Raw genomic sequence first — 72089 nt, 5'->3', positions numbered from 1 at the left:
AAAGAAATTACGAAAAATGTAAAAAGTTAGGAATAATCAGTGTTGACTGATTTGGGCTCTTGGTGTCTTTTAGTGTGAAGATAATTGGAACTGCTTTATTCAATACTGGTGGATGACATTCTGTTGAGAACCATATATTCAGCTCAATTCTCTTGAATTTTGTCCTTATCACGCATCAAAGTGGCTCCATAAGTACTGAGTAGTAGCCCCATAGGTCTTTGGCCCATAGCCTTCAGGGTATCATAAAAATGTTTTGGATTGTTACTGTAAGTGTTAAATTCAATTTCATCTTCCTTCTTACTGAACCAAGAATTCTATATCTCTCTAAGCTTCACTTACACTTTATTTTTGATGGAGTTAAATTGTTGCCTTCTTAGAGACAGATGAACTATGCTGCTAGGAAACCCTGAGGTGTTCAATTTTTTTTTTGCGTTTTTATTTTAGCAGCTTCTATGTTTCTACATCATATTTGTCAAACGAATCTTGATGTTTGTGAGTGTTCTGACCCAGATGAGTAAATGTAGTGCTGTTCACCAAATCTCTGAAAGTTGATCACTCCTTTTCTGCTCCAGTGTTGGTAACAGTGGGTTGGTTCAGTTCTCCCTCCAAATCAGTCATAACCTTTTAACACATGAAGAAGTGTTTTAATCTCTTGACACTGAGTCTTCCATTGTCATTATGCCTTTGCGTCACTGCTTTTGTTGAATACAAATCTTTAACTTGCAGCAAATAAGTCCGTGATTGGTACAGCACTCTGTATCACACACCAGCTTCTTCACTCTTACATTCTTTCTGTCTCTTCTCTTTACAATGACATAGGTTATTAAATGCTAGTGTTTGCTGAGAGGTTGCATCCATGAAGTTTTTTTGTGTGTGTTTATGTAAATGAAAGACAGTGTTAGTGATGAGAATGTCATGAGACACACAGGCCTTCAATATTAAGTCACTCTCACTGTTGCTGTTTCCTACACCATTCCTCCCAAGGATTCAGAGTCATGTCAGATAGTCTTTGTCTATTCTGGCTTTAAAGTTATCTAGAGTTACAAGTTTGTCCTCTTTTGGCACAACGATGATGAGGGTCTCCAGGCCTTCAAAAAAAATTTTTTGTCCTCATCAAAGTTTGCTGTGGTGGGGATACATGTTCTGATGTTTGTGTCATGGCACTTTACTGCAAGTGGCAATCACATTGTCATTGCCCTGTCATTTACTCCTTATGGAACACATACAGGCTTGTTGAATAGATTAGATTTGATTGTGAAACCATTCCAGCTTCACATTGTTCCCTATCACTGCAGCCACTCCAGAGAAGTGTGTATCCAGTTCTAACTTCTGTAAGCTGGCTTTCATTTGTCAGCCTTGTTTCATGCAAGGCTGCTATCTGGCTGCAATACCTGCTCAGTTTTCTTGGAATAGGAGCTGTTTGTGTTTCAGGTCTATTAGATTTCTTTTTGTCCATAAGTGTGTACACATTCCATATATCAATGTTGAGTGTAACCATCTTTACAAAAGTTTTTGTACGTGTGTGTGTGTGTGTGTGTGTGTTTTGACTACAGGGTGGAATCTTCATTGGCCTAATTAGCAGGCCTAGGTTAGGTGAAGCAGATAATTTCAGGACACCTTTCTAACCCCTTCCTTATTCTGGGAGGTGAGTAGTACACTGCTTAGACACCCAGGGGGCTGCTGACTTTCATTATGTTTCAATTCAATGAGAAAATAATCTTGTGTGAAGTAAGTTGTGGCTATAGCTCCCAAAGTATGTGGCCCACAGAATGCTAATGATGACTTTGAGGTAGTTAAAATAGTATGAAAATAAAATAGTAAACTGTCACCTAGTAAAATAATAAAAGTAAATTAGTTGAATGATAAAAATATAACCCAATAAAACTGTAAAATTATTGAATAGTAATATGATAAAATAATGAATTAGTAAAGTAGTAAAATGCTTTGGGTGACACCTTTTGACTCACATGAAATTGTATGTAAGGTGGCAGAGTTGCACAAAGTTGTCAACCTCACTCTTCCAGAGTCATCAAAATCCAGTGACAAGACAAGTCAGGTGGTGACTGTATGCAGTGGATGACTGGTTTTTCTGGTGTCTGTCCAAGCTCTAAGCACTACACAACACCTGCTTCTGCAACCTTCATGACCTATTGAAACAAAATGTTCACACCTGCCTATTCTGCCAGAGAAGTCTTTGCATGCTTGAAGTAGAGGGTCCCCCAACCCCCAAGTCAGGAATGAGTTTGAGACCTGTCAGTTACCCACAACTTGGTTTAGACTGTGTGCTGAGGCAGTTTTACCAGGGTGTGTCCCTTGTATGCCATAACTTCTTGGAGCCACAAGTGAGAACTGGGTGGTACGTTGATAGCAAAATTGATAAGCTGCCCTGAAAAAGACTCAACAATCTTCATACTAGAGGTAATAGTCCTCTCTTTACACTCCAGAAAGCTTCACTATCTCTGTGGACTCACTTTTCACATTTTGATTGTGCTCATGAAGTCCTCATGGCAGTGTGGAAACCTTTGGCCAGTAGATCTTCCTGTTTTATGCCTCACTTCAGAGAATGATGGAATTTCAGAGATGGAAGGGGCTTCCATAAGCATCTGAACCAATATGTACCTGGAAAAAAAATTCCTCCTACAATATATATATAATTAATCCTCATCCTAACTTGTTTTTAAAGATCCCCTATGAAAGAGGATATACTACAACCCACAGAAAACCCTTCAATACTTTTTTGTTGTTCATTATTCAGTTGTCTCTGACTCTTCGTTATCACATTGACCATATTGTCCATGGGATTTTCTTGGCATACAAACTGGAATAGTTGCCATTTTCTTCTGTACTTCATTTTGCAGATGAGAAAGTTGAGGCAAATAAAATTAAGTGACTTGCCAGTAAGTGTCTGAAGCTAGATGTGAATCCAGGACTTCCTGACTCCAGGCCTAACACTCTCTCCACTGTGCCATCTAGCTATCTACCATTGCTTTAATTGTTAGGATTTATTTGTATTAGATTGTTATAATATGAATCACTTCAAAATTCTAACTACTCTAAGGTTTCTTTCAAATAAATGCCTTAATCCTCTCAGATTCTTAGTAAAGCTGGCTGTCCTTGAACCATTGATTCCATACCTTCTTTGGGTGGTGAGGATGAGTTATCCTACATCCTCCAATCACATATTGTAGATTGTATACTCCCATCCTAATGGTTCATCTAATTTGACCTTTACTACAAGATCACTTAAAGGAACATACTATGGGTAGGGACAGAACCAAGATGGTGAAGTAAGGCAGAAACTCAGCTGAATTCTCCCAAATTCACCTCCAAACAACTATAAAAATAATAACTCAAAACAAATTCTAGAGTGGCAAAACCAACAAAAAGAGTTAAACAGTTTACAATTCCAACAATTTAGAAAGTTGGCAAGAAAGGATGGAGCCAAGATGACAAGAAGAAGCCGAAATTACCTGACTTCTCCCTCAGAACCAACATTAAATCAAACCTCTAAAATAATTCTGGAGGAACAGAATTCACAAAAAGATGGAATGAAACAGTTTTTAGCCCAAGGCAACTTAAAATGACTTCAGGAAAGGTCTGCCCCACTTGAGTAGAAAAGAATCACAGTCCAGCACAAACAGTGTCCAGACAAGCCATCAGGAAGCTCTTAGTCACAGCACAGATAAGTAGCTGAGCCCCTGTGGTTCTGGCTAAGCAAGCCAGTGGGATAGGCTAGCTGTGAGGCCTCTAGCCCCAGTGCAGCAGGCAAACTATCAAACCCAGAGCACAGAATACAATAAACATGACTAGGCCAGCCACCCTAGTGTAGTGAGCAAGCCACTGGCCCCAAAGGCCCCAGGGCAAAAAGCTTAGGAAAGTATCCTCTGTGCCCCAGGAGCAGAGCTTAACTTTTTAAATAATTAGCAAAGAAACAAAACAAGATCCCTGGCCATAGAAACTACACACAACAATGTCAAAATGCTGGCATGCAAAGCTGCGAAGGAGAATTTGAATTGATCTCAAGTCCAAAAAGATCTCTTGAAAGAACTCAAAAAGGATTTTTAAAACCAAGTTAGAGAGGTAGAAGAAAAATTAGGTAAAGGAATGAGAATTATCCAAAAGAATTATGGGGAAAAAAATCAACAACTTGGATAAGAAAACACAAAAATTAACTAAAGAAAACAACTCCTATAAAAGTAGAATTAGCCAAATGGAAAAGAAGGTACAAAATGTAATTGAAGAAAATAATTCCTTAAAAATAATAACTGGGCAAGTAGAACCTAATCCCTTTTTTAAAAAAATGAAAAAATAAAAGAAAATGTAAAATGGCACATTGGACAAATAGCTGAACTGGAAAATACATCTAGGAGAGATAATTTACAAATTATTTTGCTGCCTGAAAGTTTTACCATTTTTACCATGAGTAAAAAAAAGTACCTGGTCAGCATCTTTCAAGAAATTATCAGAAAATGTGTCCTGATGCCCTGGAACCAGAGAGTAAAATAGTTGTTGAAAGAATCCATCAATCACCTTTTGAAAGACACCCTAAAATACAAATTCCTAGGAATACTGTAGCCAAATTTCAGAATCATCAGTCAAGGAGAAAATAATGCAAGCAGCCAGAAAAAAAAAGCAATTCAAATATCAAGGAGCTCTAGTCAGGTTTATATAAGATGTACATTAAAGACTCAAAGGGCTTGGAGTATGATATTTCAAGCAAAAGAACTTGATTACAACGAAGAATTAACTACCCAGCAAAATTGAGCATAATCTTTTGGGCAAAAGAGGGACATTCTATGAAATGGGGGACTTCAAACTTTCCTGAAGTAAAGACTAGAGCTGAACAGAACAGTTGATGTTCAAATACTATAATAGTCAAGAAGGCATAACTTCATAGTCATATACGGAAAAGTAGAAATACTAAATGCACCCTTTTCAAGTCTTAATGCAAAAAATTACTATTCAATAAAGGGCAGTAGAAAGCTAGATTAAAATTAATTGGAAATAAAATAATCTAATCCTGAAGAAAGAGTGGGTCAAAGAATAAATTCTAGAAATAACAATTGAATTAAAGGGAATGACAACAATGAGACAACATACAAAATTTATGGGATATAACCAAAGCAGTGCTTAGGGGAAAATGTATCTCTTTGTTGAAATCATTAAAATGGAGAAAGAACAAATTAGTAAATTAGGCATGCAATTAAAAATAGCAAAAGAGTAAATTAAAAATTAACAATTCAACAGCAAATTGGAAATTTTGAAGGGTAAAAGAGAGATTAATAAAATTGAAAGGAAGACAACATTGAACTAATAAAATTAGTTGCTTTTTCATGAAAAAAAGCTAAGTAGATAAACCACTGGTTAATTAGATTTATAGAAAAGAATAAATTAATCTAAATTACCAGTATCAAAAATTCAGAGGGTGAATTTACCACCAATGAAGAAGAAATTAAAGCAATTAGGAGTTATTTTATGCTAGCATATTCTAACAAACTTGATATTTTAAGTGAAATGAATGAATATTTACAAAAATATAAATTGTTCAGATTAACAAAATAGAAAATACAATATTTAACTCATTTTCCAAAAAGAAATTGAGCAAGCCATCATTGAACCCCTATAAAAATCCCCAGGAAAAGATGGATTCACAAGGGAATACTACTAAATATTTAAAGAACACTCAATTCCAATGCCATAAATTATTTGGAAAAAATAGACAAAGAAGGAATCCTATCCAATTCCTTTTATGACACAGTTATGGTGCTGATACATAAACTAGGAAGAGTGAAAACAGGGAAAGAAAACTAAGGACCAATTTCCCTAATGAACATTTATGCAAAAATTTTAAATAAAATACCAGCTAGGAGATTTCAGCAGTATATCACAAGAATCATCCACTCTGACCAGGTGGGATCTATACCAAGAATGCTGAATTGGTTTTGAAAATTACAACACTCATTCCTATTGATAACACTTGAGAACACAGGAATAAAAGGAGCATACCTTAAAATAATAAGTAGCATCTATATAAAACCACCACTAAGCATTATCTATAATGGGGATAAATTAGAATCCTTCCCCAATATGATTAAGGGTTAAAAAGGATGCCCATTACCAACACTGTTATTAAATATTTTAGCTATAATAATAAGAGAAGAAAAAGAGATTGAAGGAATTAGAATAAGTAATGAGGAAAGAAATATATCATTCGTTTTAGATGACATCATGGTATACTGAGAGAGCTTTAGTTTTTTAGTTTTCAGTAATTCGACTAAAGAATTAGTTGAAATGATTAACAATTTCAACAAAGTTGCAAGGTATAAAATAAACCCACCTAAGTCATTTGTATTTTTATATCTATCTAATAAAGCCCTGTAGTAAGAGATAAAAAGAAAAATTCCCCTTAAGATAAATGTAGACAATACAAAATATTTGGGAGTCTGCTGGCCCAGACAAACCTAGAAATTGTATCAACACAATTCCAAAACAGTTTTCATATAAATAGTCAGATCGAAACAACTGGAAAAAAAATAAAATGCTCATATGTGGGCCAAGCCAATATAATATAAATGACAATTACATCTAAATTTATTTAGTGCCATACCAATCAAACTACCAAAAATTATTTTATAGAGTTAGAAAAAAATAACAAAATTCATCTGGAAGAGCAAAAGATCAAGAATGACAAAGGAATTAATGAAAAAAAATCAAAAGAGGGTGGACTATCCAAATCACATCTCAAAGTATATTATAAAGCTGTGATCATCAAAACAATCTGTTTCTAGTTAAGAAATATAGTGGCAGATCAGTCGACTATGTTAGGTATACATGACATAGCAGTAAATGACCAAAGTAATTTAATGTTTGATAAACCTAAAGACCAGCCTTTTGGAACAAGAACTAATCATCTGACAAAAAACTTACGGGAAAAGTGGAAAACACTATGACAGAAAGTAGGTTGTAAATCAACATCTTACTCTGTGTACCAAGAAAAAGGCAAAATGGTTGCATGATTTCGACATAGTGATACCATAAACTATCAGAGCAAGCTATGGTTTATCTATCAAATCTAAAGAGAAGAGAAAAATTTATGACCAAACAAGAAAGAGCATAATGAGATTTAAAATGGATAATTTTGATTATATTAAGTTAAAAAGGTTTTGCATCCAATGCATCTAAGATTAGAAGGAAAACAGAAAGCTGGGAAAACATTTTTTTTTTCCATCAAGTAACTCTGATGAAGGTTTCATTTCTTAAATAAATAGGCAACTGAGTCAAATTTGTAAGAGTTCAAATGATTCTCCAGTTGGTAGATCATCAAAGCATATGGACAGACCATTTTCATAAAAAGAAATCAAAGCTATCTATAATATTTGAAAAAAAGTCTCTTAATCACTATCAATTAGAGAAACACAAATTAAAACAGCTATGAGGTACCACTTTACACCTATCAGATTGACTAATATGACAGAACAGGAAAGTGGTAACTATTAGAGTAGATGTGGAAAAATTGGGACACTAACACAATGATGGTAGAGTTGTAAACTGATGCAAGCATTCTGAAGAGCAATTTTGATCCATGCCCAGAGGGCTCTAAAACTGTGCATACTCTGATCCAGCAATATTTACTAGGTCTTTATCCCAGTGAGATAATTAAAAAGAAAACGGGAAATTGCCTCTATGTACAAAAATATTTATAGCAGCTATTTTTATGGTGGCAAACAATTAGAAATTGAGCAGGTAACCGTAAATTGGGGAATGACTGAACAAGTTGTGATATATGAATGTGATGGAATACTGTTGTGATATGAGATATGATGAGCATGATGATTTCAGAAAAAACTTGAGAGACTTATATGATCTGATCCAAAGAGAAGTGAGCAGAGAGCAGGAGAACATTGTACACAGCAACAGCAATATTGTGTGATGATTATCTGTGAATGACTTAGTTATTCTCAAAAGGGCAACGATCAGAGACAATTTTAAAGGAAACTCATGATGAAAAATGTTGTCCACCTCCAGAGAAGGACATTATGGAATGTGAATGCAGATTGATGTCTACTATTTTTCACTTTTAATTTTGCTCTTCTTTTGGTGTGTGTTTTCTCTCATGACATGTCTAATATGGGAATGTTTTTCATGATTGCACATATTCAAGTAGGTGAGTTCGGTTAAGGGAAGGAGGAAGAGAAATTGTATTTCAATATTTTTAAAAATGAATTTTAAAAATTATTTTTCTGTGTAATTGGCAAAAGTAAAACTTACTTTTAAAAATGTCCCCGAAAAGGACAAACCCTCTACAGACTTTAATCAGAAGAGGCAAAATATATTAGAATAGACTAACGTTAATACACTCAAGATGTGCATTCCCAGCCCGATCTTACTTTTTCAAGCAAGTTAGTAGTGAATTGGAAAACAGAAACGGAACTATATAATAGTTACATAGACTTAAAAGGACATGGAACTCCTTTTTAGTATTGGAAAGAAAGTATCTTTGTGGTCTGAAGTTACCTATCTGTATCTATGGTGAAATATGATCTGAGCCTATTAAATTGTGCAATCCTTTCCCTTTTCATAATTTTATTTTTCTCATTACTTTATGATCTATGAATAAAATAAATCATAATTATAGAGTTTATGTTATCCTATGTCTTTTTTTTTTATCTAGGGTGTTCAACATAATGGGATTTCAAAATAAACTCTTTCCTACACTGAAAAGTTCTGGGTACTTATTTCATCTGCTCCCCCATTTATGTCAGCATCTGAATAAACATTTATTAAGAGTTTAATATTCATAATCTCAAAATTCTCTTTGGGAGAGAATATCCCCCTAATATTTCTGGGGAAAAAAATGACTTACTGTTTTAATTGCCAGACCTATGATTTGTTGGTAGCCTAAAACTTTGCTGCAGGTTGAAATAATGCCTTTAAGTCCCCCACTAATTTTTTCCGTAGATATTTTGAAATAGTACTTGTAATTCTCTCCCTGCCATCACCCTCTGATGGTTCTTTCTTTCCTCCCTTCTGAAAGCTGAAATTGCATGAATCCCCCTGTTGTTTGTAGATTAGCTGTGATTTATTCAGTGCCCAAAGGGTGGCATAAGAGGATTAGCCAGAGTGGAGCAAGAACAGGAAAAGGCCCTTCAAGCATTTTTGTGCTGCAGCCATGCAAATGAGACCGAAGTCAGGGGCTTGTGTGTCACCTCTTCCTGAGATAAACTGCAGAGCCAAATTTATACTCTGCCTTCCTCACCCTCTTACATAGTATCATATTCCAAAACACAATCCTCTTAAAAACACAACGGCCACTTTTACTATGTGAAATGTGTACAACCCCAATTACAGTTTTGCTTTGAACTTGTCCTTTGTTTTTCACTGTTTTCAGTAAAAAACTGACCAGTTTAGCACATTGTACTCATTATTATCAGACTATTTTCTCCTCATCTCTGATACATACCATTATCCCACTACTCTTAACAATATGTCACTCTTGTTGGTAGTGCAGAAAGTAAATCAGTTTTGCAGTTTCGTGGAAATGTAGGATACTATTTTAATCAGTGATGCCATAGCCTTATAAAATTTATTTTATTTTCTTCTACTTACATTTTAGTCAGAAAACTCTCAGCCTAGATTTAAATAAGCTGAGTGCTAGGATCAAAAGAGTTTAAAAAAATACAATCCGTAAAAGATGAATGTAGGATTTAGAAGTTATTCTTATCTTCTAGTTTGAAATATTTCAACTCCAAAAGATTACAAATATGATCAAGTATTCTAAAGAAGGAAATTTAAGATTTAGAGACAATATGTTCATTGCAGTGTTCTTAAATGAATGAGTAAACTAATAAATTACAAAAAGACCCATCACATTTATTAAGCACTTCCTATGGACCAGATATTGTGATTAACTTTAGGGATACAATATAAGCAAGCAAGATATTTCCTGACTTCAAAGAGTTCACAATTTGATGTTTGAAAACAATACAAATAGGGGAATAGTGACCATAGAGGAATATTTTGATAATGTGGATTTGTGTATTGTTTTCTGAACCAGAGTTGAAAAGTGTTTAGCAACATGTTATGAAGATTCCTAGGGAAATAGTATGGTGGGTCTGGATCTAGACTAGATGTGATGAATTCTGATCAGTCAGAAAGGTCTCTGTGGTCCCATCGTCCCAGTGCAGGAGCTTAGCAATATGAGGTAGGAGGTGCAGGCTAGAGTACAGTAGCATGGCTGGGTGTGCTTTGGATTTGGTTCCTGGGGGTATAAGGAGAATCCTCACTCATGAGAAACTTGATGTCCCAGGGCAGGGGCATGGACTGCCAAGTCAGAGATGGAGGCTCGATTACAGGAACATGGCCCGGAAGTTCATAGGCAGACAGACACTGACATGATTACTTGATCTGCTACAGAAAATCTGATGCTCTGAATTAACAGCTGGGTTGAAGATTATTGAGGTTTGCGTACTGTGAATACATCATGGTAAGGCTAGATTTGAAAATCGGTTTTATTCAAAGTCACATTTTGACTGCACCAAAGTAGCTGCACCAAAGTAGCCAATAATTTTCATCACAACCCTAGAACTTAAACTGATTAGTGGTATTCTATGCAAGTAACACAATGACAAACGAGTTACTTGGAGACCAAGAAGGAGAGAATTAGGAGGGCAACCACAGTGTGCCATCAATAGGAAATGAGATATCATACACTAAGACAAACTGGAAGTGCAGAAAAATAATTATGCTACAAAGCATATATTCACTTAATTCAGCTGAACAATAATACATTCAGTGCCTACTATTCATCCGCTCTGTGAGCATTTATTAAGCACTTATTATGTGTCAGGCACGGTGTGAGGCACTGAAAAGAAAAAGATTAAAAAAAGATAAAAAAAAAATTATCCCCAAGGGCCTTTCATTTATGGGAGGGGGATAGGAAATACACGTACATAGATATATACATACAAGTAATTTCAGAAAGGAGAGTGAACTGGGGAGGTCAGAACAACTTCTATCTTCCTGATAGTGAAGCTATAGTGAGGCTTTAAGGAATCTAGGAATTCTAAGAAAAAGATTTGAGGAAGGAGAACATTCCAGTTATGAGAGTTATCCTTTGTAAAAAGTATAGATACAAATGATCACATGTTAAATTGGGAAATTGCTAGCAAGCCATTTTGGCTGGAACTGTGTATAAAGAAGAGGGATATAATATAAGTACAGAAGGGTAAATGGGAGCCTGATTATGGAGGGTGTTAGAAGTTGTCATTTCTCTCTAGGCTGTACTCCTGACTCTCTTGGATTTGTTTATAATGTTGTAGAAACTCCTGTATCCTGGAAGGTCAATCCTCCCCTGGATTTAAGCACATTGGAAGTACTCCTCATACCTATGAACTCCCCCTTTGATTCACTAATATCTCCCAGACCCTCCATTTTAACAAGCCAAGCATGTCTTCTAATTCTCCTGGACTTTCTCAGCAATTACAGGGTGCTGTGGTAACTTTATCTCCCCCTCTTTTAATTTCTTTTAATGTGTCATTGTTCCCTTTCTAAATATACACTTCTTGAGATCAAGGACTGTCTTTCTACTTGTGTTCTCAGCACTTAGAACATCTAATAGGCATGGGGTATCCACAGCCTCCAGGACACATGTCAAAGGTCCACACTTTAGGACTTAGAATGTGATCTAGAAGCCTCAGATTCCCCACCCTTGAAGCACATTCCTAGGATAAGGGAGGTCCCTGGGCATGTTTAGGTAGATGCAAGTTAGAAGCCATTAGATCAGAAAAACCAATGCCTATATTCAGTGAAATGTTAGGAGGTCATCATCAGAAACTCCTCTTATACCATAGATGGTCATGTAGAATTAAAGTGGCACTTTTAAGTGAATTTACTGGATCCTCATCCATATTGCATTCCTAACTATGAGTATACCTCAAGTTTCACCCTCTTTTTTTTTTCTAAATACTTTCTCTTGGGGACCATATCTACTTCCAAGGATTTACTTATCTCTATGCAGATGACTTCCCTATTTGTATCTTCATTCCAGTTTCCTTTCTGAGCTCTGGTCTTGCCTGATCATATACTTATTAGTCATTTTGAAATGAGTGTCCCATAGACATCTGAATCTGAAAGCGTTCAAAACATAACTCCTTTTCCCCCTGCACCTGCCACTTTGTCAGATATTCATATGTCTCTCAGGTGTATCACTATCCTTTTACTTTGGTTCACAACCAAAGAGTCATCTTCAGCTTTTTATCCTCAGTTCTCTTCCCACTATAGGAATATTGATACCATAATGTCACCTCTTCTTCGTGGACATTCCTAAGTAGTGATCAGTATTAGTGGAATAATTTTGGTGTCAAGGAGTCACAAGACCAGAAAAGAACTTTAGAGGTAATCTACTCTGTGCCTCCTCACCTCCTGTTTTACAGATCAGGAAAATGAGGCCCACAGAATTTAAATGATCTTCTAATATTTGAAAATGAAGGACAAGAAGATGAAATTGATGAATATATAAATGTGTTTGGTTATCACATTAGTAGTGACTATTGAGAAGGTAACACAGTGCCTGGCACATTGTAGGCAAGGCATAAATTATTGCTGACTACTAGAAAACACAAAAATACTAACTCCTATCTGTATAATTCTCAATAATTGTGAATTTGACAATGATAGAACAAATTGATAGAGTACTTTACTGCTTATACTTTCTTCCTGACAACCTTATGAAATAGCTAATAAAAGTATTATCTCAGTTTTATATTTGAGGAAATAGAGTCTCAGAAAAAAAAAATATGCTCAGTCATACAGATGCAGATAATAGTAATGGATTGAATTTAAGAGGGTGGGTGCTGGTGGACATAGTTGTCTGTGACCATACACTTTATTCAGGTTCAGTCTAAGGCAAGCTGGTAGTGGTAAGGAGGTAGAAAATCTTTTTTTCTTTCGTTCTTCCTTCCTTCCTTCCTTCCTTCCTTCCTTCCTTCCTTCCTTCCTTCCTTCCTTCCTTCCTTCCTTTCCTTCCTTCCTTCCTTCCTTCCTTCCTTCCTTCCTTCCTTCCTTCCTTCCTTCCTTCCTTTCCTTCCTTTCCTTCCTTCCTTCCTTCCTTCCTTCCTTCCTTCCTTCCTTCCTTCCTTCCTTCCTTCCTTCCTTCCTTCCTTTCCTTCCTTCCCTCCTTCCTTCCTTCCTTCCTGCCTTCCTGCCTTCCTGCCTTCCTTCCTTCCTTCCTTCCTTCCTTCCTTTCCTTCCTTCCTTCCTTCCTTCCTTCCTTCCTTCCTTCCTTCCTTCCTTCTTGCCTTCCTTCCTTCCTGCCTTCCTTCCTTCCTTCCTTTCCTTCCTTCCTTCCTTTCCTTCCTTCCTTCCTTTCCTTCCTTCCTTCCTTCCTTCCTTCCTTCCTTCCTTCCTTCCTTCCTTCCTTCCTTCCTTCCTTCCTTCCTTCCTTTCCTTCCTTCCTTCCTTTCCTTCCTTCCTTCCTTCCTTCCTTCCTTCCTTCCTTCCTTCCTTCCTTCCTGCCTTCCTTCCTTCCTGCCTTCCTTCCTGCCTTCCTTCCTGCCTTCCTGCCTTCCTTCCTTCCTTTCCTTCCTTCCTTCCTTTCCTTCCTTCCTTCCTTCCTTCCTTCCTTCCTTCCTTCCTTCCTTCCTTCTTGCCTTCCTTCCTTCCTGCCTTCCTTCCTTCCTTCCTTCCTTTCCTTCCTTCCTTCCTTCCTTTCCTTCCTTCCTTCCTTTCCTTCCTTCCTTCCTTTCCTTCCTTCCTTCCTTCCTTCCTTCCTTCCTTCCTTCCTTCCTTCCTTCCTTCCTTTCCTTCCTTCCTTCCTTCCTTCCTTCCTTCCTTCCTTCCTTCCTTCCTTCCTTTCCTTCCTTCCTTCCTTTCCTTCCTTCCTTCCTTCCTTCCTTCCTTCCTTCCTTCCTTCCTTCCTTCCTGCCTTCCTTCCTTCCTGCCTTCCTTCCTTCCTGCCTTCCTTCCTGCCTTCCTTCCTGCCTTCCTGCCTTCCTTCCTTCCTTTCCTTCCTTCCTTCCTTTCCTTCCTTCTTTCCTTCCTTCCTTCCTTCCTTCCTTCCTTCCTTCCTTCCTTCCTTCCTTCCTTCTTGCCTTCCTTCCTTCCTGCCTTCCTTCCTTCCTTCCTTTCCTTCCTTCCTTTTCCTTTCCTTCCTTCCTTCCTTTCCTTCCTTCCTTCCTTCCTTCCTTCCTTCCTTCCTTCCTTCCTTCCTTCCTTCCTTCCTTTCCTTCCTTCCTTCCTTTCCTTCCTTCCTTCCTTCCTTCCTTCCTTCCTTCCTTCCTTCCTTCCTTCCTTCCTTCCTTCCTTCCTTCCTTCCTGCCTTCCTTCCTTCCTGCCTTCCTTCCTGCCTTCCTTCCTGCCTTCCTGCCTTCCTTCCTTCCTTTCCTTCCTTCCTTCCTTTCCTTCCTTCCTTCCTTCCTTCCTTCCTTCCTGCCTTCCTTCCTTCCTTCCTTCCTTTCTGGTTTCTAACAGAAGATTGAACATTTAGCTACTTACAAATTGGAATCCAATCTGATGTAATTTTTAAGCCATTTCTTTTGAGGGGATTATCCTTGGAAATGGCAACAAAGAACCACTCTTATATTAAGTTGTCCTTGCTAGCAGGACTATGTCTCCTTCAAAATGATTCTACAAGCTGCCTGTTTTGACAATAACTTCAGATTCCTTTAAGCTTGATTAATTGCCTCTCTATATAAAGCACATTCCTAGCTGCTAAGGAATAGAAAATAATTAGATAAGGCATGGTCCTTGTTCTCTTGGAGCTTATAGTCTAGTAGAGGGAGAAAAAAATCCAGAAATTAATTAAATACTTCAACAAATTTATAACCTCATTGGTGTAGATACTTCTAATTAATGAATCAATGAACATTTATTAAAAGCCTACTATGTGCAAAGAACCATAATAGGATACAAATGCAAACAATAAAATTATCCTTACTGGCAAATAAGTTATATTCTAATGGGGAAGACAAATGCACACACATGCACACACACACACACAGAGGCATGTACAAAGTGAAATAACTGAATTCAAGAAATATTAAGTATTTACTCAGTAATAAGCGTTGTACTAAGTACTGGGGATGCAAATAAGAAAAAGAAAAGCAGTTTCTGCTTCAAGAAACTTACCATCTAATGGAGAAAGAACATATAAAAGGAACCTGGAAAAGGTGGGGAATGACCCTAGGGGACATTTGAAATCAAGTAGAAGTGTAGATGGAAAATAGAGTGAGCTGGGGGTTCAATTCCTGCCCTCTATAAAGGCAAGTGCATATAAAAAGTGCTGTAAAGGAAAGAGGAGTTAAATGTTCAACCTTCCAGTTTTTCGGTCGTAAGGGAGACAAGGCAGAGAGAGGAAAGAGGTGTTGAGTATCCAAAGTAGAGTTCACAGTACAGTATCAGACTGGAATTGATCAGCTTGTCCTGGGAAGAAAGTCTTGTTCCACAGAGTTGAAACCAAGTAGAGCTGCAGATAGAAAAAGAAAAAGTAGGTTCAGAGTAGTTAAATATAAGGTAGTTTTGAAGTTTGGAAGGGAGAGCATCAGCAGTTGATGGAATCCAGAAAAATTTCATGCAGAAAATGCTACTTGAGTCACATCTTAAAAAAAGAGAAGGACTTTATGAAGCACTTAAGAGGCACATGCCAAGTATGTGGGACAGCTAAGGCAAGGGAACAAAATAGCAAAATCTGGCAGTGCAGAACATAACCAATTTATGCCCTCTTATACATAATGATTCTTGTCTTTGTCATCCCATAAATCCCTCTAGATGAAATTCACCAGTGTGATAATGGTCTTTCTTTAGTTGTCAATACTGTAAACGTACCAATGAAGCAGTAAAATGTCCATCTATTGTATTTGCTCTTGCCACAGTATTGGCATGCTTTCTCCTCTGGTCACATCTTTCTAATGACTTCCTTTATTCCATTTCTCTTGGACATTTTTTGCATGTGGCAGCTTACTCATATCCATCCAGGTCATTGCCTTTTGGGTGACCCACAGCTTTGATTCTCAAAAACCTTAAGTGTTCTATGACATGTAGCCATATAAGAAAAGAATATTACTCTTCCAAAAATAGGCCTCCATTGCAGGGACAAGATTGGGGTCATTAAAAATATGTAAAGATCGAGTCCATTTTCTATTCCTCCTTTTCAATTATGGGTGCAGCTCATTTCTTGGAAATACGCACATACACACTCTCACATACACACACACACACACACACACACACACACACACTGATGGAATGTTACTATGTGTTGTCTATCTAACTCTATGTCATGGTAAATACTGGTTTTCCTAAGCAGATACTGGCTAAATTCTTTTCAGTGATTATGGATCTCATTTAGGAATCTCTGCATTGTTTCAGGGAATGACGAATATAATCATCTTCAAAAAGTAGTATCTAGAGATTCTTGCTATGTATAGTATGTCTTACTTCCATTTGGATTCTTTGGTGGACCTTCCCTGTGACAGTGATAAACATTGGTAAGCATATCACTTCTTGTTTTATACCTTGCTAGTATTAAGAAATTATTGGATAAAATTATTTCTTAAATATGCATGAGAGATATTTTGTCGGAGAACTTTTAAGACAGCATTTTGCTTTACCTGAATCAAAAGAATTATAGTCAACATCAGTGATAATTTGTATTCTTTATTCTTTTCATTAAATAATGTGTAAAGCTGTAGCTTGCTGCAAAATATTATTTTCAAAAGCTTGTCTGATCCTTTCTTCTCCCTTTTTGTCTGTTACAAACTTTTATCCATAAATGCCTCAATGAATAAGAAGATTATCTTCATACCAGTGTAATAGTGATGAAAATGTAATATACAATTCAGAATTAATTATTAAATATTAATCAATAATTAATAATCTTTCAGTCATTTTGTTTAAGTAAAATAAGGTCTCAGGTCTCACTCCCCCAAGCCTCAGTTTTCTCCCTTCTTTCAGATATCAAATATCCCACACTTTTTATTGACTTTTATTGACTTTTTATTGACTTTATTTGACAATAAAACCACTTCCACTCATTCCTTTATATGCCTTTCCATGGGGAACACATGAGCCACTCTTCCATTTTGTTGTAATTTCCTTTTGGGGTCATTTATTTCCTTTTGGGGTCAATGTCAAGATCGATATGATTAACTTCATTTTGTAACGTTTCCTACTTATTGGTGACTGGTCTAAGATCTCACATTTAGAGTACCAACAACTATGTTACTGTTTAAATTTATAAACTCTGACCCTTGGCATCCTTGGTCACCTTTTCTATCATTCTGTTCATTTCATTGCTTCAGGAACTGCCATAGCCAGATAATTAATTTCTAAGTAATCAGACTACTGTTGAAAAGTCCTTACATATTTACATATATTGGTTTATTGAAAGCAGCCACAGCATATTTCTGGAACTGTACTGGATGTCTGGCACTGCAATAGCCTCAATCCAGCTTTATTTCCATGTCACAATGGAGTATCAGAGTGAACTTTGTGTAGAACATATAATTAACTATAATAAAAAATGTGATAAATAAATGCTGAGATGAAAACTAATTGCCACTTGAGGTCGAAGAGGGAAGAATCATTGCCGATTGGCATCTGAGTCCAAAGGGAAATTTTTGAAGTTGGATTTAGAGGATGCATTAAGAAATTGGTTTGGAAGGTAAAGGAGGAAAGGAAAAATATATTAAAAAAATAACCACAACACATCAAAAATATATTTGACTTAATAAAGCAATTTTAGGGGTAAGGAAAATAGATTCTGGACATGGTAAACTGGAATTAATTAACAGTAGAACTTACTAGTAGAAGTGATCTTTAAGCATTAGGAGATATGTTTGAAACTTAAAGACAGACTAATGGTAGAAATATATCTTTTAGAGTCATTTGCATTGAGGAAACCGTAGGAATTCATGAAAGAAAAGAATATGGGGAATTGATGTATATGTTAACATTTTTCTCATCAGTGTGTCCCCAATTCATCACTGCTACTAATAACAATTAATAGCTAATGTAGAAGTTAGCGACCTGAGCTCTAGTATCAACTCTTCCCTATATGACCTCATGACTTTTAATATTAAAGGATGCAGTTTCTAAAGTTGTCATATGAGGACTTGGGCTAGCTAGACAAGCCCACTAAACTGTCTTCTAGCTCTGATATTTTACATTCAGTCCAAGTTTCTTCTCCATTTTAAAAAGTCCAGTCATATTACAAGGGTAATGAGATTTAAAAGAGAGAGAAAGTGCAGAGAAATTCTTCCAACAGGCTTGCCATAGATTGGTGCAATGCAGGGGCAAAGGGAATAGGAGAAAGATGAGCTGTCTTAGCACTCCTGGGTTTTCTCTTTTTTTTCTCCCTGTAGGTTTATGTCCAAATACACAAAATTTAAAGGAGATTCAGGTACCAAGACTTCACATGAATCTGTTTTTCTTTCTATTTTCCTTTTGGAACTCAAGCATGTCAAAGCACAAGTAGGGACTAGAGAAGAGAATGGATAAGGGGCCAGATGCTTTTGGAGGATATATCTGCCCAGTGAGATTTAGGTATGTAGATCCAGAGCATATTTGGCTCTGAGAAGCTATTTTCTTTGTCTCTCTCTTTCTGTTTTCTTTCCAAGTGTAAATCACTTCTCTTTTTCCTGCTGAGAAAAACTGACTATGATTAGTTGATGTGTTTCTTAAAAAAAGTCTCAGAAGGGAGACTAAGATCATGCTGGCTTAGTAGGTGGCTCTTTGCAGACCCCACTGTTTGTAGGGAGACTGTGGAAAGGAAGTGATTACAATCATTATGATTTTTCCCCCCAAAGGAGCCAGCTGCAAGAGAACAGGTGGCCGTCTGCCTAGAGGCTGCCTCACGCTTCTTTCTGCATTTGTTAGCCAAGATGGCAGCCAGCTATTTTAAGTTATTTCTATGAACTGTTCTCAAAGTCTATGGACAGCCTCAGACTGGCTGTCTACCCCCTTGAATAGAATGGACATGTGTATGTTTTTATCTATCTCTCTATCTATCTATCTATCTATCTATCTGTCTGTCTGTCTGTCTGTCTGTCTGTCTGTCTGTCTGTCTGTCTGTCTGTCTACCTATCTTTTCTCTGAATGACTTTTGGTGCTTTCTACAGCTTAGTATGTAGACAAAAAACAAAGCCAAATCTACCTGTTCTCTCCTCCCTAAAGGAAAGACTTCGGATGTCTAAAACAACAAAAAAATGGAAATGATTTACTTTGGAAAGCTATAGAGCATTCTGTGTATCCTTATTGTTAAATGATTTACCTACTGTTGGGACAAAGGAAATGGTGGGCTGAATTTGCCAAACCACTTCCATCATTTGATAAACTCTGACCCAATCAAAGGTGTCTTTCTTACAATAGGGCAGAGGAGCAGTGCTCCCTGGATATACTTGTCCTCATGCAATTCTTGAAAAGAAATCCAGTCTAGTTAATGAGCTGTGTCTGCAGAGAAAGGAAAATGAGGCTAGCTTAATGGATGAAGTCAATCTTCCCTTTCCCTTTCTTGGAGTCACCTCCTTACCCTGAGACCACCCAAACTCAAATAGGCCAAGACCCAGAAAGAACAAAATACTTCTGTTTAATTAGTATAGGTCAAGCTCATAGCATTTTGTTTTGAACTCGTGGCTCCTGATGAAAAGATGACCAAAATGTAACCCTTTGGATATGAAATAGAGCATAATTATTTCAGATATTCCAAACATGTGCAATTTCTGCTTTGATTTTACACTTACTTTGTCCTTTTTCCCCACTTAATTTTCTAGTACACTGCACAGATATGCTAATTTGGTACGGATGCTAAATATAAGGTCAGAGCATCTCACTTTTGTCTTTACTTGATTGCTTAGCACCTTTCCTGAATGCCATTTCTATTTACTCTGTGTATCTGATCGTGTGTCGGCATTGCATCCCTTTGGTAGACAGGCTTTCTTGTTTTTCTCTCTTTCCAAGCAGCTGTTCAATAATTTCACATGACACAATGTAAATGCATTCTCTATTCATGAGGAAGAAAAGTGAGTCTCTATAAGCTCAGGCTGGCTTCCCTCATGGAGATCTTTCATTTGATGACCAGTTGGCTGAACATTTTTAGCAGTTATTACCTTCCTAATAGCTGTAGTATAAAATGAAAGACTTTGGAGAAGGGGAAGAGGAACTGTAAATCTGTTTATGCCCCTTTCTTTTCACCTCCTGCCACATACACAATGCATTTTTAAAACCTCCATTTCAATTTTTATTCTAACCTGATGGACCCCCTCTTCCTCTTCTCATCTACTGACACCTGCAAGCAATCAGTGCAGATAATTAGACATATGTATAGACACAGATCTCATATAAATTAATTTCGACGACTCTTCGATTATGTTTTAGGGAAACCATCTCCCCATGTTCAATTGTCATTGGACAAAGAAAACAAAATATAGACTCTTAATATACAGTTTAGTTTATGCAATTGATAGCAACAATTAGAGAGAATGTCAAATATTAGGATGTTTTTGGCTTCAGGTACTGGCACTGAAAGAAATCTCTTTGGTCCCAGAATGGAAAACAACATTAACCAGCATGCTTTGGGTCTGTCTGTGTAATTTCTAACACTAGCTTGACTTGAGGTTTTAAATACCATATGGCAAATCTGTGAGTGCTCTGAGGGAGCAGCTTTTTCTCAAAAATAACATGAGATTTTTTCTACCTGAGACTCAGGGAAATAAAAAAAGGCATGTATGTCCTGCATGCCTGATTTGTGCTTTTGATTTTACAAAACTCTGCCAACAGTTGTTTAATGATTACTGTGGCCATGAGTGACCACACTTCTGGAATATTATTTATTATTATTCATATTGAGATTTCTGAAGAGGATATCTCCTCAAATAACTTTGTACAGTGCGCTTATTGGAACTACCAATTTATTATTTTTAGCATTTTTTAATTTTTTTATGGGAAATACTTCGTAAATCCATTAAATAATTAAATAAAGTTGATAGGTAGGCACTAAACAACAATAATTACAATAATAATCCTAAAGAATTCATGCATTATATTGTTACTGCTATTCTCTCCAAATTTATAGATTAAAGGCCCTTTAAGATTTAGTAGATGGTGTCTGAGGGTTGCTAGGGCCAATAAATTCATCACTTTATGGTTAGCTATAAGAAAAGTCTCTCTGAAGTCTTGTTTTAAAACAATAGCATATAATCCATTTCTAAGTCCCTCAGTTTTAATAAATGTGTAGTAAACCTTTCTATGTTCAAGGTCCTGTGTTATATGTTGGGGATAGAAAGCCAAAAATAAAACCATTACTGGATTGAGCTATTGTTTAAAGCCTTTCTAAGTTTGTGAATATATGTATTTGTTCCAAGGGTTTATTTCTCCTACAGCAGAAGTTAGAAAGTAAGAAGTAGAAAAAAAAATAAATGTTTACTGATAAAAATGATAGTTTACGATATTATCTGCTAATAATTATACAGTGTCTAAAGGTTTTCAGAGTTGTTGATGTTGTCTCTCTAGATCCTCACAATAGCCCTGTGCTGTGTTATTATTATCTCATTTTACAGATAAGAAAACTGAGTGAAGCTAAGAGGACTTAAATAACTTCTCCAGGTTCACGCAGCTAATAAATAAAAGAGGCAGGATTTAAAGTCAGATATTCCTAACTGTAAGTCCAGCACTCCATGCACTGCACTACCTAGTTCTCTCAAAAATAAAATAAAATCGTGAGAGCTTCCAGAAGTTGTGTTCTAGTAGCATGACTTTTGAATACCATAGACTAGACCCTTAGGAGCTCCCTCATAATCTATTTATTGTTCTTTAATAAATAACTCTCATATGTTTTGATTATCTTATTTCCAAGCTCTACTGTATATAAGAAGCAACAAACCAGATGACTGATACAGGCATATTAAAGAGAGGCATGTTACATTGACAAGAGTAAGAAACGATAGCTGAGAGTCTCAATAGTGAAAGAAGACAGAAAATATAAAAATTGGCACAGAGCTTTGTTATGTTTTTCAGTACAATTATCAATGTTCATTCATCAAAAAAAAAAAAAAAGAAAATGATCTTTATCTCATTATGCGGTCATTCCTACCTGCCAAGTGTACATTTCCTTGTTTTTATTATATAATTAAATTTGGTCAAAATTTTTCTAAATAATTTGCAGCAGCACACCTCCTCAGACATGAGTTTCCCTAATACTAAAAGAAGTCTGAGGCGTTTGAGGGTTTAGAAAGCAAATACTCAAAATCTTAGATCATGATCTCCTTCTGATTTACTAGTTTTACCTCACTACTAGATGTTACAATACTTGATAAAAAAAAATATTTAAGCAATCGAGTCAAGAAACTATGAAGAAAGGTTTTTCCAAACATATATAGGGATACACTCTACCATAGATTACCATGTGGAGGAAAGTGCACACATACAGAAAAAACATGTGATGAGGAAATGTATGTGAAGGGGGCCCATATACAAACACACATTTGGTCAGAGTTCACATATAGGGACAGGTATGTGGATAACACATACACATGCCTCCAATGACACTATCAAAATCAGGCACCTCAGAGATCATCCACTCTAATTGTCTCACTTTTTGGATAAGGAAACTGAGACTAAGAAATTAAGCGACTTGCCCAACATAACACAGTTGAGATTTGAATTTATATCCTCTATACCAAAGGCTCTTTCCTGTATACATATCATCCAGTTAGCTGCTTTTCCCACTTTTCCCATCATCTGTGATATTCCCTCTTCTCACAGAAAGGAGAGGGATGCTTGAAGGTTAGTGCATAATGTTTCAAGTCTGTTCCTCCACCATGACTTCTTTTTGATTTCTGATTTCATCTTTGTTTTCTTGTATGTTTTTAGAAAACAATAAACAAACAAATCAAAACCCAACCTCTTACTGGTTTCTTGTATTTTTATGCAGATTGTGTCTTTCACTTCCTAGTAGTTTTCTTTTTTCTCTCCCCTTTCTGTAAAATATTTCATTACTTAATGCCTTTCTTATTGATATATTTGCTTACTTTTGTTGTTTTTCATACACACACACAATACACACACACACACACACACACACACACTTTTTTTTTAGTAGGAGTGCTTCTGGGTTGCATCTTTTGTTCTTCAGAACACATCATTCCATTTCCTTCTATTGTTCTAGTGGATGCAGAATAGTCTTGTGTTATTCAAATTTTCTTCTCTGGTACTTGAAGGTCTTTCTCGAGGTTACTTGCAGATTTTGTTGTTTATCATTTAGCAACTGCTTGTCTTGAAATTTTCAGAGTTGTTTTTTATTTGCTTATTTCCTGGAGGAGAGCTATGGAGTCTTTGGATTAGAGCTTTATTTTCTATGTTTGTTTTCTGGACAGTTTCTTATATTAGTAATTACATTATGGTATTTAGGTATTTTTATTCTGGGTCTCTTAATATTTAAATGGAAAATGCAAGTAGATTACGTGTAGATTTCTAGTCAAATTTCTCATGCCATCCAGTTCTAATAAGGTGACCAATTGGAGCACATCAATCAAGAAGCTTATTCTCAATAATAGCAGAGGAGAGAGAGAGAGAGAGAGAGAGAGAGAGAGAGAGAGAGAGAGAGAGAGAGAGGGAGGGAGGGAGGGAGGGAGGGAGAGAGAGAGAGGGAAAGAGAGAGATATTTTCTTTGGGAATAAGAAGAGAACTTGTGCTGTTGAAGGGGAAGTTGAAGAGATTTTTTCCTGTTCTTATGCTTTTAAGATATGTCAAACTCATGAAGTAGCTCAGATAGCTCTGTCAATTTCTAAGTGTTTGAAAAAGGATTCTTAAGAAGTCGCATTTTCCTTCTTACCCAAGGTAAGTGTGAATCTAAGTCAAATGGTGAAAATCAGCCATGATAAGATAACATAGATTGTTTTCTAAATAGCAGCAAGATTGGAATGTGTTCTGAGATTCACAATATTTTTATGCTAGTTCCTTCCCAGAGCAGTCTTTCTTGTCTCTTTAATGTTACAATTTAAAATAAAATACTTAGACATATCATTATAGGGCTATTGAATTTTATTATAAACAAAAATGAAAGCAGGCAAAAGTTGCTTAGCAATTTTTTCAGAGCCACAGATTAACAAGGACATTGGGCAGTAATAATTTAGCTCTATGAAACTTTTTCTTTGCTCTTTAGGGAATCATAGCACAACTTTTTAATATTTGAACCATTATCTGTCTACTAGAGAGCTTATGTTAGAGGGTATTGTTAAATCATTCCATTAGGCTAACCCTAATTAATGCCACATAAATAAAGTATTAGTCATTAAAGTTCACAAGAAGAATCCTCTCCATACCTTTTCACTGGATTAGAATAAAAAATAGAAATATCTCAGAAAAAGGTTTCCAAAAATTTATAGGTTCTAGGGCAAGTGAATTGTTCTTCAGTTATCCTTTATTTAATCAGCCCACCTTCTTTTCTATTCATCTGTCTTGTTATTATTATACAACTGTTCTCATGTAATTCTTCATTAATAATATATTACAAACCTATTATGTGAGCTTCCAATTACCCTTTAGCTAACCCTTAACTTTATTTCTTTGGAAACTAGTATTCAAAGACTTGTAGCCACAGAGCATCACCCATCACCAGAAGACTATTGTTACTGAGAAGAGCTTACTTTAGGTGGGCAAATACATAAGATGGTCCACAAGCAACATCAAGTAGAGGACTAAGTAAACATAGGAAAAGAAATTAAAGTGAGTAACAGGAATAATAGGGTTTCCTAGAGCCATTCACCGCCTTAGAATATGATTCTTATTTTTAAGTTCATTCTAATGTGGCCACAGTTGTTATTTGAATCTTAGTAAAAGTCAGTTAGCTTTCAAAAGAATGTTTGTTTGTTATTTTTCATCTGTGATCCAGATTCCGGTCCAGGCTAGGCAAAAATCTTCTACGGGATGTTTCTTGAAGGACAATCCCTGTCTGCACTAATTCTCCCATTGGCATGAAATTCAAAACACTAGAGTCTGTCATTCTTAGGAGTGAGAAGTAGGGGAACCATCTCTACAAAGACTCTTTTCACATATGTAGATTACCTAGAAAAGTTTAAAAAAAAGAGTGCTGTGTTTGGGAGCTACTGATTTCTATTTTCAAAACACAACAGAACTCTAAGATATGAATCATAACAGTTGAATGTAGGGAAAGGAGAAGTGAAGAGAAAAATAAGGATGAAGGATCTATAGGGAACATATTATGGTTAAATTTGAAATTGGAGTCTGTGGCTTTGGCCTTAGTAGCACCATATTGTAATCATTTCAATTCAATTTAGTTCATTTAAATCTATCATTTAAACACTCTTTAGGCTCCTATTATGTACAAAAGCATTGCCTTGGGAATTAGACAAAGTTATAAAATGGCCCAGTTCTTGCCATCAAAGAGTTTATACTGAATTAGAGAGATGTAGCTTTTATACATATATACAAATATGTAGTCTAGAATGTGATCAAAGTAAAAAAAAAAAGAGATCGGAATAATTTGTTTTAGAAAAAACGTGAGTAGGGAAAGATCACTATCCTGGAGGGGGGAAAGTAGGGAAGAAGGAGAAAGAACTGACACTTGATGAAAGAGAAGTAATTCATGTGAGGATTGGAAGTTCAAATCCTTGTGGACGGTCTCGGGCGGGTAAAAGTGAGACTTCTAAATCTTAGAGTCTTACGAGGCCCTCCATGAACAGCGGGGATTCGAGAAGGTCACACTGAGCTAGCTCGGCTAGCTCGGGTATTTCCGCCTCTCCCCGGGAGATACGTGATGGGTGGAGCCTCCCTGCTCTCGAGGTTGTCCGGGATTGGACACACCTGTTGTCTCCTAACAGGCTCGGTATTGACATGTAAACTACGCGGCAGAGGGCTTAAGTAGGTTCAGGAAAGCCTGAAAAAGTCTCTTGGGCGAAGGACCACGTGTGAGCTTACTAGGCTCCTCACTTTCCTCTCTCTTTCTCCCCCCTCCCCCTCTCTCCCCACTTACACTTTTATTCCTAAGCCCTTATTGTAGATCTTTGCCTCTTTGGGAGATATCTCTCTCCTTCCCCCTATCCCCTGCACTTGTAACTGAAACCCTGAAATAAAGCTCAACCCTTGTTCGACTCTGGAACGTCCTTTCTCTCATATGCGCACCTGGCGGGGCCAGCCAAAGACCTGGGGAGGTGAGGTAAGAAAGACTCGGGTAGCCCACAGGCCGCTAGGCTTGGTAAATTCAGAAAGTAGGGAGTCCCTCAAAGGGCAATTTCAGGGTAGTGAATTAGTGTTTGAATGAGAAGGGAGGTTTGTCGGATAGTAGGGGCAAATATTTAAGAGAAAAGGGATGACAGCCACTTCAACGCAACATGTATTTACTAATAATATTTGTCAGAATGATAACAGATGTTTTGAGAAATATTACTCATTGGCATGAGCCAGTATTCACTGTGTTCAATGCAGACACACTAGCTGAAATATGCTATTTGGTACCTCACAATTCTTAATAGGATGCTGAAGGCAAATTCATTTCTTATATCTGAAATTTTTTCCAGCAAATCAGTGCTTGAGAGAATAGGTTAACCCTAGTGGAGTTGTACGAATTTTCCCCATAATGGAGGCTGATGGCTTATTCTAATACAGTGATCATTGATTGCCAAGACTGCTGTTTTAGATTAGGGACTAAAAGAGAGAGAGAGAAGAAGAAAAGGTAATTAAATCATGACTGGAGGCATTGTAAATGTGGAAGAGGCAAGACAATCACCTTCTCAGCCTGCCAGTCAAAAGTAAAAGAATGTGGAAAGCCTAGGGATTAGATTCTTTTCCTGAAAATGGCGTGGAATATTTAACTTTATGCAGCATTTCTTAGGGGCCTGTCCTGTATTATAGCTTCAATATTTTGTGGAAACAGCAGGTAGCAATGAAACATCTGTGCTAAAAGGTGGCATGGCTACTGGGGAGTGTTAATGGTGGTTTACTCTTAAAAAAACTCCAAACCTTACACTACTATCTTTATATATTTCTTTTCTATGTGCAAGAAAATTTATGAAAATCTACTGTTTTTTAATTAGAGGGAACAATCCACCAGCTCTGTATTCTAAATGTTTTGCTTGGTGCACTCAACATAGTTATGTAATGAGCATACTTACTGGATTGAATTACAATGTTCTTTAGGGGAATCCTGGTTAGAAATGGACAGAACCACGTGGCCTGTGAGGTCCTATCCAATTCTAAGATGCTAATTCTGTGAAATGCCCTCAGTTGTTTCCTGATGAGGGTATTATCTAGTTCCTAACTTTTGTGCCAGCCAAAATCAGCATGAGTCTTGCTTTCCTGAGTCCTCTCCTTCCCATTCATCCTCAACCTTTTATCATTCTTATTTTTAAAATTTTAACTTTGGTATTTGATCTTCAGAAGGATAAGCTTCCAAACAGATTCTCCTGATTTGCTTTGTATATTAGTAGGCATATATTATTGTTGGGTGAACCCAATTGCAGATACAGAGATGTCTTCAACTGGATATTGTTTCCAAAGTTTTGGAAGATTCTTATAATTCACTGAAAACCCTTAATGGATATTTCTAAAAGTACAGACAATTTTTGAATAACAGTTTATCTTCAAAAGCATTGGTCATCCAGAGAATCACACACAGAATCATTTGGACTAGTTGTTGTTTTCTGCTAATGCCTATTCATTTTCAGAATCTTACATCACCCACTTCTGGTTAAATGAACAAAGTCACTTATCTATAATTGTTCTTCATGTGAGTAAGGTGCTTAGAGGTCACCCTCTTCGCCTCTAAAACTGTCCAACATAATTATTTTTAAAGATTCCCTAAGTCTGTTCACTGCCTGTGGTTTATTTCTCTAATGGAAGACACTGAGGCAAGGCACTGGAAAGGAATACTAACTGCCCTATTGATGAGAGGGTATAGTGGAAAGGGTGCTGTACTGGATGACCATGGGCATTTCATTTATATCCACTAAGCTTCTTTCCTCATCTGGAAAATTAAAAGGTTCTGTGAGATGGCATCTGAGTTCCCTTCTAGTTCTATCTTCCTGTGAATTTACTCTTTGTGCAGCTATAGGAAAGGAACATATCTTCTCCTAGACTTAGTTTCCATGTCTATAAAATGAGGACAGTAATATTGTATGCATTTAGTATGTCAGGTTGTTTCTTAAGAGGAATGAATGTAATAAGCATATGATATGTTTTATAGACATTAAAGTGTGGTGGAAACAATTGAGAGGGAGGTCTAAAAGGACCTTCCAAAAGGAGTCATTCAGAGGTCAGCGAGTGAAATGGTAACTCCCAGTTCCTGTGTATTAAAACAGTTAAGTGGAAGAGATCACTTTCAAACAGAAGCATTTTTTTGCTAGGGAATGTAGTGGGTTTTCCTCTATAGACCCTCTCCTTTTGCTATCCACCAAAGGACTGGATAGTTAACTTGCTGTGCTTGAGGTTGTGTTTCTCTTAGGAGATAAGGAAGATCTGCACAGTTTATAACTCAGGTTTATTGTATTTTAACTCTATTGTCATCATTAACGATGTTCATGAATTCTTTCCAGCATTAAGCTATTTCAAAACTGAGCAATCTTTCTATGTTAATGTTGATATCAGAGGGTTTTTCAAACATCAAACTTTATGAACTACACCATCAAGTAGTGGAGCTTTAGACCATAAATTTCAATTAGAATTTCTCACCTGATCCCACCCATGCATTAGACTCCTTATTACTCCTCACATGTACTATAGCATGTCCTGCCTCCGTACTTTCTGCAAATAAAATTTCCCTTTCTGAATGCCCTTCACTATCACATGAAGCCAGTATGTTTCCAAGCTTTAAGATCTCGTTTTACTTCTACATCTTTCTTTATGAAGCCTTCCCTGACTTCTTTAAATGATCTCTCCCTTTTCTGAATTCTTAGTTCACTTGCAATATATACCGTATTGTTAAGCAGTTAAATTATTTTATAATTGTTTCATATGTTTGTTCTTTTTTCAACCATGTTACAATTTTCCATATAAAATAATTGAAAGCTCACTTCTCACTTACTATCTGTAATGTAGGGGTAAATCAAATAATGATGAAAGCACTGGATTTGTAGTCAGAGGATTTTGAACTGACACTTAAGGTGTGGTCTTGTCACTTAGCAGTTGTGTTCCCTTGGACAACTCACTTTACTTCTTTGGGACTTGTTTTTCCCATCTATAACATGAAATAGTTGGATCAAATGGTCTCTGAGTTTGCTTCTGGCTCTAACTCTTATGATTCCATGTATTTATTTGGTATTTTCATCAGTGCTTAACATAATTCCTAGGCATATAAGCACCTCCTAGGTATTTGTTGGTTTTGACAGTTATTTTTCAGTTTTGTCTTACTCTTCATGAACCCATTTTGGGATTTTCTTCCTGAAGATACTGGAGTGGTTTCACATTTCTTTCACCAGCTCATTTTACAGATGAGGACCAGAGGCAAAGGGAATTAAATGATTTACATGGGGTTACACACCTAATAAGTATCTGAGGACAGATTTGAACTCATGAAAGTTAATCTTCCTGATTCCAAGCCCAGGGCGCCACCTAGCTGCCCCTTTTGGCATTACATTATGTTACAAAAGTTTCATATATTAGGGTACTGAGCATAGACTCAAGAGGACTTGAGTTCAGACTCAGCCTTAGATATCACTTTGTGGTCCTGGGCAAGCTGGTTAGTACTTTTCTTACTATTATGTCAACTTCTTTTCCAATTTTCCTTATATTTGTTTGCTCAATATTTTATGCTGACCTCAGTGTTTATTTATATTCGAAGCAAGTACACACTTATTTATAGAAGGTTTATTTAAACTCACACCACCCCCTCCCTTAAAATTCTGATAAACTCATTCTCCTTCCTTTTACCACATAGCAACAAGCACCTAGCTTCACAGATTCCATTGACAGTCTTGAAATTGTACATGGTGTTAATCTGTTGACATGACTAATGAGTCTGTCAACTTTTAACATTAAAGGGTAGTGAGCCTGAAGAACTCTTGAGGGGGTAAATAGAGGAATGAAATGTAAGATCATGATATGGGAAGAGAAAAAAACAAAAAAATACACTCTCTTTTTTTGTGTGTTTGTGTGAAAACCTTATATACAAGTATTAAACTATTCTAATACACCAACCTAATCTGGTAGTGCAAAATGCTTGTAATGGTTTTAGGTTCCCATGCTGTCATGAGTTCATCTTCAAGGGATTGGTAACATAGTCCTATCTCACAAATCATTTCGTTTTCTTTATAATGTGGTCATAAATCAATTCATCTCACTGATGCCATTAGGAAATAAAATTTGCGTAAGCCTATAACTCAGGATCCCTTCCAGCTGTACCTGTTATCCTGTTGGCAGAATATATTGTAAGAAGAGGTAGAACATTTCTTTGGACAGAAGAAGACCAGGGATCAAATCCTGCCCTCAGAAACTTATCGACTTTGTGATTGGGAGAAAACCACTTATTCTTTGTTTGCCTCAGGTAATTGATTTAAAATCATCTACAAGATTAAAGGTGGGTTTCAATCAGCATTGGGGAAGAGAGTCCCCAGACTGCATGAGAAAAACAAATCCTCAGATTGTTAGCATAATTCAGACTCATTTATATAATTCATTTATGTAGGAAATGTATGTTTATAAAGTGCAAACACAAGCAATCAATGAAGTTCTTATTTATTGAGAGCTTAATTGAAGCCTTTGCAGTGTGGGATAAAAGAAAATCAGATATAGTCAGTCACTATCTTCATAGAGTTATGATTCTCTTTAGCTAATTGTTTGTAGTTAGGCTTGACTTGGGCAGGTATGGTGGGTCAGCCTCAGGACTAGAACAACATGAGACACTTGTAAGTCATAAGACATTTTACACAAGGAACCATGGTAAACAGTAGCATGGAAAAGATATTCAGCAAAGCTGGTTCAGTTGCCTGTGGCTTCAGTTTCCCTCAATTCCACATTTGCCATAATGATACAATCAGTTGGAAAAGTGTGTTAACTTGTGTAACAGTAGGCAACCCATCCAGTCTGAGCCCTCACCGTTCAAGCACTAAGCATATATATCATGGGGGACTTGGTATAATTAAATATTTGGACCACCTTCATCTTTATCACTGCGGAAGAAATAGATTTCCTGCATCCTGTGACCCAGCATAGTTTGGAAAGCTACTAGTTGGCTGAGATAGTTTCAAGGAAGTGCTTGGCTTTACCCATGCAAAGTGGCATAAATGTTACTTTATGTGCCTATGTACTGTCCATGCAGGTAGTAACTCTCGAAGACCTTGTGATATGCTACTTTTCTTAGCATGTTGCCTGAAGTCTACTTCAAAAGTAACTCTAATCCTACGTCATCTGTTGTTTTTCATGTGGGAAATTCAGTCTCTAGCTAATCTTTATTCTTTATTAGAGTTTTATTACTAATATACTGAGCATATTATTATACATTGTTACTGAGTAATTCTTTATTACTAAGGAATTAACTTTAGTTTGCAGAAAATATTTTACCGATCTTCCTTCCTTCCTACTGCTGAATGAGTCATTCATTCAAACTTTGAAGACTGCAAAGAATGAGTTTGGAAATCACATAGTTGCTACAGTTCTTGAAAGGCCTTGAAAAAGAAAGAGATAAACAGAACAGAAACTTAGCAACCTAGTATGGATCAAAACCTAGTAGTGGATCAAAATCTGGAGAAAGGCCTCAGAGCTGAGGAAAAATGTTTACTACCCAAAGTAGATCACTGTAGTATTAGGCTTAATGGTCAAATGAGTTCTGCAGTGACTACCTCTTCCTCTCAGAACTTCTGCCAAATCAGTCACTGTAAATCTTGATGGTGACTCTTTGAAGAATCTGCTGAAAAATTCTAAGGGAATAGACATTTCTTTGAAAAGATTGCAAGGTCATGTCATATGATGTAAAGTCAAATGGTTTAGATTTTGCATTTTCATGAACTTCTGGTGATGGTCTATGGTACATTGATGTGACTGAAATAGTGTAATGGAAATAAAAATCTTAAAGCACTGTGTGAGGAGTGATGTATGTAGTAACTACTTCCTTGCTATAGTCAAGTTTATCTAAAAACATTTTTTTCCAACTTGGGAAGACAAATAAAAGCTGCTGATCCCATTATCAATAGTAGCTTTGTTTTTGGAAATACTATGATAAAAGGGTCAACGTTTTCCTAAATTACTTATGACTGTGTGGGGTGAGATACTTCAGACAATTTGGATGAAAGATTTTCTAGCATTTAATTGTTGTTGGCTGAGTGGTGAGATTATTGTTTGTTGTACAACCCATGGAACTAGCTTCACAAAGGTTTTAAGCAGTGGTATGCTGATAAACGTTTAAAAACTGGCTTGTGAGAGTAGGAGGGAGTGTGTACATGACACTTTTTTCTTTTTAATTTATTTTGTTAAATATTTTCCAATTGTACAGATTTTTGTACCTGCAATTACCATGTCTTTTATTATATTTGGCCCTGGAGACTTGAATTCATCTCCTTACTTATCTTTTTTTAAATATGTATTAATAATATTTTTTCCACTTACATGTCAAGACAATTTTTAGCCCTCATTTTTCAAGATTTTGAGTTCCATGTTTTTTCTCCCTCCCTCTCTTGCCTCCCTTCCTCTGAAAATGGCAAGCAATTTGATATTAGTTATACATATGATATCATGTAGAATATATTTCCACATTAGTCATAGTTGTAAAAGAAGAAATAGATCAAAATAAAAAAAAGCATGACAAAGAATAAAGTGAAAAAAGTATGCTTCAATCTTCATTCAGAGTTCGTCAGTTCTTTATCTGGATATGGACAGCATTGTCCTTTGAGATTCCTTTGTTCTTCTCTGGGATCATTGTGTTACTGAGAAGAACTGATACAATGTTGCTGATAATGTATACAATGTTCTTCTGGTTCTATTCATTTCACTTTGCATCAGTTTGTAGAAGTCTTCCCAGGTTTTTCTGAAATCTATTATGTTCATTTTGCATTGCACAGTAGTATTCCATTATGTTCATATACCATAGCATGTTCAGTCACTCCCCAAATGATCGGTATTCCCTATGCCTTTGGGCATACTTCAGAACTGCTCACCAGATTGGTTCAATCAGTTTTCAACTCCACCAGCAATGTATTAGTGTTTCAATTTTGCCACATCCTCTCCAACACTTATTGTTTTCCCTTTTTGTCATATTGACCAATCTGATAGGTATGAGGTTGTACCTCAGAGTGGTTTTACTTTGCATTTCTCTAATCAAAAGTGATTCAGAGCACTTCTCCATATGCCTATAGATAGTTTGAATTTCTTCATCTGAAAATTGCCTGTTCATATGCTTTGAGCATTTATCTCTTGGGGAATGACTTGTACTCATAAATTCAGTTCCCTATATATTTGAAAATGAGGTCCTTATCAGAAACATTTGCTGTACAGATTGTTTACCAGCTTTCTGCTTTCCTCCTAAACTTTGTTGTATTGATTTTGTTTGTGCAAATTTAATTTAATATAATCAAAATTATCTGCTTTGCATTTTGTAATGCTGTCTCTTGCTTAATCATGAACCTCTATGTCACTTAACTTCTCCTTTAAGTCTGGATGCTATAGCACTGAGTGCATATATGTTTAGTATTGATATTGCTTCATTTTATATTGTAGCTTTAAGCAAGATGCAGTTTCCTTCCTTATCTATTTTAATTGTGTCTATTTTTGCTGTTGCTTTGTCTGAGATCAGGATTACTGCCCTTGCTTTTTTTTTTTAACTTCAGCTGAAGCATAATAGATTCTGCTCCAGCCCCTTACTTTTACTCTGTGTATGTGTCTTTTTGCCTCAAGTATGTTTCTTGTAAACAAAATATTGTAGGATTCTGTTTTTTTTATCTATTCTGACATTCTCTTCCATATTATTCCACAGTTATGATTACTATGTATTTTCCTTCATCCTATTTTTCCTGCTATTCACACTCTTTTTCCTTTTACTCTTTCCTTTCTCACTAGTATTTTTCTTCTATCTCCTTCTGCCTACCACCCTTTATCTACCCTCCCTTCTGTTAGTTTACCCCCCCCTTTTAGTTGAACTCTTCTCCTACTTTCTTATCAGATAATACAGATTTCTATACTCAATTGATTGTGTATGTTTTTTCTCTATACTTATGAGAACAAGGTTCAAGTGATGCCCATTGCCCACCTTCCCATCTTCCCCTCTACTGTAATAGGATTTTTGTGCCTCTTCATGTGAAATAATTTATCCCATTCTATATCTCCCTTCCTTCTGTACTCAGTGTACTCCTCTTTCTCATCCCTTATTTATTTTTTATGTAATTTCCTCAAATTCATCTCATACCCTTAGCCTCTGTATAGGTTTATTTCTTCTAACTGTACTATTGGTGGTATGATTTTTAAGAATTACAACTAACATCTTCCCATACAGGTATATAAACAGTTCAACTCCATTAAGTCTCTTATGTTTTCTTTTCCCTTTTTATATTTTAGGCTTCCCTTGGGTCTTCATATTGGAAATCAAATCTTTTTTTGTACAATTCTTCTTCTGCTTGAAATCCTTCTTTTTCATTGAATGACCATTTTTTCCCTTGAAGTGTTATGCTTAATTTCATCTGGTAAGTAATTCTTGTTTATAGTCATTCCTTTAGGTAAGTAGAGTTCCTTTACCTTCCAGAATATCATATTCCATGAAATATGATCCTTCAATGTTGCAGCTACTAAATCCTGTATAATCTTGATTAGGACACCCCTATATCTGAATTGTTTCTTTCTGCCCACTTGCAGTATTTTTTTCCTTGACCTCCAGTTCTGTAATTTGACTATAAGATTCCTTAGAGTTTTTCATTTTGAGATCTCTTTCCTGAGGTGATTGGTGTGTTCTTTCAATGCTTATTTTGCCCTCTGGTTCCAGGACCTCCTTGATAATTTCTTGAAAGATGCTGTCCATGATCTCCTTTTGATTATATTCTGACATTATCCCTCCTGGATCTTTTTCCCATGTCAGTTGTTTTTCCAATGAGGTATTTTACATTTTCTTCTATTTTTTTTCATTCTTTTAAAATTTTTGATGGATTCATAATGTCTCATAGAGTGATTAGCTTCCACTTGCTTAGTTCTAACTTTTAAGGAGTTGTTTTCCTCAGTTAGCCTTTTTACTACCTTTTCCATTTGGCTAGTTCTACTTTTTAAGCAGTTGTTTTCTTTTTCCAAGCAGTTGACTCTTTCTTCATAATTGTTTTGCATCACTCTCATCTCTCTTTCCAATTTTTCTTCTACTTGTCATATATGATATTTAAGGTTTTCCATGAATTCTTGCTGGGCTTGAGAACACTTTCTGTTTTTCTTTGTTTTTTTCCCACAGGTTTTTTTTTTCTGACATCATTGTCCTCTTCTGAGTTTGTGGCTTGATCTCTCCTGCCACTATAATAACTGTCTATGGTCAGATACTTTTTTTGTTGTTTTTTGCTTATTTTTTTTGGCCATTTTCCTTTCTTTAAAATTTGAACTCTGCTTCCAGGTTGAGGGGATACTGTCTCAGCTTTCTTGTATCAGGGGCTGCAGGCCCTGACTATTTACCTGGTGCTGAACTAATGTTATCCTGAGGTCTACAGGAAACCTTTGTGTCTGGTACTGTGCTGAGGGGGTGGGGGTAGGGGCTTGACTGACTCTGCTGGAGGTCGTAAGGGTTTGGCAGCTTACCTGGTGCTGAGCAGGGGTCCTATTGGTGATGTGTGGTGTGTGTTTGGGCTTGTGGGGTTTTTCTGAATTTCCTCAGAGCTGTAATGAAGCATGTGGCTGTTTGGCTGCTTGAGGTTTCCTGTTTGACTAGGGCTATGCTGAAGCAAGTGGTGGTTCATGGAGCTGGAGTCTGTCTGTTTCCCTGGTTGAACTAAGGCACATTGGGGGTTCATGATACTGGGGTGTGCCTGATCCAGTGAAATGGGACTCAGGATCTCCCACTGCTTTGTTAAGGTGAAACTTGCCAGGATGCTTCCTGTCCTGGACTGCTTTCCCTTTTTGCCTAAGTGAGACAAATCTTTCTTGTCAACCTTTCAAGTTTCTTGGGCTAAAAAATTGTTTTATTCCATTGTTTTTCTGGTTCTGTTGTTCCAGAATTTGTTTCAAGGTGTTATTTCATGGTTGTTTGGAGGTAAATATGGGAGAGTTATGGTGATTTTCTGCTTATTCCACCATCTTGACTCCAAGAAGTCTCTACTTATCTCCACATAAATTTTTTTGAATATTATTTTTTAATTGAGTTCCAGATCCTTTGCCTCCTCTACCCATTAAGAAGTCAGGCAACATGGCATTACATGTGGAGAAGGCAACTAGGTGGCACAGTGGATAGAGTGCCAGGCCTGATTTTAGGAAGCATCATCTTCCTGAGTACAAAACTGGCCTCAGACTCTTAATAATTATGTGACCCTGGACAGATAAATCATTTACTCCTGTTTATTCAGTTTCTCATGTGTAAAATGAGCTGGAGAAGGATATGGCAAACCACTTCAATATCTTTTCCAAGAAAATTCCAAATGGGGTCATGAAGAATTGGACATGACTGAAATGACTGAAGCATAACTATAATACATGTGAAGTGCGCATGATACTTTTATGTTTGATCTCTAATATTAATATCTCCTCCATTACTTTTATATCTCAACAAACCAATAAATCAAGTCCTAATTTGTAGTATTTGCCAGTTTTTGAGGTGAAAATAGTCTTGCTGAAAATTTAACAATTGGCTCTTGGGCACCTATAATCTGGCTTTGCACATCACTCATTTTAACAGACTTACTTTCAGTCATGGTGACAGGAAGAGTTAGCTAATAAGATCATCTGTGAGGATGTTTTCTTAAGGACAGGAATGCTGAGGGGTTAAACATCTTAGAACTGGAAAGGAGCACTTGATTTGAAGTCAGAAGACCTGGATATGAGGCCTGGCTGCTATTTTCTCATTATAATTATAAAAAATTCAGTTCATCTCTCTAAGTCTCAGTTTATTTATCTATAAAATGGAGGCAAATGAATATTTTATTTTACTATTTATGTCACTATACTACTGTTAGGAAAGTGCTTTATGAACATTAACAGGCTGTATAAATGTGAACCTTTATTATTTTTCATATAAACTTTACGATCTCTACATTGAATGCTGTCCAAAATCATGGATTGCTTTATTTAACACAAAGGATCTAAGGATCACAGGACCATAAATGCCGGACTGCAAGAGACCTGAGAAGTCATCTAGTTTAACACCCTTACTTTATAGTTGAGGACAATGAATCCCCCCCAAATTTAAGTGACTTGATTATACAAAAAATTTGTTCTCTTTGGGATATGTATTCAGTTGTGGGATTAAATCAAAGGATCCAAAGAATTTAGTGACTTTTTCCTCACATAATTTCAAATTGTTTTCCAGAATGGTTGGATCAATTCACATTCCCTTCAAAAGTGAATTAGTTTGCTTATCTTTTCACTGGCAGTCTGACATTGTCTATTACCATATTTTATCATCTTGGAAAAATTGACAGGCATGAGGTGAAACCTCAGAATTTGTTTAATTTCCATTTCTCTTACTAGAGATTTGGAGATTTTTCATATGGTTGTTAATCATTTTCATTTCTTCTTTTGAAAACTTCAGATTCTTTGACCAATATTAATTAAGGAATGGCTCTCATATACTTTCCTACAATCCTGGTACCATAATTTGACACAATAATGGGCTTTCCTGAAAAAACCTCAAAGACCTGAGGACTCATGTATATAGCTTTCTGTTTAAGTATCTAATATTCAGGAGTTCCTGCCATTAGAAAATATTATAAATGTATCTTTTTTAATATATGTAGTAAGAATGTCATCATGGTTCACCCTAGAATTTAATTACAATTCTTTTGACCATTCTCATGATTTAATTTAAACTTTTTCAATGGCTACAATTATGAGAAATCAAGAGCATTTACCGGGCAGTATTTCCATTAACCATATTGTCTACCAAATTAGTCATTGAGTATGTCCCAAAAGACTAATTTCATATTGGCTAGCTAGTTAAGGGGATTCAAATCATATCAATGGGAAGCATAGGGATAGGAGAAGACATCATACAAAATTTAATCTTTAAACTTAATTGACGATAATTTTGAAGGAATATTCTTTCAAGGAAGATAGATTTATAATTTTTAATTCCTTCTAAGTATGAATCTGACCATTTCAGTATTTTAGTTTATGATTAAAAATTGTCTTTATTTGATAACTGGTATCTTTGGTATCTCTTAGCTCAGAGTTTAAAAAAATCAGTATTTAATACTAATTAATGCTACTTGGATGATGACTTTGTCACTCTGTTTTATAATTGCTACCGTATAATTGTTTGTATGAGGGTCTGAATAGACAATATAAGATCTTAAATCCATACCATTCCAAACTTGCTATCCATGTATTAAATAAACATTATTTACAAAGATATTTTACATAGCTCACAGTGCTAAGTGCATTCAGGGTTAGAACTAGAGTGCATTTACGATTAGGGTTAGAATAGGGTAAAACATAGTCCCTGACTTTTTACAGCTCATAGTTTAATACACCTGGTTAGAAAGTAGATTGAGTGCTAGTACGGATTGAGCACTGGTCATATTCTTGAGTTCAAATCTGGCCTCAGACACTTAATAGCTTTGTGATTCTTGGCAAGTCATTTAACCCTGTTTGCCTCAGTTTCCTCATCTGTAAAATGAGCTGGGAAAGAAAATAACAAACCACTCCAGTATCTTTGCTAACAAAACCCAAATGGCATCATGAAGAGTTGGGCACAACTGAAACAACTGAGCAATATCAGACATGCTACCAGTGGGCTGTGTTGTTGAGGCGACACTCCCCTGTTCAGCCAGAACTAGTCACAAATATAATTTGGAAATAGTTAACAAAATAAATACAAATAGAATAGAACACAGAAAATGTTAATATATGGTTTTCCAAGTCAATATACAGCCTGTAGAAAGCTTTATGTTTAGTGTCCCATTATATTTAGTGGCCCATTCCTATTTGAGTTTGACACTACTGGTTTAGTAGATGTCTTATCACAGCCAAAGGAAATAACCTTTGGTGATTTAATTTTGGTTTTTATATTGTTCTTATTATTTCATGACAGACACTGAGTTTACTCGAAAGGAGATCTTTCATTTCCAATTTATTCAGATCATCTGAATATTATTACTTCCCATGATCAATTGTTATCCTTTCTTTGGCAGGGATTTAGTTGTCAAATAGAAATATAATTTTCTAGGAGGTCTAGGTTATCTTTTTCTGAAAAATATAAAGACCGATTCTGACTTGTGTTGTTACGTGAATGTTAAAGCTACAGAAGAAGGGTTAAATTTTTTTTAAAAAGTCTTTCTATTTTAATGACACTGAATGATGGTAGCTAAGGTTGCAAGAGAGAATGGGGTAAAAGGGTACATTTACTTAACTCTTTGAATTTTTATTGTTCTTGATGTACTGCCTTTTTCTTCTCTTTGAGTGCTTCTCTCTCCCTTTCAGATGAAGTATCTGCTCATTTAAAGATGACTGATGTTTTTGTCATGTGATAATTTGTATCAGAAAAAGGGACCTTAGAGATAATGTAGTTCCATCCATACAAGAACAGAAATTCCTTATACAATATCCCTGAAAACATCACTTTTTTTTTGAAAACCACTGATAAAGGGGGAAGGTATTTCCTCTTGAGGCCACACATTCTGTTTTGGGATATCTGGTTATTGGGAGGCATTTCTTTAATATTAAAAAAAATTTAATCCCTTCACAACTACTCATTGGTGGATCTAATGCTAAACTTGGAGTCATGAAGAACTCATTTCAAAGGCAACCTCAGATATTTACTAACAGTGTTCATTGGGCAGGTCATTTAACCTGTCTACCTCTGTTTCCTTATCTGTAAAATGGAGATAATAGCAACATGAACTGCTGAGAGTTGCTGTGAACATAAAATAATATTTATTAAGTACATTGCAAACCTTAAAGATTTTTATTGTTGCTGTTATTGTTATTACTAGGCAACTAGGTGGCACAGTGAATAGAGTGCCAGGAATATCTGAGTTCCAATCTGGCTTTAGACCCTTACTAGCTGTATGATCCTGGACATGTTGCTTAACTCTGCCTCTGTTTTTTCATCGGTAAAATGAGCTGGAGAAGAAAATAGCAAACCAGTATAATATTTCTGCCAAGAAAACCCCAAATGGGGACATGAAGAGGTGGACATGACTGAAATGATATCAACGTTATTATTACCATCACAATTATTCCTAAATTCTGCTATTTTTGTATAGTCAGAACAAGTCTAATCTTCATGAGAGACACACTGAGTTTACTCGAAAGGAGATCTTTCATTTCCAATTTATTCAGATCATCTGAATATTATTACTTCCCATGATCAATTGTTATCCTTTCTTTGGCAGGGATTTAGTTGTTTAGTCTAACAACTAACAGCACAAACGCATGTCAAATGGATGGCACTTACTGGGAGTAACATTAATGATTGATTAATAACTTGAGATTTTTAGTCTGGAGAAGATTGAAGCTTTGAGGGATTTCACTTGGAAGATGAATTTGATTTGTTTCACTTTTACCAAGATGGTAGAATTAAAAACAACATGTAGAAGTTGCAAAGAGGCAAATTTCAATTAAGCTGTCCCAAAGTGGAACACACTAATTGGGGAATTACTGAGTTCCCCCCATCAGAAGTCTTCAGACAAAGGATACATGATCACTTATAAAATATGTCCCAGAGAAATTCTTTTTCAGGTACAGGTTGGATCAAATGATCATTGAGGTCATTTCCAACTAGAATGTTAACCTTAGAAATACAGGAACTGATTTTCAGTTCCAGATCTGTCAAATATTAATTGGGTAACTATGGGTAAGTCACTAAACTCCTCTAGGCCTCAGTTTATTCATATGTAAAATAAGGACATTGAACTAGATGACCTCTAAGGTAATTTCATCTCTAAATATATTATCTTATGATCCTCTTACCTTATAATTAATAACACACTTTTATATGACTTTAAATTTTTTAAATCATATTCAAGTTCCCTGGGAAATAGTGTTTTTTTTAAATTATTCTTTGTAGTTATTTCTTTTCCATTCAAATGACTTGGTTGATAAAAATTCAGAGAGTGGAGTATTTGGTATAGTTGAGGGAACATGAGAAAATAAATGGTGAAATGGCTTAAACACTTTATTTAATTTATAAAGTCCGCAATCATAAAGGATACCAATCAGGAAACCTGAAGGATGGGGTGCCTAACATGTCATTCACTGACCCATTTTTCTTTTCCCTATAGTATCTTGTTTAGGTTGTTGGTTTTTAGAAGGGAAAAGTGAATACTAGCCCACTTTCAGCTATATATGGAATGCTAATTTTTTTTTACTTGAACAATATTAATACTTGTCTACATTTATAAAATATTTTTATGGTAATAATGTGCTTTTTATTTCTTTGTTGGTTTGTACAATAACAACTATCAGGTCAGCACTACATATATTAGTATATTTATTTTGCAGATGAGAAAAGTGGGTTTCAGAAAGGACTAGTGAATAGTCTAAGATATATCGCTGGTAAGCAGGAGAAATAAACACAGAGCTAAATCTTCTGATCTCCAAGTCTCCTATTCTACTTGGAGACATGACAATACCGTTAAAATAGTGATGGGTTTAAAGTCAGAAATCCTGGATTCAAATTCTTATTCCATCACTCCACATCAGAATAAGTGTGAGCTGTGTAACCTTAGCAAAATTGCTTCACTTTTCTGGCTTTAGTTTTCTCATTTGTAACACGAGAGGGTAGAATTAGATAATTTCTGTGGTTGCTTCCAACTCTAAATAATAATTAAATAAATAATGAACTTTCCATTCAATTTGCCAACATGCATTTATTAAGCACTCACTGGGAGCCAGATATGGTACCTAATGTTGCTTTAGAAAAACAGGTCAGACACTACCTGCCTTCAAGAAACTTATGTTCTACAGGTGAAAAGATATGTAAACTAAATAAAAGGTAATGTTTTTGTTTTGTTTTGTTTTCAGGGGAAGACATTAACAACTGAGTGGATCAGGAAAGTTCTCTTATAAAAGGCTGTATTTTTAACCAAACCAATGCAACCAATATTAGAAGAAAAGTAGAAAGTTAGGAAACAATTTCTACGGCAAGTATCTCTGACAAAGGCCTCATTTTTCATATATATAATTGATTCAAATTTATGAAAATATGTCATTCTCCAACTGATAAATTGATATGAATAGGCAGTTTTCAGATGAAGAAATCAAAGCTGTCTGTAACCATATGAAAAAAATTATCTAAATCACTATTGATTAGAGAAATGTGAATTAAACCAACTGTGAGATACCACTTCACACCTATCAATGTTGGTTAATATGACGTAAAAGGAAAATAACAAATATTGGAGGGAATATGGAAAAATTGAAATACTAATCACTAATGCTGGTGGAGTTGTGAATCAATCTAACAACTGTGGAGAGCAGTTTGGAATTATGTTCAAAGGGTTTATAAAATTACAATCCCTTTGACACAGCAATACCACTACTACATTCGTTTCCCAAAGAGATTTAAAAAAAAATAAGAGAAAAGATCTACTTGTACAGAAATATTCATAGCAGCTCTTTTTGTGATGGCAAAGAAATTGAGGGGATGATCATCAGTTGGGGAATGGCTGAACAAGTTGTGGTATATGGATGTTGAATATCATCATGCTATAAGAAGTGACAAACAGAATGATTTCAGAAAATCCTGGAAAAAGATTTAAGTGAACTGATGCGAAGTGACATGAACAGAACCAGGAGAACATTGTATACAGTAACAGCAATATTATATGATGAAAAACTGAATAGTTGGCTATTCTCAGCAATACACTGATTCAAGACAATTCCAAAGGACTCATGATGAAAAATGTGATCCATCTCCAGAGACAGAACTGAACTGATGGTGTTTGAATACAGACAAAAGTATACTATTTTTCATTTTCTATATTTTTTTCCTGTTTTTTCTCCTTTCATCTTCTATCACAACATGACTGGTATGGTAATATGTTTTGCACATGTTTAAGCACATGCTTACTATCTTGGGGAGGGAGGAGATGAGGGAAAAAGAGAGAAATTTGAAACTCAAAAATTTGTTAAAAGGAATGTTAAAATTTGTCTTATGTCACTAGCGAAAATTAAATATTATTTAAAAATAAATAAATAAATGTTCTGCTTGACCTGTAGTTTGAAGGAACCAAGGAATTCTAAGAGGCAAAAAATTAACAAATGATTTGTTAATCTCCCAAATTAGCAGTGATCTCTTAATCATCAAATCTAATGGGTTTTTCTCAGTCTTTATAATTCTTGACTTCTCTGTAGCTTTTGATATTATTAGTCACCTAGATGATTTTCTCTTTTTACTCAGTTCTCCTCATACTTGTCCAACTTCTCCTTCTCTGTTTCCTTTGTTGGATTTTCATCCAGCTCATACTCACTAACTGTAGCTGTTCTCAAAGGCTCTTTCTTGGATCTTTTTCTCTTCTTCTTTTATACTATTTTACCTGGTGATTTCATCAGCTTCTTTAGATTAAATATCATCTCTATGCTGATGATCTTAAATTTGTCCTAACCTCTCTGCTGACCTCTAGCCTTGCATTTCCAATTGTCTGTTAGATGTATTGAAATAGATGTCACTTAAATAGCTTAAACTCAACATGTCTGAAACTACACTCATTATTCCCTCCCCCCCCAAAAAACCTTCCTCTTTTCTTAATTTTCCTAATACTACAAAGAGCACCATCATCTTCCCAGACTCACCTAAACTCTCAATCTTGGTCTCATCCTTGTCTACTCATTTTCTCAAACCCCCCCACATCCAGTCAGTTCCCAAATCCTATTTTATCCATCTTTGTAACCTCTCTCTCTCTGTTTCTCTTTTCTCTCTCGTACATGTACAAATGCACACACACACACACACATACACACACACAACTAACCACCTTAATTCATGTTGTCATCACCTTATAAGTGGACTATTAACTACAGCTTGTTGGTTTGTCTCCATGCCTCCACATGTTTTCATCTTCTTCTTAGCTTTATAATTGATCTTTCTAAAGTAGGCTGCTCATTTAATCCCACTCTACCCTAAATTGAGTCAACATCAGTTGTTCCCTGTTGCCTCTAGAATCAAAGATAAAATCATCTACTTGGTTTTTAAAGCCTATTATAACTTGATCCTTTCAGAGATTTTCAGTCTTCTTCAACCTTATCCCTCTCCATGTCCTTCACCATCCAATGATACTGGCCTTCTTACTATTCATCTTTGTTATTCCTCTGCTGACTTCAGGTATTGTCACCGTTTACTTCCCATACCTTTAATGCTCTTTCTCTGTATCTTTACCTACTGGCTTCTCTGCTTCCTTCAAGTCCCAGCTAAAGTTCCACTTTCCACAGGAAGCCTTTCCCTATATTATCCTATTTAAGGGCTTCTATGAATTTATCTCCCATTGACCTTCCTAGGTGGTTTAGTACTATGGTGTCACACTCAAATAGGAGAGGTGGCCACTGATTCATACATATGGATTGCAATCCTGGCTCACTCTTTGATTGAGCTTTCTTTTTTTCCCTTTTTTGAGAAAAAGGCTGGATTTTATAACACTAAGTAGTGAAGGTCAAACTGAGGAGGAGGCACTGTCTAAGTGCCTTCAGAAACGAGTCTGGGTGTGGAAAGGAGGGGAGGGGGGAAGGGTTTTCTTGGTGGGCTTTGTTCCTTGGTGTGTGGTCTTTAAATATTTAGTGCTCCCAAGGTGGACTGGATGAGACACAGGTGTAGGAATTTCTGCTGACATCTTGCTTGGAGCAGGTGAGCCCTGGACCCTAGGTGGTGGGGGCTGTGGCTAGTGGTTCCCCTTCCTCCTCAGGTTTCTCTGTTCCTGGCCTCTCTCTAGGAAACTCCCTGCCCTGGCTGCAGGAGGCAGGGCCACAGGAAGGGGCCACCCACCTTTTCCAGGGCCAGAAAGGGTGGAGACACTGCTGAGGTCAGGTGTCTTCCTGGGCTCACTTGTGCCACTGTGTGGATTTCCTCTTCCTCCTCTTCAAGAAACTGCAGCACTTTGTTTCATCGGCCACCTCCACTTCAGCAGGGGGTGTGATGGGGGCGTTGGAGTGGCCAGCAGTGGGGTCATCAGTATTTAGTTCACCATTGGTGGAGTTCATCACCTGGTGCTTGGTGTGGGACTGAGCCTTGTCCTGGTTCACTTGCTGGACAGGGATGTCATTGTGGTTGGTGCCCATTGGGGTTGACAGGGGTTTTCTATCCCAGTCAAATTCATAATCAAACACAAATCCATGGCAGTCAAACAGGTCCGTGAAGAGTTTCCATAGATAGTTATAGTCGGGTTTCTCAAACAAATCCAGCTGCCGCACATAGTGCAGGTAAGTGGCCATATCCTCTGGGAAATTCTCACAGAGGACCTCCACCGGCATGTCTCTCTTGGTGTCCTCAATCTTCTGAAACTGTTATTTTAAGGTGCCTGCCCTAAGACCTTGCCAGGGGAGGCTCTCATGGAGAAAGTACATGAACATGTGGCCGAATGCTTCCAGGTCACCCTGCTGGCTCTGCTGTTTCCCCAGGTGTGTTGACGCTGTGTAGTGTGGAGTGCTTGTCAGGCTCTTGTGCTTGTCATAGGGGATGTACTTTTTGTTCCAGGGTCGATGTACTCCTTGGCCAAGTCAAAGTCAATGATGTGGTTAATGTGTTGGCGCTTGCTCCCTGGCCGGCAGACCAGGAAGGTCTGGGGCTTCACGTCACGGTATATCAGGCTCTTGATATGGACGTACTCCACATCCGTGTGATCAGCTGGATGGCAATCATCAGCACAGTTTTCAGAGTGAATGTCAGGTAGTACAAGTCAAACAGGTCTTCCAGGCTAGGTCCCAGCAGCTCCAGCACCATGATGTTGTATTTCCCGCTTGGGCCATAGTAGTAAACCTGAGGAATCCCTTCTGAACTGCGGAGCTGTTTGTAAAACCTGTACTCCAAATGCAGCTGCAGGGCGCTGGACTTTAGAGGTTCCAATCTGACAGCTACGTATTCATTTGTATAGCGCTTTTTTTCTAGTCGGAGCTCCCCAAAATTGCCACATCTGATCTTCTTCCCAACCCAGAAATTGGGGCCCACCATTAAGACTCCCGAGTTAGTCCCCATATTCCGACAGCCATGGGTGTTCCTTTCCCCTGTCTTGGTCATTTTTTTGCGTTCCTCCGTCTCCTCTTTCCCTGTTCTTTTATCAAAATCCTTAAGTTTGTGATACCCTGGTCTGTGATACCATGTTTGTGATACCCTGTGATACCATGGTTACGCTGCTGTCACACAAAACCCTAATCCACCGAAATTCAAGGACAAAGGGTGGTTCTAATGCAACTAATACACCATTGTGGCACAAGGCAGAGGCGGTGAGTGAGGTGAAGGGGAAAACGTCCCCCACAAGCTCCGAGCTACTGAAATGTTAGTGGTTTCCAAAGTCCTAGGTGGCTCTCATCTTTGTTGCCTTGCAGGTCGCTCTTTGGTGGAGAAGGCATTCTGTGGGAAGGTTCCTTCCAGCTTAGATCTTTTGACTCCCAGCTCAGGCTCCAGGGGGTCACCAGTGGGGCGCCCCAGCCCCCATCGCTCCCAACATTCCTCCTCCTCCTCCTCTTCCTCGGTGTCTGCTTGCTGGGCCCTACACGGCCTGTGGTCTTTGTAAGCCCCGATCGTCGCCAATCCCTGCTGCCTCTTCTTCTCCCGCAGCACCAACTAAGGGTCCAGCTCCAGCTCCCCGTCCCCCTCCCTCTGCGGTGGTCCAGAGCCTGCCCTTTCCTTTCTTCTTAAGGAAAATTCCAGTGTCCAGTTGACCCAGTTCTGGTTAAGGATATCCTCTGCACACCTCTGTTCCTCTTTGTGCACCTATGTAAATTTGTTGCGGTGTGTCTCCCCCTTACACTCCCCCACCCCCGGAACATCTCTGATTAATTGGTCCTTTTGTGTGCCTTTGGTCGTTGTACATACCTCTGGCTTTTTTTTTTTTTCTGTAAGTCTCAACAACCCTTTATGTCTCAAGTCAACTGGGTAAAATTTGATTTGTGCTCTTCGTTGTGAGTTAGCCTTCTGATTAGAGGTGTCTTGTCATTTTGTCTGTATTTACGTATTTGTAAAATGTCTCTGTTATTAGGTAGATTCTGGTACCTTGAAAGATTTAAAATTGAGCCAGTCAGAAAAAAAAAAAAACAATAAAAAAAACTTCTAAGGGCTGTAGCCAGAGTTTAGAGCACTGGGAAAGATTAATGAACTTTCATAGGTGAAATAGATGTCCCAGTAAGCAGAACTAGCTTCCACTTTTAACATTCTGTGGGAGATTAGGTTAAAAGAAAAGGGAAAAAGAAACCATAAAACACCTTTTTTCTGTCATTTCAGCATTGGCCAAGTTGGAATTACAAAAATAAAGTCAGATGATCAAAGATATAGAAGCACTAAAAGTACCTTAGGAGACTGGGAGGTTTGGAGGTTCATCATTTAGGACTTTGGCAATTAGTCATTTTAAGATTGCAGGACAGAACTCCTGAGATTTTGAGGTAATTTCAGGAACTCTTTTCCTTCTGAAATATCTTAGCAAGTTTTGGGTACCACTCTGTAAAATTTGTTTTAAGAAAAAATAAGGATTAAATATTATAAAAATAATTGGCAAGATTCATAGTCAATAGTTCTAGGGCAATGAAGGAAACCTAGTTTAGCAGTAATCCCAGATTGAAGAGAGTGAAGAAAGAAAAAAAGAAATTAACAGTTTACCCCTTTTAGCAACCCCTTGTTAACCCTTCCTTGACTTTATCCTATTTTGTTAATAGTCTTCATCCATCCATGTCTAAACAAATTAAGCTGACTATCTCTGATTGGCAACATTCTGACATTGGGTTCCCCCTTGAGACTACGGATAGCAGAAGAGGATGAAACCAGTCACTGAATCACTTCTGCACCATTAGGAAAGAAAAGTATGGTCCTTTTAATCAAGAAGAGATACAAACTAGGAGTTTGTTTTTATTGTGAAAAATCTGATCACTGGAAAACAGAATGTAGAATGAAGGGTAGAGTAGATGCTAAAAAAGGAAAAGCACCCATGAAGAATTGAAGGATTCTACTCATAGCTCCAGTCACTCAGCATGACATGACTGGGCAGGGATGGCAAAGGAAGATGGCATAAAGAGGGGGATATTCAGTAAACCCCTGTGCCTTCCCTCACAGTCATGAATGTAACTCAGTTTTGGGAATTGCTAACAAGACCATCACAGCCCATGGTGCTCTGCTGATTTCTCTCATCTTAGATCAGTATAAGAAAAGGGAATACTGGAGAATTGTAAGAAAGCTTGAATTACGAGGGGAGTATTCAGTAAACTTTGTTTTTAAAGTATCTGCCTGATAATTTTAAAAGGCAGAAGAGTTCATTTTACAGTTGTACCTTTGTAAATTTTTAAAAGATTCTTATATCAGATGTAGGATTTAGGTAAGGATAGAAACACCAAATGGTATATAAGCTGAAATTATCCGAGGTTTCAAAACTGGAGAACCAAATGAAACATCTGGGACTAATCCTTTATGCAGGCTATATTCTCCTAACCAACTGTTACTGCCTGCTCTGTTTGGAGCTGGCCTTCATAGGCAAGGCAGCTTTTACCTGTCTCTGTTCCAGCTTCACACCTGCCCCCCTACCCCCAAACTAAGAGAGTGTTTGGTTAGTTTCTTGCTTTGTGAGATGGGGCTTGATGTTAATGTTTAAGTCTCAGAACTAGTCCATTGTGAGACCTCTAAGTAATTTGATCTATACCTGACTTAATGTAATCAAGTAGCAATCAATCATTGTTTTTAAGGACCCCTACCAGGTCTTTCTGATTACTCCCATAGCTGCCAAACTTGTGGGTGTGTAGTTAAGTGTCCAAGCACGAAGGCCCAGATTCAAGTGTGTGCTGGCATTTTCTCCCTCAATATTCTTGGTCCCCACTCTCTTTTCTGCTTGCAAGCAAACAATGGCTAGCAATAATATGTGGAACACCCCTCCTACCCCATAGGCCCCTCAAGAAAATATCTCATCTTGGGCAATATCTCATCCTGGCCCAACTGACCTCTGGTGGCTTATATTGTCTTCTCTTTTATTGGACATAAGGGTAGGGGTTCTTTCAACCCTCTCCCCTGGCCAAAAAGGGGAAATGTCCAGGTATTTGGAGACATCCTGTTTCTTAGAGGTAAGGCCCAGCAAGTAGAATGTGCGCTGAGATTGTCATAACGACAATCCTCTGCTCTCTAGATGATGTCACTCTCTGGCAAAGTATATTGCTTTGACCAGCACAAGGTATTCATTGAGGGATCTGTGATGTTCATATTAATCAATAACTCTTTAGATTTGTCAGAGCTGTTCCTGTTTCTCAGACTTGAGAGCCAGCTTGATGCAGCCTAAAGCCATCTATCACATTTCTTGACATGCTTACAATCTTTGTTTCTTATAATTGCTAAGTGAACAGAGCCAGGTACTGCACTCCTCTTCCTGACTCACTGATTCTGGTTCTGTACGCTACTGAATAATCACAAGGCTCAATGACCCTTATAGGACTTAAAACAATCAACTTAAGAACTGTGCCTACAGGACCCAGAAACACCTGCATTGTCCAGGCAGGAGCCTGCCATGGGAACTGCTAACGATTGGGTCATTGTCCAAGTTACTTGTTTTTATTTTTTTGTTTTGTTTTGTGTTGCTCTTTATGTATATAAGACCTGCCTTTGTCCCAGCATGTTAAACCCTCCTTCTTATGAAGGGGTGAGGGGAGGGACTTCTGCTTGCAAGCATTTTCCTCACTCTGAGATTAATTAAACTTCTGTTTAGTCCCTGACACACCTGCCTCTGGCCTGCTCAGTTTGGCTACAGCCATTTCCAGGTTAGAGGCCAGTTCCAGTCTGGCTGATATTGTGAGCTTTATAGTGAATTAGTTGCAAAATGTAACATCTATATTTTATTTTTGTTAAATATTTCCCAATTAAATTTTAATGTAGTTTGAGTTTCACTCTGGGGTACTGTGAACTGCTTATGGCTTGCCAAGATACATGTTTGACCTCTTTGCATAATGGATAGAGAACTGTTTCTGGAGTTAGGAAGAACTGAGTTCTTAGACCTTTAAAAATTGTCTGACTTTGGGCAGTTCACAACCTTCTCTGCCCCAGTCTTTTCAATTGTAAAATAAGGATAGCAATAGTACCTACCTCACAGGATTTTTTTCAGGATCTAATGAGAAATCATTTGTAAAGTGCTGAAATGTAATAGGTGATGAGGTCTAGGGGTGCTTGGCACCCCAGAATACCGACAGTCCGTGTGGTGCTCGAATGAATTCGACTCAAGCCTTCTTAAAACTAAAGAAAACAAAGTTTATTAAAGATTGGCCAAATTGGGTTGGCTCTTAAGGAACCTAAGCATTTGTAAGGCTTGTATTCTCAAGCCGGCCAGATGCAATCTCAGCTAGACAGAGCCTGAACTGGATTGCATCTGAGCGCCTTCATGGAGACAAGGTGGAACTAAATACGGAAAAAACTATAGGAGGGATGGGGGGGAGGGGGGGAGTCTGGTAGTCTAGAATGATGGGAGAAGGGGTCTAGCGAGGGTCCTGAGCAGAAGTTCAAAGAGGGAATCCCAGGAGGATCAAAGGCTGGAAACAGCTGGAGGAAATCAGGAGACATCAGACTAGGGAGAGCCTAGGTGGGAAGCAGGTGGGGCAACCAAGAGGTAACAGACTAGGGCCACAGATTTGAGTATGAAAGGCCAGGGTATGTGGGGAGATTCTAGGATAATTCAATTTAAGTATGAAAAGCCAGGTTCTGTGGGGAGATACCAGGAGAGCTCAATTTGAGTATGAAAAGCCAGACAATTCAAGGAAGTTCCCGGAGTCTGAACCCCATCCACAGGTATTTCTTAAATGTTTTCTCCTTTCCCTTCTCCTGAATATCCTGTTTGTGCATAGTTGTTTACATGTTGTCTCTCCCCTTAGACTGTTAGCTTATTTAAAGGGGGTTCTATTTTTCCTTGTATATCTAGTGCTTAGCACAGTAGGCTCTTAATAAATGCTTGTTGAGTGCCTGGGTAGAGATAAGGATACCTCAGAGATAGCCTGTGCAAACACAAAGTGATAGAAGACAGAATTTTATACATGAGGGGAAAGAAGGCCAGTTTAACTTGACCACTGAATACATAAAAAGAAGTACTATACATGGTTTGAAATAATAACAATCAGGAAATTATATTTTATTGAAGAATGATCCATTCACTGGAGTTTTTTGAACAGGGGCGTGTTATGACCAGTCCTGTGCCTCAAAGATATCCTTGGCAGCTATGTAGAGAATGGAGGGTAAACAGGAGAGACAAGGTTGGGGGAGAACAATTAGGAAGTCATGGCAATTGTCCAGGTGAGACCTTTGTTCTCAGAAAGAATCAATGACTTCATGAGGGTCATGTCTTGACTTGCACAAGAATTGGATTTAGTGAGACAGAATTGTACAGTCACGAGCCTCACTCTTTCCTCCAGAGTTATCTGAGTTTACTGACAAGACAAAAACTAGAAATGGCCCAGCATGCAGTGGGTGACCTTGGCCTTTCCCAGGTCTCAGTTTGTCTGTAAATACTAAATAGTAACTGTTTCTCTTTTGTCCAGGAACCCTGATGGTCTTCCCGTCCTAGTCTGATTTTTTTGTTTTATTTTCTTTTTTTGATTAAAAGGGCCATCCCTTGATCAACAACTTAAAGAGGCCTTTTCCCTTGAATAGGCTTTATGTCACTCAAAGTAAGAACCTGAAAAGACCTTAGCCTAAAGAGGCCAGGTTGTCTCATTGCATCCTGGGTCATTTCTAGTTGTATTGATGAAGATCTGAACACTGAACTCACATGGCTCAGGAGGAGAAAGTGAGGCTGGTGACCTTGCACAGCCCTCCTTCACTCAAATCAAAGTCAACTGCAAATCATGTCATCATCTCCCTGATGTCATGGTCCTCTTTGAGAAATAAGGACAAACACAAATGTCTGAGGCCATACCCAGTCAAGGACTAAGGACTAGGTAAGAACTGAGACAAAAGATGGCCAGATTTACTATCACAAAAGAATCTGGGGGTAAGACCCTCAAAGTTTCTGGTGAAAACAGACAACAATTCTTATTTAAGCTTCTTCTAAGGAAGTCATCAAAATCTGAACACTGAGAAATAGAGGCTTGATTGACAAATTAATGAAAGCTATAGTGAATTGAGTTTAAAGATTTACTGAAGTAGCCCCTTTTAAAACACAATGGGCTTTTTTAACATCTTTTTTTTTTTTTCTCCAGAGCTATATTTCAAGAAATCATTGCAATTAGGAAGCCATTGCAATAGTCCTGATGAGTGGTGATGAGGGCCTGAATTAGAGTGACTGTATGATTCAAGAGATGAGGTCAGATGGAAGAAATGTTGTGCATCAAGAAAACTTGGCAATTCATTGCATATGTAACACTCAAAAGAGCAAGGAATCAAAGGTAACTCTGCGTCTTTTGTATATGTAACAAAATGATTTCCCTGTATTTGCTTTGCCTTAGTATTTTTAACCCAGGCTATAGATTTACAGGTTTTGGGGGGAATTTTTATTTTTTTGGAAATAAAAAATAATTCTGCAAGACGAACTCAAGTACTGAAAAAAATGCAGTAAGAGAAGTTGTAATTGGGGTATCTTTAGCTAAGGATAATAGATTGAGAGGATATAATTAAAAAAAAACCCACAAGCTGTCTGAGCTACATTAGGATGAAATTATACTTAAGTCATTTAAGTAATTCCTCAAGGACTTTCTGAAAGGCAATTAATCAATTTGCTGACCACAATTTACTGTAATTAGGAATAAGATGAGTAATTTAAAACTGGTTCCATTGTCTCTTCACAGATCTGTGAATATAGGTCAGACGGGCTTGGTTTCAACATTCATAAGATTTTGTCAAATCGGTGTTGTTTTAGGTTTTACTTTGATAGGTACTAAAAATGGACATTTTGGACTTAACATTTATATATTTGTTAAAATGTGCTCACTATGACTGTTTTCTAGGGGATATTTAATTACAAAGAGAGCAGCTCTAGGGACTGTAAATATAAAGTAACATCTCTTTTTGCCAAACTATGTATCAGAATATTGCCCCTCTGAGTGTTGTAGTCTATAAGTTTTCATGATTTTAGATAAGTTGCTTTCAGAGTTACACAAAGCTGGGGAAGTAATGGCATCACCAGACAGAAAATGAATTCTTTTCAGTTCCTTTAAAGCAAGAAATTTCAAGTAACCTCTGAAGTCTAACTTCTTAATTATTCCACTAAGCCAGTAAAACACAAATTAATTGAAAAACTCTAAAGTCCCAAATGATTAAATGAAGGTATATATTAACAACTGGAAGATTAATGGAAAGGGGAGCAGCTGTGGAAAACAAGGATTGGAAATGGTGAATGTAAGATGATTTTGAAATTCTTTGGACCAGGGTCTTTGTGGATTTGCCAATTGTGACAAGGAATTGCTTAGGGAGATTGAATAAAAGTGTAGGTCTTTGACAAATAGGTGTGGGCAAACAGGAAAACCATGACAGTCATCAGAGTAAAATCTGAAGTTTCTGCCAAAGATGACTACAGTTCAATTTAAGAACAAGACAGCATGGAAAGCAAAGGAACAGGGACTTCTCGTAAGATGACATGTATAATTTAGAGTAAAAAAGGATCTTAGAAACCATAGAATCCTCATTTTATAGGTAGAGAAACTGATGCACAGAGAGGCCGAATAATAGGCTCAGAGCCACTCAGCTGGTAAAACAGGATTTGTACCTAATTATTCCCAATTACCTATCCAGTGTGGTATCTTCTGTGCTACAATGTCTCTCAAGAAAGAATACAAGGGACATTGCTCTACTTGAGTCCTTTGATAAATTTAAAAACTCAACTAAAGGTCTGCCCTGATAAAAAAAAAAAAAAAGGGAGGAAAACATTTAAAAAGTGAGGAAGGGGAAGAGAGAAAAAGAAAAGGGGGAAGAGAGAGGAGGAGGGAGGGAGAAAGAGGGAAGAAGGAAGAGGAGAGAGAGAGAGGGGGAGAGAGAGAGAGACAGAGAAGAGAGAGAGAGAGAGAGAGAGAGAGAGAGAGAGAGAGAGAGAGAGAGAGAGAGAGAGAGAGAGAGACTAAATAAAATAACAACTTGGAAAATTTAACTTAAGAAGCTTGAGAATTGGAGCTGCTAGAGCCACCATGTTCTGCTGGTCTTGGTTGTCAGAACTGGCACTGATTCACTGTGTTATGTTAATTTTCTTTACGCTACCAATAGAGACCATCCATCATTATCATTTTCCTACCAATATGTATCAAGGATGTAGGGGTTACTGAGCCATTTCTTTTTTTCTGTTTGCTGCTCCACACGATGTTCTTTTTCTATGTTGAACAGATACAGAACTGCATAGCACATAGACAGGCCCTAGACAGACAGACAGACAGACAGACAGACAGACACACACACACACACACACACACAGAGGTTTTTTTCTTCCCGGAGCAAACACAGGGTCATTTATCCCTCCCTTCATTCAGAGCTGACAGAAATTTAGGCATTTCTGGGCTGCTGTTTCAGCCATCTAGCATCCCCAGATAGCAGAAAATAGTGCTCTTCACCCTCCCCATGGTCACTTCCCCACAAAGTAATTCTCTGAAAGGAAGCTTCTGCCTTCTCAGACAAACCTGCTATGTGCAGTAGACTTCCTAAATCAGTCTCCTTCCCTTTGCTACAAAAAATCAGATCATTTCTTTGCCAAGGAGAATGGATTTTGCAATGGAAATAACAGAGCAAAAATTGTTAACAGGGAGTTCACAACAGTGAGAGATATATTTATGAATAACCAGTGATTTGGGAAGATCCAGATTTTTCCCTTTTTTCTGTAGTCTTCATTTCAAAGTTCAGTCTCTTGAAGGACATTACTGATAAATGAGATTGAATTAAGTCTCCTCAATCTTGGTCAGATCCTACTCAACTTTAAAATGAATTAAATCCCATTGTGTTCTACTCAGGTTTGGGTGGGGATAAATTCTTTGATTAGATTCCTCCTCCAACGGTAAGTTAGAAGTAGTTGGCATAATCAAAGTTCATTAGAATAGTTCCAGGCCCTCATTGTAATATCCATTCTCTCATTACTTTTTTAAACAATCAGAGGTGACTGCCACCCTCTTGAATACCCACTTTTCCAAGGCCATATAAACCTTGAGCCTGCTGCCATCAGAGGCTTTGGCATTCCAGAAAGCCACTGACCTCTTTTATTAAAATGTCAGTATTATTAATAAAATGACTAATTGCCCAGAAATTATGTCTCATACTTTTTAAATGTCACACCAAGAAGGGAAAGAGTGAGAGAGCATGTTATTTTCATGGCTTTCATGAAATCAAGTCCTTTGACCCAGATAAACTCGCTCCTTGAGGAATTAAAGAACTATCAAATTCTGATATGGGATTGCTGAACCACCATTAATAATTTCTGAAAAATAGGCTAGATACCATAAACTTAAAGGTATAAATTTCTTAATTTTAAAAACAGGGAAGAGAGTAAAGTAAGCAAACAAAGACAGTGAATTTGAACATGATTCCTGGGAAAATTCTAAAACAGTTCATTAAACAAAAGACCATCGAACATCTCCAAAGGGAAGGTGTGATTACAAAGAGCCAGCATGGTTTCATCAAGAACTGGTCACACCAGATTACCTTCATTTCCCTTTTTGACAAGATTATTAACCTAGTAGATGAGGGGAATATTGTGGATATAGCTTAACTACATTTAGTGATTTCTTTTTGATAACGTATAGCCCTACAATTCTTGTGAAAATGTGAACAGTGTGCAAGATGTAGATTAGATAATAATACTGTTGATAAACTGAAGTCTAATTGGATACCTGTACTCAAAGAATAGTTGTTAATGATTCCATGCCAATATAAATCCAGGAACCAATGCTTGCCCCTGAATAGTTTAAAATTTTTATCATTGACTTGGATTTTTATCCATGACAAGTTCATCTAATTTGGATACACCAGCAAACTGGGAGGGGGACATCTAAGAAAGTGGATAAGAGAGTTCAGTTCCAAAAAGATATTGACAAAGTAGATAAAGGATCAGAAATCTACAGCCTGTTGGTCCAACATCTTAAACAAGCAAGATAAGATTTTTTTAAATCTTTTAAAATATAATTGAAGTTTATTTAAAAATGTAAAAATCCTTCTAAAATTAAGGGTTGAACAGAAGCATACATTGAATTTGGCCTTCGGACCATAGTTTGCTAACCCCAGGCCTACATTCTTCATCCAAAGTAAAATGCAGTAGGAATAGTTTTATACTCAGAGGCATGGTTGAATAGAAATCATATTGAAAGAGATCTGGGATTTTAGTGGTATAGAAGAAAAATATCTCAGCAATGTGAAATAAGAACCCTCTCCTCCCCGCCAAAAAGTCCAGTGTCATTTGAAGCTACATTAAGAGGCATACGTTTCGAGATTGTTTTTGATGAGTTGTTTCAGTCATGTATGACTATTCCTGACCCCAACTGAGATTTTCTTGTTAGAGATACTGGAATAGTTTGTAATTTCCTTTTCCAGCTTATTTTACAGATGAGGAAACTGAGGCAACAACTTACTTAGTGTACCACAGCTAGTAATTGTCTGAGATCAAATTTGAACTCAGGACTTACTCACTCCAGGGCTGGCACTTTATTCACTATACCACCCAGCTGCCCGGACTTTCAGGATTAGGGAAGTGAAAATCCCATTCTATTTTCCCCTCATAAAAGCTTTCTGGAGGATTATTTTGGTCTTTATGCTACATTTTAAGAGTGATTTGATACGATACTATCTAGAGGATTTAAAGTAGGATTGTCAAGGGCCTTGAGTACATGTCATATGGAGACTGGTGGAACAAAATGGACACTTTTAAACTGAAGAAGGAAAGTCTTAGGGGTAGGAAAGGGAATAAGAGGTATCTTCACAATTTGAAGGACTATTATGTGGATGAAAGATATAGACTTATTCTATTTGACTTCGGAGGGTGAAGATGCACATTTAGGCCTAATGTTAAAAGTAGAGTTGACTACTTCCCTCTTACTGGAGGTCTTTAACCACGTGTCCAGTATGGCAGGCACAATGAGGATTCCTTTCATGTACGGTTTGTACAACATGACTGCTGAAGTCCTTCCAGTTCTCCAATTATGTTGTTCCAATTCTGTGGGATACTTCTCGGTCATAATAGAAGCAAAAAGCAAACAAACTAATTTTGAAAAAGAAATAGACAAACTCCTTTCTCTAAGACATAAAAGTCTCTTTTCCTTGGAGAAGCATTAGCAGTTTGAGTTTCTCTTCTCTCCCTGCCTGAGGCAAATCTATCCCTCTTCTGCTCACCAGAAATTTCTCTTCTTGGGAGAGAAATCAGGACTGAGGGTTATGCTGTACTGTATACCCTTCTCTAATATATGTGTGTGTACACATATGTGAATAAATATATATGTGTATATTTATGTATTTACACATGATACATATATACATAGAATATGTACATAATTTTATATATATATATATAACTGCAGGTATGAAAACTTTCTTAACTATAACATGAAGAAAATAATACATGGTATAAACATATTAATTTTATAATTAACACAAAAGGCTAAACAATATTAAAATACTTCCAGTAATGAAATGTGTTTAATGGAGATTGAGGGCAGCTAAGCAGGGCAGTGGATAGATAGAGCACTTGATTGGGTGTCAGGAAGACTCATCTTTGTTGGAATCTGACCTCCAATGCTTACTAACTCTGTGACTCTTGGCAAGTCATTTAGTCCTATTTGCCTCAGTTTTCTCATCTGTAAAATGAGCTAGAGAAAGAAATGGGAAACCACTCCAGTATCTCTGCCAACAAACCCTCAAATGGGGTCACCACAAGTTGGACATGACTGAAGAAATAACTGAACAGAAACAAAAGATTATGGTGGAAAAGAAGCAGAAAATTCAGTGGCAAAAACACTTTCTATCTTGATTTTTTTTAAGGAGTTAGAACTTAAAGAAATATAATGTTTTTAGCCTAAAAACAGAAATACTATTTATTTTACTTCCAAATTACTAATTGTTGAAATAGTTATGGAAGAGTAAGACTACTCCTCATAGATAATACCATGAAAAATGGAAAATGAGAGAAAAAAATAGAATTTATTACTTATAAAATAGATGTGAATGATATGAATCAGAGATTTTTTATTTATTAATTTTTGCATGTTACAAATATCTGTGCACATATGTAAATGTATGTATATATATATATACATATATATGTCTTACTATTAAAGTTTTAAGAAGCAGGATTAGCAATAATGCTATCTGGTAAAGAGAAAATCAAATTAGGAAAAAATGTAAATTAAATAAGGGTATTTCATAAAAATGCAAGAAAAATTAACACATATATAATGATTCTGAATTTATTTGGACCAAATGCTTTGAAAGATAAATTTATAAAAGAATGATTATCAATCTAATAAGAAACATAGGCATTATAATAGGATGTGACCTCCATATTCCACTCTCAGAATGTAACAAATCAAATAAGAAAGACTGGCTATAAAGAAAATGTAGATATGAATCACTTAGTTAATATGTTAGAATTAACTGATATATCAGTCAGTATAATGACTGTTCCTACTCCCAGGTGAGGAAATTCCTTCTAATGCATGTTGGCAAATTCTTTTAAAATTATTGTCTTACAGAATTCTAGGAGCACTAAGAGGTTAAGTGACTTGCCCAGGGTTATACAGCTAGTTTTTTTCAAAGGCAGTATTTGAACCCAATTCTCAGAGCCACATGGCTCTGAGGCAATCTCTCTTAAGTATGCCTGAATTACCTGGAGAAATGGCAAAATTAGGAGTGGCAGGGAATACACATTTTTCTAAAGTTCTCATGTAACATTGAAAAAAAATTGGTCACCTATTAGGTCAGAGAGAAATATTACATATACTTTAAAAGATAGAAATATTTATTTAGTTTCAGAAAATAAAATTTACCTTAGAAGCAAATTAGTATCATTAATGTCTACATTAATTAAAGAAAGATAAGGAAATTAATTAATTTGAACTGGTGTGTGTGTGTGTGTGTATGTGTGTGTGTGAGAGAGAGAGAGAGAGAGAGAAAGAGAGAGAGAGAGAGAGAGAGAGAGATATTGAAATGTCAAAAATAGAAAATGGAAGAAAAATTAAATTAATAAAAGTCAGGGGGTAGCCTTTTGTAAAGATCAATGACAATGTGAAAACATCAGCCCAATTCTGAATAAAAGAAAGAACACAAATCACCAGAATTATAAAAGTTAAAGAAAGGTCTTAATGTAGAACCCAAAACTATTTGGGAAAAGAACAATTACAGCTTAATAAATCAATAATTTTGAGGGAAATATAAGAGCATGTTAAACATAAATTGCTAAAACTGAAAGAAAAATAAGTGAATTATCTAAATAGTCCAATCTCAGAGAGAAAAAAAAAGATGTTATCAAAAGACTATCCCTGAGAAAAACACTTGGTCCAGATGATTTCACAGCAGAATTCCCTCAGACTTTCTAAGGACAAATATCTCTTTTATATTGATTATTCATAAATACAGGAAAATAGAACATTCCTGCATCATTTCTGATATAAAAAGATATTCGTTTTAAACTCGGTAAACAAACAGTAAGAAAAATTATAGAACAATTTTGCCTATAAATATAGATGAAGAAATAATAAATAAAATATTAGCCAATATAAAAACAGCAATATATTAAAAAAATTATTCATCCTGACCAAACAACTTTTATACGAGGTATACCAAGTTAGTTCATTGTCAAAGAGATTATCGACATAATTAAACATATAAGCACAAAAGTTTAAATTAAATTTAAACACTTTTAAATATAAAAGTGTTTATATTATATTAATAGATGTAGTATTTTGCATATATTGTACACATATCAAAATATTTGTTTCATGAGACTTTGAAATTTACTCTAGTTACTTGGACCATTTCTGTCTTTGACATTATAGTTTTATAGTTACCACAGGTTCTGTGCATTCCTAATATTCGACAATATTTCATGTTTTTTGCTTTCATTGCATATAGGGGTTTCTTTTTATATACAATTTTTGTATCTCAGTAGTGAGTAAATAAGAATGCAGACTATCTCTGAGAGTTAATTCTTTTCCCATTTTTAGGGGATTAGTGTGTTTGCATTTAATAGATACACTTTCGTTTCTTCTGAAAAAGATGTTACTCTGACCTCTACATTTCTGATGTTAATCCCTTTAATACCCTTTCCTCTATTATTACAATTGCTCAAATTTCTAATATTCTGACAAATAAAGCTGGTGGTAGTAGATTTCCTTGCTTCATACCAGCATTTCGATGGGGATCCTTCTCATATTTTTCTTTTTTTTCCCCATTGCATAGCATATTTATTGCTATTTTAATTTTTATGGTGTGGAAGAAAATTCCTTCTATATTTATTGTTTTAGTTTGATACAATCCAAAAGCCATTCACCATAAAAGTACCAAAAAGAAAAAGAGCAATTTTTTCTTTCAAAATAATAAAAAAAAGCCAGAAGTCAATATAACTATATGAATGTCTCTGAGTACATCATTTTTATAACCCATATGTATGATATATAGAAATATATATGTAAATTATATGTACATGTATATATATATATATATATATATAAAAAATGAAAAGTACTACTTAGGAGTTAGACATATAAAAACAATATCTCCAATATGTAAAGTGCTATTAAAAATATAAAATGAATTATTGTAACTCTTTGTCCATAAAGGATAAATGATCAAAGGATATAACAATTTATTTATTTTTTTATTAATTTATTTAACTTTTAACATTCATTTTCACAAAATTTTGTGTTCCAAATTTTCTCCCCATTTGTCCCCTCCCCTTTAAGGGATCAAAGGACATGGAATATGATATTCCAGAAGTCAAAGGAACTGGGACTAAAACCAAGAATCACCTACCCAGCAAAACTGAGTATAAGACTTCAGGGGAAAAAATGGTCTTTCAATAAAATCAAGGACTTTCACTGAGCATTCTAATTACCCCTATCACCAATATGCCCTCTCTTCTATCATCACTCCCTTCCCTTGTCCCCATCTTCTCTTTTGTCCTGTAGGGCTAGATAACTTTCTATACCCCTTTACCTGTATTTCTTATTTCCTAGTAGCGAGAACAGTACTCAACAGTTGATCCTAAAACTTTGAGTTCCAACTTTTCTTCATCCCTCCCTCCCCACCCATTTCTTTTGGAAGGCAAGCAATTCAATATAGGCCATATCTGTGTAGTTTTGCAAATGACTTCCATAATAGTCGTGTTGTGTAAGACTTACTATATTTCCCTCCATCCTATTCTGCCCCCTATTGCTTCTATTCTCTCTTTTGATCCTGTCCCTCCCCAAGAGTGTTGACTTCTAATTGCTTCCTCCTCCCCATGCCCTCCCTTCCATCCTCCCCCCCACTCTGCTTATCCCCTTCTCCCCCACTTTCCTGTATGGTGAGATAGGTTTACCTACCAAAATGAGTGTGCATTTTATTCCTTCCTTTAGTGGAATGTGATGAGAGTAAACTTCATGTTTTTCTCTCACCTCCCTTCTTTTCCCCTCCACTAAAAAGTCTTTTGCTTGCCTCTTTTATGAGAGGTAATTTGCCCCATTCCATTTCTCCCTTTCTCCTCCCAATATATTTCTCTCTCACCGCTTAATTTCATTTTTTTTAAGATATGATCCCATCCTATTCAATTCACTCTGTGCTCTCTGTCTGTGTGTGTGTGTGTATGTGTGTGTGTAATCCCACCAACTACACAGATAATGAAAAGTTTCAAGAGTTACAAATATTTTCTTTCTATGTAGGAATGTAAGCAGTTCAACTTTAGTAAGTCCCTTGTGACTTCTCTTTGCTGTTTACTTTTTCATGCTTTTCTTCATTCTTGTGTTTGAAAGTCAAATTTTCTTTTCAGCTCTGGTCTTTTCATCAAGAATGCTTGAAAGTCCTTGATTTTATTGAAAGACCATTTTTTCCCCTGAAGTATTATACTCAGTTTTGCTGGGTAGGTGATTCTTGGTTTTAGTCCCAGTTCCTTTGACTTCTGGAATATCCTATTCCATACCCTTCGATCCCTTAATGTAGAAGCTGCTAGATCTTGTGTTATCCTGATTGTATTTCCACAGTACTTGAGTTGTTTCTTTCTAGCTGCTTGCAATATTTTCTCCTTGACCAGGGAACTCTGGAATTTGGCCACAATGTTCCTAGGAGTTTCTCTTTTTGCATCTCTTTCAGGCGGTGAACGGTGGATGCCTTGAATACTTATTTTGCCCTCTGGTTCTAAAATACCAGACAATTTTCCTTAATAATTTCATGAAAGATGATGTCTAGCCTCTTTTTTTGATCATGGCTTTCAGGTAGTCCCATAATTTTTAAATTGTCTCTCCTGGATCTATTTTCCAGGTCAGTTGTTTTTCTAATGAGATATTTCACATTATCTTCCATTTTTTCATTCTTTTGGTTTTGTTTCATGATTTCTTGGTTTCTCACAAAGTCATTAGCCTCCATCTGTTCCATTCTAATTTTGAAAGAACTATTTTCTTCAGTGAGCTTTTGAATCTCGTTTTTCATTTGGCTAATTCTGCTTTTGAAAGCATTCTTCTCCTCATTGGCTTTTTGAACCTCTTTTGCCAATTGAGTTAGCCTATTTTTCAAGGTGTTATTTTCTTTAGCATTTTTTTGGGTCTCCTTTAGCAAGGTATTGACATGCTTCTCATACTTTTCTTGCATCTCTCTCATTTCTCTTCCCAGTTTTTCCTCCACCTCTCTTACTTGATTTTCAAAATCCTTTTTGACCTCTTCCATGGTTCAGGTGCTTGGGTGGGGGCAGGGCCGCCTCTCTGGGGCTCAGTTCCCTCAAGGGGTTTATGCAGAGACGTTCAAGAATGGATCCGGGCTCCTGCCAGCTTGGGGAGCCCCTGTCCATTGCCACCCCCGCTGCTGCCTCCTGAGGGGGCCTGAGTTATGGAGACACCCTACTCCCCTCTCAGCAAGCCAAAAAGACTCACTCACCCCCATCGGCTGTGGGTGGAGGGACCTGCGAAGCTGCTGGAGATTCTGTCCCTGAAGCCTGCTGGGATCTGCTCCTCCCGGAGCTGCATGGCCAAGGCAAGGCTGGGCTCAGGTCTGGGTCAGATGCATGATGGACCTTTTGCGTCAGGTTTTCAGGGCTCTCTGGAACAGAAATCTCATCTGCTCCATTGTTCTGTGGCCTCTGCTGCTCCAGAATTTGTTGGGAGTTCTTCTTTACAGATATTTTATTGGCTGTCAGTCCAGAGCTAGCATATGTGTGTCTTTCTACTCCACCACTTGGCTCCTCCCCCCAAAGGATATAATAATTTTGAAAAGAGGAAAAACAAGTTTTCAACAATTCACTAAGAAATGTTCCTCATTAAATTTAGAGAAATGAGAATTAAAACAAATTGGCAAAACAATGAAGAGTGTCAAAGCTCAACATGTGCAGTGTTGTGAAGAAACATTCATTATTGATGGCATAGAATAAATACATGAAGAAGTTTTGAGGAAAAAAATCAGTCAGGATGTATTAAGAGTTACAAAAATAATCATTTCTTTGATATATTTTAGAAAATATACCTTGAAAAATTACCAAAAGCAAAAAATTAAAAACACTATCTGTCCAATAGTTTTCTTAGCATCACTATTCCCACCCCACCCTCCAAAAATAAGTAAAAACAGAATCAACCAAAATCTCCAACAAGAGGGGAATGGGTGAATAAGCAAGAATATGACAGAATACTGTAATTCAGTTAAGTCTGTCAAATATGAAGAATACGGAGAAATTGGAAAAGACTTATGAGATAACATAAATCAAAACTTGCAGAATTAGATGAATAAAATATATACTCACAATGATCACATCAAGAAAAGTGTGAAACAAAGGAAGGAATGAACAAAGGATCCTAAGGGGAATTCAGAGTGACTGGAAGAGTATTGTGATGCAGTGTGTATTACATAGATTTTTTTGTTATTTATTTGCACCTATAGTTTCATTGTTGTAAATTTCTCCTTTCAGGGAAAATCTATCTACTTGGCAATTTGGCAAGGGACACACAGTATTGGTATCAGGTATCAGGGAGAGCCAGGCTTTATAGACTGAGGTTGGCCCTCTGTTCGCTACACCATGATGTCTCTTTAAGTTTCTAATAAAATTTTAAATCCAGTTTGAAAAAAGTAAAACAAGGAGAGTACCAGACACTTGAAAGGAATAATCTTTCATTACTTTGTTTTTCTTTCCAGAGATGCTGTATTTCAAGTGCAAGTCAGTCTCCATATTTCTAGCTTAATAAAGAGGATGGCTCCAGAGACAATGGAAGAAAGAATCCATGAATGAAATGAAACAGAAAAGGGTTTTGAGGAAGCACAGAATAGTACAGGGTTTGGACCAGTGATTTCATGACTATGAAGAACTTTGGGATAAGAAAATTCCCTCTATTGATACAGGTTAGCGTCTTCTCTGAAACTTCAAATCTTAGATGGGGTTGCCTAGACCACTGGAGTAAATGATATGTCCATGGCCATGCAGCTACTATGTATGCATCAAAGACGGGAACTAACCCAGATCATCCCAGTACAGAAGCTTTTGTGTGTGTGTGTGTGTGTGTGTGTGTGTGTGTGTGTACACACATATACATATACATATATGTGTATATGGAATGCCAAGCTCTGTCACTTAGGTGGTGAAGCCATTAGAATAAAAACCAACATAAAATGTCAACAAACAGATCATATTACACACAGAAGAACAAGAAAGTTAGGAAGAGGAGAAACAAGAAATCTAATTCACTCTGTCTAATAAAAGCCATGTGATTTTTCCCCAAAAAGAATATACTCAAATCTTCTGAAGAAACGACAAAAAGGGGAACATCTCATGCTCCATGGAACAATAAGGAAGATAATGGTAGGCACAAAAAGTATCTGTTACTGGCCCCAGATGAGTTACACTGATTGGAAATTGCTTGCACAAAGGAGGTTAAATTTCAGCAGGGATTTGAAGTTGCAAACCTTAAAGCAAAACGCTTTAGAAATATTATCTCATTTTATCCTCACAACAATACTATGAGATAGGTCGTATAATTATCCCAATTTTACAGGTGAGGAAACTGAGGCAGGCAGCAGTTAAGCAACTTGCCAAGAAGCATTTATTAAGCAACTGGAGTATCTTGGAGTATGTGCTTAACCTAAAGAATACAAAGAAAGGTAAAATTCAAACAAAAAACCGAGTCACTTCCCTCAAAGAGCTCGCAATCTGGCTAACTACAAGACATAAAATGGAAATTATCAGCAGAGAGAAGGCTCTAGAGTTGAGAGGAATCAGGAAAACTTTCTGTTTAGTGAGTGCCTTTCCAGTGAGTAAGTACCTGAAGAGGGATATAAGCTTAATTCTCCCTGACTTCAAGTCTCAAGTTCATCTACTGTCTCCAATGAGCTTCAGTGTTGCTTCAACATTGGAAGAAGTCTTGCCCAGTCCAATTTCTTATCTGAAGCATGAATGTAGCAGAAAGAGCACTTTGGAGCAAGAAAATCTGGTTTACGATCCTGGATCTGCTTCTTACTAACTATATAACCTTAAGCAAACCACATACCTCTTTGGGTTTTGGAATAAATGACCTTGGAGTTCACTTTACATTCTAAATTTATTATCCTTTGATTTCTCTATAGGGAGGTCACATGAGTTCTCCAGTGTTACACCTTCAGGATGTGGGGCAACTGAGGCTTAAATTTGGAGATTCTGATAAGAAGTCCAGAATTCTCTGCATTGTACTTTGCATTGTACACTCTCAACATTTTCACCACCTGGCAGTTTTGTTTCGTATTTCCATACAATACCACCTAGAAATTTTCATTGCATTTATATTATGTAAGGTATTTCTATATGTATACAATGATATTACACCATTACATCTGTATAAAATATCTTATTTCTTGAATACTTTGAGAAGAGGCAACAGAGATGGCACTGGAAAAACTTCAGTGAATAACTCCTCCCTTTTTCCTCTTCATTTGAGAAGCAAAAAAATTGCAGAGAGAGGAGGATTAGAGACTATATCATATATTCCTGTATCACATATTTATGGTATACTATATCATAAAAACAATGTCTGTTTCTTGGGCTTCATCTGTCTGGTTAGCCATGGGTAGAATGGAGGCATTTTGATTTACTAGCCTGAGAGCTTTCTCAATTTTCTTGTCAGGCAATATCTTTAAACAGCAATATAGTTATGACAGCTTGGATAACAGCATTTAGCGCAGCTTGGATAACAGCATTTAGAATGAGTCCAGAAGCTTTTTAGATTGTATATGCCTTTCACAAAGATCTGTGTCAGACATCGCACTTCTGAAATGTGTGTATGTGTGTGTGTGTGTGTGTGTGTGTGTGTGTGTATGTATATATGCACTCATAAAGAATTTGTATGTGTGAAGTCCTCTGCATTGTGTACTCTTCTGTATTCTGGTGCATGTGATGGCATCTAGTCATTGACAGGGAATCTATTTTACTCTGGTAAGAAAATTTGAGTTGTCTAGCAACTCTCCACTTCTCTCATAAATCAAATCACATCAAAATCAAGGAGGAGATTCAAATTTTCTGGCAGCATATCAGGATGCAGGTATTGTACAGTTTGAAAGTGAGTTCAAAATAGGGATTGTGACAATTTATAGCATAGAAATTGGTAACTAAAGGAACAATGCTAAGCTAGTGTGCTAATGAGTAAATAATAGTTTTTTCATGCCTTGGTGAGCAGTGAATCATCATGAGGGTCTGTTTGTGACATGTGAGCTGCAGATGGTTAATTATTATTGCTACAAAAGGCCTGTCACATAATAAAGCCATTATTTTAAATATCACAGATTTCTCTATGCATTACTATTGCCTCAATGTTTGAAGAAAGGTGGATATGAGAACCCTCACAGGACATGCCTGCAGAGTGGTTTGACCCTCTTGTGGATCCACTTTTAACCACATCCTCTTTCTCCTTTGTTTCCAAGACTTTTCTTAATCTGTCTTGACTCTCTCTCTCTCTCTCTCTCTCTCTCTCTCTCTCTCTCACTCTCTCTCTCTCTCTCTCTCTCTGTTTCTCTCTCTCTCATCTATACCTTCACTCATGTTGTTCTCTATTCAAATATTCTTCCCCTCTATAAATCTATTCATTCCAGACAGAAACTTCAGATCAAATCAACAAGTATTTATTACATGCCTGTTCTGTTCAAGGTCATGTGCTAAAGCCTTTTACATGAAGCCTTCTCTGATCACTTTTGTCCTCACTGATCTCCTTCTCCATTGAGGTACAGCTAAAAGAACATTGGCTAAGGAGGCAAGAGTCATATTCAAATATTACCTGTCATATTAACTAGTTATGTAACACTATACAACTTGCTTTATCTCTCTAGGACTCAGTTCACTCATCCATAGTGGGCTTAGACCAATGTGTTTCTTTTTTCTTCTTCTATATGACCACACAACATGCCTTCAATACTTGATACAATAGTCACTACATGAAAGCAATTATAATGCTTCATAGAACAAACTTGTAGTTTCTTCATAGTTTAAGATGACCTTAAAGGAACTTCTTACTTAAAGATCTTCAAAACTAGAATCATTAGTATATCTGAGGATCACAAATCTAGTGCTGAAAAGGACTTCGGAGGCTATTTAACTAACTTCATTTGGTAAATGAGGAAACTGAGGCTTGGGAATGGTAAATTTTGGAAGGCCACACAGGTAATAAGAATTAGAGGTAGAATTTGAAGTCAGGTCCCTGGACTCCAGAGACAGTTATTGGGGTTAATTAAATCCTTGTACTATTCATGAAACTTTCTCACAAGGTTAATTATCCTCTAATTCTCACAGTTAAAAAAAATGAGTTAGTCATTTGTATTAGCACTTAAAATAACTTAATACTACCTACATATTTATAAATAGAAATCATATCCCATCTTTTAACCTGAAAGAATTAGGAAATAAGCCCATAAAGTGAAATAATATAAAGTCAGTTTCCTCTTAGTCAGGCCTTGACCTTGACTGGCATGGATCCCACTTAGTTTTGTTGCCTTGTGTAATCCTGTATGAATGGATTCTGATTGATTCCTGTCAGTGACTAAAGCTTGACATAGCAAATGAGGCTGATTACTCAGGTCAGCCTTCTGGGTTAGATAAATGTAGATGCAATTCAAAAGTGAATGATAACTTAGAATACCATGACATGATTCACTGACCTCAATGAATTTCCTCTATTACTTTTACCCCTGGTAATTTATCATAAACGGCACAGAGTTTTTTGAGTTCAAGGACTTGATCTTTTATTTATCAAGTTAAAAAGATTATTAAAATAGGTTATTGTACCCTCCCGATCCCCTCCCCCCCCAGTAAAATTACACTTTCATGCTCAGGGCTCACTTGTCATGCATAGTCTGGGAATTTTCAACTAAACAATTTTGTTTGTTTTTTTTTTTTTATATGAAAATCACTTCTCATTTCTTTTTTAATCAGTCAGCAAGTCTTTCTTGAATATCTCCTATGGGTTCAGTATTGTGCTAGGTGCCATGGAGCATAAAAGAGAAAAAAATAAGGCATGGTCTCTGCTATCAAGAAACTTATAATCTAACTGGTGAGACAGATAAGCCCTTAGGAAATAACTACAGAATGATTAAATATAAACTTGTATGGTAATAACTTTAAGTCCATCTGTAATTCAGGGAAAAAAATCAGTGAGAATGACAGCCTGCATCTCTAGTAAAGTAATATGAGAACTGAATTTAAGTAGGAGATTGAAGAATAAGATTTGAACAGATCTTCCTGGTGCCTCAGGTTCATAACCTAGGCATCATCCTTGATTCCTCAAAATCTCTCACTCCAGTGGCCAATCTGTTGCCAGGATCTACAGATTTTACCTTTGAAATATCTCTTGAATATGCCCCCTTCTCTCCTCTGATACCGCCATTAACTTGGTAAAGATCCTTATCACCTAACACCTGCACTGCTGTAATAGCCTGCTGAAGGTGGCGTAATCAAGTCTTTCCCAACTCCAATATATCCTCCATTCAGTCACTAAAATGATTTTTCTAAAGTGCAGTTCCCATCATGCTACTCCCTGGCTCAGTAAAGTCCAGGGGCTACCTGTGACCTCCCAGATCAAATAGAAAATTCTCTGGCATTTAAAGCCCTTCCTAACCCAACCTCTCTTCCTCCTGCTCCCCTTTCCACTTTTCTTAAGCCTTCTCTGTCACATGCATTTTGGTTCAGTGACAGTGGCCTCCTGGCTGTTCCAAGAACAGGATACACCACCTCTCAGCTCTGGCTGTTGTTTCTTGCTGTACCCTATGTGTAGACTGCTCTCCATTCTCATTCCAGCTTCCTGACTTCTCTGGCTATTTTCAAGCTCCACTAAAATCCCATCTTCTTCAGCAAACCTTTCCCAACCTCTCATTTCTAGTGCCTTCCTTTATCATTTTTTTATCCTGTATATAACTTGTTTGTAGATATTTGTTTACTCCTCTCCCCATTTAGATTGTGAACTCCTTGAAGGTAGGAAATATCTTTTGCCTCTTTTTGTATCCCCAGTGCTTAAAGCACTACCTAGAACATAGTAGGTGGTTAAATGTCTACTGACTGATGAAAAACACCAAGAACGTTCTTGCTTACTGGGACATGAAAATAGATAGTCTGGAATATACCTGACTTATTGGGAGGACAGTAATGAGATCAATTTATCTGACTAAAGATGGCATTGTTGAGGTTGGAGTACTTGGGACCCCAAAATACTGACATGCTGGATCCTGCCCAAATGGATTTGACTCAAGCCTTTTTCAGGCAAAGACAAAGTTTGTTTAAGATCCACCATATTGGAGGGGCGAAGCCAAGATGGCGGAGTAGAAAGACGCACATACACATAGCTCTGAACTCACAACCCATAGAACGGCTACAGGGGAGTAACTCACGGTGAATTCTGCACCCAGAGGCCACGGAATATTGGAGCGAGGGAGATTTCTGTTCCGGAGAGACCTGCAAACCTCTCGCTGGGGGTCCTTCGCGCTGTGGACTGGGCGCCGGGACTGGGAGCTGAGTGCAGCCCTGCCGCGGCCGCGGCACCAAGAGGAAAAGATCCGAGCGGGCTTCAGGAATGGGATCTCCAGCGGCCACGGGGGTCCCTCCAGCCACAGAGGGACCTGCAAACCTCTCGCAAAAGGTCCGACGTGCTGCAGACGCGGAGCCCAGCCCAGACCTGCCGCGGCCATGGCCGCGGCACCGAGAGAAACAGATCCAAGCGGCTACGGAGACGGGATCTCCAGAGGCTGCACAAGTCCCTCCACCTGCAGGTGACGGGGGTCAGTGAGAGAGTCTTTTTGGCGGGTAGAGAGGGGAGTGGGGTGCCCCCATAATTCAGGTCCCCCCGGGAGGTAGAAGCTGAGAGGCGGCGGCAGACCGGGGCTCACCAAGCGGGAAGGAGCCTGGATCCATTGTGGAAGGTCTGTGCATAGACCTGAGGGAATTGAGCCTGAGAGGTGGCCCTGCCCCGACCTGACCACCTGAACATAATCTCATACTGAATAGCAGCCCTGCCCCCATCAAAAGCCCTAAGGCTGGAAGCAGCATTTGAATCTCAGACCCCAAACTTTGGCTGGGAGGATCAGGAGGCGAGGTGGGTGTGAGGAGAATATTCAGAGGTCAAGTCACTGGCTGGGAAAATGCCCAGAAAAGGGAAAAGAAATAAGATTATAGAAGGCTACTTTCTTGGACAACAGGCATTTCCTCCTTTCCTTTCTGATGAGGAAGAACAATGCTCACCATCAGGCAAAGACACAGAAATCAAGGATTCTGTGTCCCAGCCCATCCAATGGGCTCAGGCCATGGAAGAGCTCAAAAAGAATTTTGAAAATCAAGTTAGAGAGGTGGAGGAAAAGCTGGGAAGAGAAATGAGAGAGATGAAAGAAAAGCATGAAAAGCAGATCAGTTCCCTGCTAAAGGAGACCCAAAAAAATGTTGAAGAAATTAACACCTTGAAAACTAGCCTAACTCAATTGGCAAAAGAGGTTCAAAAAGCCAATGAGGAAAAGAATGCTTTCAAAAGCAGAATTAGCCAAATGGAAAAGGAGATTCAAAAGCTCACTGAAGAAAATAGTTCTTTCAAAATTAGAATGGCACAGATGGAGGCTAATGACTTTATGAGAAACCAAGAAATCACAAAACAAAACCAAAAGAATGAAAAAATGGAAGATAATGTGAAATATCTCATTGGAAAAACAACTGACCTGGAAAATAGGTCCAGGAGAGACAATTTAAAAATTATGGGACTACCTGAAAGCCATGATCAAAAGAAGAGCCTAGACATCATCTTTCATGAAATTATCAAGGAAAACTGCCCTGAGATTCTAGAACCAGAGGGCAAAATAAATATTCAAGGAATCCACAGAACACCGCCTGAAAGAGATCCAAAAAGAGAAACTCCTAGGAACATTGTGGCCAAATTCCAGAGTTCCCAGGTCAAGGAGAAAATATTGCAAGCAGCTAGAAAGAAACAATTCAAGTATTGTGGAAATACAATCAGGATAACACAAGACCTAGCAGCCTCTACATTAAGGGATTGAAGGGCATAGAATAGGATATTCCAAAAGTCAAAGGAACTAGGACTAAAATCAAGAATCACCTACCCAGCAAAACTGAGTATAATGCTTCAGGGGAAAAATTGGTCTTTCAATGAAATAGAGGATTTTCAAGTATTCTTGATGAAAAGACCAGAGCTGAAAAGAAAATTTGACTTTCAAACACAAGAATGAAGAGAACCATGAAAAGGTGAACAGCAAAGAGAAGTCACAAGGGACTTACTAAAGTTGAACTGTTTACATTCCTACATGGAAAGACAATATTTGTAACTCT

At 37.1% G+C, this 72089-nt stretch overlaps 1 long non-coding RNA gene and 1 pseudogene across 1 annotated transcript; one reads left to right on the top strand and one right to left on the bottom strand.

The window, feature by feature from the left end:
* Nucleotides 1-44689: 44689 nt before the first annotated feature.
* LOC140513394 (casein kinase I pseudogene) lies at nucleotides 44690-46244 on the bottom strand (annotated as a pseudogene).
* A 6072-nt stretch (nucleotides 46245-52316) lies between these two features.
* On the top strand, nucleotides 52317-67063 carry LOC140513544 (uncharacterized). The gene is made up of 2 exons (XR_011970226.1): nucleotides 52317-52581; nucleotides 64457-67063. It is a non-coding gene; the product is annotated as an uncharacterized lncRNA (long non-coding RNA).
* Nucleotides 67064-72089: the final 5026 nt, after the last annotated feature.

The sequence above is a fragment of the Notamacropus eugenii genome, chromosome 7, assembly GCF_028372415.1.
Source record: "Notamacropus eugenii isolate mMacEug1 chromosome 7, mMacEug1.pri_v2, whole genome shotgun sequence".
Classification (NCBI taxonomy): domain Eukaryota; kingdom Metazoa; phylum Chordata; class Mammalia; order Diprotodontia; family Macropodidae; genus Notamacropus; species Notamacropus eugenii.
The sequence above is the reverse complement of the archived record's forward strand: the minus strand, read 5'-3'. Positions and strand labels throughout refer to the sequence as shown.